Source organism: Sciurus vulgaris, assembly GCF_902686455.1.
Source record: "Sciurus vulgaris genome assembly, chromosome: 9".
Taxonomy (NCBI): domain Eukaryota; kingdom Metazoa; phylum Chordata; class Mammalia; order Rodentia; family Sciuridae; genus Sciurus; species Sciurus vulgaris.
In genome coordinates this window covers 89401943-89474031 of record NC_136469.1, presented here as the reverse complement: position 1 = coordinate 89474031, position 72089 = coordinate 89401943, and positions in this window count along the sequence as shown.

Sequence of the window (72089 nt, the reverse complement as noted above, 5' to 3'; positions counted from 1 at the left end):
AGAGAAGCAAGGTCTTAGCTGAAGTACCACAGTACAGAGTGACAGGGGCCTTGCTTTATGAACATTTACAAAAACAGGCTCCAAGTTTCTTTGCCTATTTAGTGATGGACGTTCATAAAAGTTTCTAGTTGCCTGTGTGTGATGCTACTCATTTTTAAAACACTCTCTTCTACCCACTGCCTGTGACAAATAAATGTTCTTTTAAAGTAAGAAAGCATAGTATAGGCCTAATTAGTGATTCTTATTCATAACATATCTTGCATTCAGGCATGATAGATCTATAGGGAAGGGGGACACTCCAAGTAGTCATAAACATTTTATATTGCTTAGAAAAATCAAGTAATTGTCTAGTGTACATTATAATTGTTCATCTGACATCCATTCTAAGACTATGTTCACCTTGAGCCCAGGAGGAAGCTAGGAAAAGAAATGATGGAATGAGTCCAATGTCCTAAGTCAGTTGGGAAAGGCCCTGGCTGCCTGGAGTGCCTTTGTGCATTAGCTCTGGGTTGCCAAGGCCACAGGCAACAAAGTGGGGTTTCTAAGAAAACAAACAAAAAGCAAGCCTCCCTTACCCACCCAACATTTCCTTTTTATTTCTCAGAAGAATGCTTTACATATTGTGCAATCAATACAGCATTTCCTTGGGACTCTTACCAATTTTGAATTACATTCATCAGTATTCTTACAGATTTGATCAGGACAGAAAAGTAGGCAAAAGGATAATTGAGGAAAGTGCTAACAATATACTAGAGTAAGGAACATGCCCAGTGAAGAATTGAAGAAACAGAGATTCATGATATGACCAAGTGCCAGGATCTTGGCAAGCCTCCGAACACAAGGTCAGGTAGGGACTAAGTGCCATGTGGAGCAAGCCCAGCTTTTAAAACTTTAGAGTTGCAAGTCCAGCTTTTAAAACACAAGAGTAGTCCTTTTCAGAGTGTAAAATGAGAATTGTACTGACTGAAATTTTATGACAGCCCAGATGAGGAGCAAGATATAATCAATGCAAAAGATCCTAGAACTACTTGTCATTAATAGAATTTGTTCAGCAAAAACTCTTTCCAATATTGAGTGAGAGATCTGAGGCACACATGAGATTTGAGTGAAGCATAAAGGTAATAGCTGAAACTGTGTAAATAATACAAAGAAGAGAGCAGATAGGAGTTCAATCCCCAGTGACCTCTCCAACAACAACAACAAAAACAGATAAGGAGTAACATAAAGGCAACAAAAATATTCAGAAAACAAAACCCAGAAGAGACCCTGGATATCATCCATATGTTGCTCAACAGATATTATAGAGAAGTGGGTAGACTTTAGATCTGAAAATTTACATTATTTGCCAAGATAGAATAGTTATTTATAGATAGAGCTGGTATACTGACGATGTAGCTTAGTGGTAGAGCACTTGCCTAGTACGTGCAAAGCCTTCAGATCAGTCCCCAATAGAGCCAGAGATACAGTGGTATTAGAAACCTTTGTTTCTTGCATAATAGCCAAGGAACTATTTATTAGCCTCACCAAACTATGGGGGTAATGAAGGAAAATAAAATAAACAAATTGTATTGATATATATGATGCTTCAAATTTATAAATATAATCAAGTGACAAATTATTATATAGAGAGGGATATATAGCTTAATAATCCTCACATAAATGAAATATTTAATTCCTATCATGATATTATGTAAATACAATAAAATGACATCTAATTAGAAATGTATCTATTAAAATTTATTTATAAAGGTAATCAAGAACCACAGAAAAGCAAAAATGTTTTCTAAGTGGGCATCCTGGAAGCACAGAGCCCAAGATGCTGACTCACAGGACATTTTCATCAGATCTTAATCACTTTTGCTTTTCATATAATTATAAATAATTCTTACTCCAATTCAAGATACATTTCTGGAGCACATACTATATGCCAAACCAAGATTTATCAACCTTGTCTCTACTGGCATTTCAGGCAAAATAATTCTTTATTGAAAGGTTTGTCCTATTCATTGTGGAATATATCTGAGCAACTCTGGCCTCTACCACCAAAGCTCCACTAGCAACAATACACATCTAGCCATTAGAACCAAATATGTATGGAGAAAATTCCTATGTTCCCTGGTGGCAGGAGATCCCCAGAATTAGGTCAACTGTACTAGATGATACAAAAGATTACACAATGATAAAAATATAAAGATCATCTGGTCCTTGCTAATAAAAAATTATAAATATGAAATAACAGAATAATATGTTCAGTGATTTCAGTACTCTACAATCTTGATGTCATGCTTCCTACTCTTCTATGCAATAGGCCCCCTTTAACATCCCAAATAGAAAATTATTTGATCCCACCAGAACTCAGCTCCTTCCAACGATTTATCATTTTTTCAATGCCCTTATTGTCTATGTGTTATACCTTTTTGCTCACTTGGAATTTTATGGTAATCATTGTTATTGTGCCTTGTATTATATGTTCCATTTTCCAAGACTCCTATTAAATATTCAAAGCAATAATACCCCTTCTTCCATCTTCATGTTCAACAACAGAGGACTTTACTTCTTATTTTACTGAGAAATTGGAAGCAATCAGAAATTTTGAAAGTTTGTGTCCTCATCTCTCCACCACCTATGTCTTTTCCATATTGTCTCTGCCACACATGAGGACTTATTTCTGCTCTCAGCAGAGCCAAACACTATACTTGCACACTAGAAACCACCCCCTTAACAACTCATGGACACTACTTTGCATTACACTGTCCTCGTTTCCTCTGTACAGTTTATCATGGACCTACCCATCATAAAACAATACTCCCGCTTCCCATCACTTTTCGTTGGTAGTATTTCCCAGTTCTCTCTAACTCTTTGCAGGAGTGGTAAAAGCGATTCCCTCAAAGTTGCCCATACCTGATAGCTCTAATTTCTCTCCTGCAACTTTTTTCTTCTGATTTTCACAGCTACCAGCCCACAAAATTCTTGTCAAGGCCAAAACTGACGTATAGTTTTCTAAATCTAATAATCATTTTTTTATATTTCTCTTATTTGCCCTATCACCAATGATTGACATATATGACACTACTCAGTTTTCCTTTTCTTCCTACAGCTCTGGCTGCTCTTTCTTAGACTCACTGTTAATTTCTCCTCATCTACAAAATATGTGATGGAAAATTAGTGTACGAGAATCAGTTCCTGGATTTATCTTTTTTGTCTATATTAACTTCCCTATTGAAGTATCCAAGATCATGGTTCTAAATTATCATGGTCATGACTTCTGAATTTATATCTAAATCTATCCTCTACCCTGAATCTTCACTTCTGTCTTCAGTAGGTTAATCACATGTCTTCTTAGAGGACTTGCTAAGTAATCATGATGTTCACATATCCAACATGAGTCTCTTAACAATCCCACAAAACCTGGCCTTTTAGTTCTACTTCTCTCCTATTCCTTTCTCTCACACCACATACCTTATCTATTAGCAGACACCTTTGGCTCCATTTTTGAATGATATCCAAATCTGACACTTTCACAACCTTCGTTACCACTACGTGATTCAAGTCACCATTAACAATTGTTTGGATTATAGGAAGAGTCTCCTAAATGGTTTCACTGATTCTTCCTTTCAGTTTATCCTTACATGTAAGGAGAGTGATGTTCTTGAATGCAGTTTACAATTTTAATGTTTCTCTTCTCTACATCCAAAGATTTCCCATCACTCCCAGATTAAAATTCAAGGCCCTTGAAAAGACCTAAAATACCTCACGTGGTTAAGCCTCCTTTTGCTCCTCTGACCTCACATTCTATACTTTCTTTCTGTTTCTCTGAGAACTCTGGCCTTTTTGCTCTCCTTCCGTGAGTACAGTAGACAAGCTGCTACTTGGGAACTTTCCATTTGCTGTTTCCTCACTGCGAAATTCTTTTCCTGGATTAAAAACATGAACCACCCCCCTCAGGTCTTTTCTGTGAGGCTCCCTGGGCATGTTACCCAACACTTCTGACATTTCCTCCCTCACTTCTTTTACTACTTTTTCATCCTACTGGATGATTTAGCCTATAATACAATCTAATACTATACTTTTGTCACATTTTATTATGATTTTTTTGTTTCTGTGTACATTGTCTGTAATGTATATAAGATTATAAGTGTTTTGAGAGCTATAACCTAAGAACACAACATATTTGGTTAAAGTTTACATAAGTTCACATTGTTTATTTACTTTATTAGATAATTTAAATAACTGGGTTTTTATAGTATCAGGGATTAAACCCAGGGTCTCATGCATGCTAGACAAAGGGTTCTATCACTGAGCTACACTGAGCCCCAGATAAAGGTGTTTTGAATGAGTGAATGAATGTATGCATTAAATTAGCTAAAATAGTATCAGTACAAATACTCTACTCCTGGACACACTGGGGGAACAAAGACTATACCTTTGTGATGGTCAGAGGACAGTTTCCCAGGAATGTCCAAATTTCAACTTATTTTTGAAGAATATGTAGAATTCAGGAGTCAGAGATTATAAAGGAACACAGGCCTTGTCAGGAGGTATATGGGGAAAGACATGAAGTCATGACTATACAGGATGTTTTTAAAAAAAAAGTTGTGGACGAGGCATAATGAGAGGCAATAATTCAGGCCAAAGGTATTTCCCAGGAAAAGTATGAATGGTCTTGAATGTCCTACTGATACCTTGGATTATACCCCATGAATGATAGAAAGCCATCAAAATGTATTTGTGTTCTAAAATGACTTGTCATGTCTGTTTTTGAAAAAAAATACTAAGAGTAGCCTGGATAATGAATTAGAAAAATCCAAGCAAGGAGTAGAAAAACTAATCAGGAAATAAGTAAAATTAGACAGGAAAGTAATAATGATATGAACTAGTACCAATTAAGTTGAATGCAAAATTCAAGCAGTAGCAGAATTCACAAATGCATATCTTATCTTTTCTTATCTTTTTTTGTTTTGTTTTGTTTTGTTTTTGTTTTTACTATGCTTCTGATAATAAAGATTAAGAGATAACTGGACCCAGTTTTAGAGAGAGAATTATGGACTGGTATTTATAGTAGAGAAAGGAGAAAATGGATAATTTGTCTATGCTAAAGAAGATCAGGGGAAATTAAGTAAAGATACCAGAGAGAAGAAGGGTATAGACTTAGAAGAAGTATTAACAGTAGGTCTACAAAAGACCAATGACTGATCAGAGGAGAACTTCCTGATGGTTAGAGGAGTGAGCAAGTATGATTGCCAAACCCCAAACTAATTCATGGGAATGCAAAGAAGAAGACAGATTTCATGTTTTCAGGGGACAGAGATTTTTAAAAAGGTCCCTTAAAACAGATTTATGGACAGTATCAAAGGATATATAAATATCAAAATGGTAAAAATGCAGTTTTAGCAAAAATAATTCCACATCACTTTAAGCTAATCAGTGACTATAAATAGCATATATAATAGTTAACCTTTAATGCTCCAGGGACTGCTAACACATGGCATACGTTTTATAAATCTTTCTGAACAAAAGTATATTCTTTTCAAACATATTAATGGTCAAAGGTTAACTTTCATGGTGCGCACCTATAATCCCAGAAACTCTAGAGGTGGAGGCAGGAGGATCATGAGTTCAAAGCCAGCCTCAGCAACTTAGCAAGGCCCTAAGCAACTCAGTAAGACCCTGTCTTTAAATAAAATAAAAAAAGGGCTGGAGATGTGGCTCAGTGGTTAAGTGTCCTTGATTCAGTCCCCAGTACAAAAAAAAAAAAAAAAAATTGACTAGAGCTGAATATATACTGCTTCTTTTACCTCAAGTTTATACTATCCAGGAAGCCACAATCCATACTTTATCTTACCACATCCATCGCCAGCTCTATTTTACTCATGTAAGTTATTTGCCTGGCACTACAGTTATTTAAATTTCTGCTTTCTAATTTATTATGCAACAATATTATTATATAGATTGTTGTTAAATTTTGCAAAGGCACACATAAATAGAAATGGTAGGGAGAGAAAAAGAGAGAGAGAGAGAGAGAAAGTTAGAGTCCTTATATTACAGATTCGAAAACTGAATGCAAATATTGTTTTCTCAATTTACAGTGCTAATAGGTAGTGGAACTGGTTCTGTTATGTCATTACTATTCAGGAAGACAAAGTTTTGTATTCAATACATGTTGCCAAACTCTTAGGCTCTTCATCCATTCTTTATTTCTCTTTTTAAATGAAAATGATTTGACATATTTATGTGGTACAAAGTGATATTTCAATATAAAATGATTGAAGTAGAATACTTAGCATATCCATCATTACCATCATTTATTATTTCTCTGTGGTGAGAACATTCAAAAACCTCTTTTCTAGTTATTTTGAAATTGTATTATGATTAACTACAATCACCCTATTATGCAACAGAACACCAGAATTTATTCCTCCTGTCTCTGCAATTTTGTTCTCATTGATCAACCTTAGTCAATAGTCAGTGTGCCAATAATGGTTTTCATATTATCTTCTAAAAAAAACTAAACAAAATAAAATAGCCCAAGATGATTTAACATTTTAATGGAGTAGGGGAAAAATGGGCCTGTATGGGGAGCTGGGATTGTTTTATCAAGTTCAGGTTCACATCTAACACTATTTAGTAGTAATTTTAAATCTAAGGATTATTGTTAATCTCTATTTCTTGTTGAATTTATTTGGAAACAAGGTACAATAATTTTTTTTTGTCTTTCACTTTAAAACAATACCTAAGCTAATGTGTTATTTCAATTAAAATTATTTGCAAAAAATATATATCTTCTTGGAAAAATTCAAATCTTTTGCAAGCAAACACCTTTTTAGCCATGATTTTTAACAGAAATTTTTTAAAATTAAAAAAAAAGGTTTGTTTTCACTGCATTACAGGTTTCAAAAAGACAGTGATCATGTCCCTAGCACCAGCCCTGCATATTTCCCAGTATATAGCAGCAACCCAATTCTACACTTTTTAACTGAAATATGCAAATTGTACATTTTTATGGAGTACCATGTGATGTTTCCATGAATACATATATTGTGTAATGTTCAAATAAAGGTACACTTATCTATGTCCTCTAACAATGATCATCTATTTAAGGTGCAAAGATTCAAATTTCTTTCTTCTAGCTTTAATAAAGAAATGATAATATGATAAAATGATAATATTTATGTGATAATATAAATATATTATCATTAAACACAGTTACTCTACTGTAAAATAGAACACCAGAACTAAATTTCCCTATCTAACTTAGCTTAATATATAAAAATTATTTAGCAAAGCAAATCCTAAACCAGACATTTAACTATTTATATTTGCACATCCTCTAGTTTGCCTTAAGTATGGGGCACAGACACATTTTAATTCTATTTGGGGGAAACAAACAAACAAAAAACATTGTCTTTCTGAAATAAATAATGATTTTCAACAAAATAGATTCTGAATGATGATACACTATTATTTACTTTAATGGTTGAGAATAATTTGATTTTCCTTGATTCCTTTTATCCAAGCTGAATATGGAAAAGAATGTAGCTTAAAGTATGTGTTGATTTCCATGAAAACTCACACTTTTCCATCTCATTGTTCTCACATTTAAGATGAAATGACTCCAGGAGTTTAGTTCTACACATCTCTCACAGGAAATTGGTAATCGTGATGGGAATTTGATTTAATTCCTTGAGTTTTTAGGGGCTCATGTTACTCATTGGAAGTCATGTGTCAAGTGATATTAGATTAAAAGAAAAAGATTTTACTATTCCTAGGAAAAATTGTATAAAACTCCTCTTTCTTTCTATGGGTTGAATAATCCATTATTAAAAACTGAAATCAGATGAGTGTCTCGTATTATCTGAGGGCCTCTACAAACCTAGCTAAGGGTGAACCACCCATGTTTTTCCCAAGTCCATGGAGAACACCTGGAAGGGAGGATGGTCTCTTGGGTAAGTGGGAGAGTGGGAAGGAGGGTAGACAGGGTACCTTGGCTGTTTAGCAAGGCTACATCAGCACAACTGCTAGTGGCAGCTGTCTGGACACTTCAAAAGTCCCTGGAAGACCAAGGTACATAGCGCCCTTCAGCGGGGGGTGGAGGGGGATCCATGCTGACTGAGCTCTTTCTTCAAGGAAATGCAGCAGGGTGGCAACCTGCTCACTCCCCAAATGGGTTTAGGAACTATAAGGACTAACGTCCTCTCTAGCAGTGAATGTCTTGCCTCAAGTGCCTCCGACTTGAAAGGGGATTGCCAGGGAACTTCTGATTACTCTTTCTCTGATGAGTAGGGTCTTTTTGGTTCAAGGGAGACCTTGAGACAAAAGGGTCAAAGCTGTGTATATCTACCCCTTTATGTGGCCACTTATACCTCTATGATCTGAAACAATTCTACCAGATTCCCATCGCACTTGGTACTCTGCTTCATTGCTTCATTCACATAGGTGTTATTTTCTCTTTTCCGTCTTTGTTTTGTTATGTTTTGTTGAGTGAAGGACACCAGGCACATTGAGTCAGTTATCTTGATTTCCCATATTATTCGATGGATCATATTAATGTGATATCCTCAAAATTCTCCTTCCTACCATAGGAAATGGAGGATAAAAATGATACCAAATTAATCATTACAAAAGGAGAAATGCAGGATTTGGGATAAACAGATTACTAAAGATCATTACAGTTTTAAGAGACAGTCAAGAGTGAGATGGAATGACTCTATGAAAGTTGAAAGTAAAAAAATTCTTTTCTCTATAGTATTCAAAAATTGGCAAAGGAGCACAGTGGAGATTTAAACACGTTTGGAGTGGTTGACTGCAAACAGTAGTGCCACATGTATTAATGAACCAGAAGAGTGTCAATAAATAGTAAACACCTAAATACTTTATCAGTTTATCTTCTTTTAAATTTCTTCTTCTTCGTTTTTTTGTTTTGTTTTGTTTTGTTTTGTTTTAACTAGAGATTGAACCTAGGGGTTCTTAACCACTGAGTCACATCTCCAGCGCTTCTTATTTTTTATTTTGAGACAGGGTTTCACTAAGTTGCTTAGACCCTTGCTTAGTTTCTGAGGCTGGCCTCCACCTTGCATTCCTCCTGCCTCAACCTCCCAATAAACTGAGATTACAGGCCTGCACCACCACACAAGGCTCAACATATAAAAAATGAAAACCTAACTAAAAGTTTGAAACACAATCATATAACTGACATATAAGGTCTTACCTACTATCTTTATTCATCTACACTTTTTTGTTTGTTTGTTATTGGTACCGGGGATTGAACTCAGGGGCACTCAGCCACTGAGCCACACCCCGAGCCCTATTTTGTATTTTATTTAGAGATAGGGTCTCACTGAGTTGCTCAGCACCTTGCCATTGCTGAGGCTGCCTTTGAATTCTTGATCCTCCTGTCTCAGCCTCCTGAGTCGCTGGGATTACATTTGGTTTAGTGATCTAAGCTTTTAATGACACTTACTGTGAAACACTTGCTGGGTGTGATTGTGCACACCTGTAATCCCAGTGATTCAGGAGGCTGAAGCAGGAGGATCACAAATTTCAGGCCAGTCTCAGCAATTTAGCAAGACCCAGTCTCAAATTAAAAAATAAAAAGGGCTGGGGCTGTAGGTCAGTGGTAAAGAAACTCTAGGTTCTAGGTTCATTTCCAGTACCAAAAATATCTTAAATCTTTCATTTTCACTTTCTTTTGTGTACATGCAGGAAAAGTATAGCCATGTGCTTCATGCACCATATTAACCATTCTCATATCACTAAAACATCTGCATCCATGTTCATATATCAACCCATAGTCTTACACTGATACTGAGGAACCACAAAGATAAACTGTCATTATACATCCAGTTCATGAAACATTTATCTCTAGTCATGTAATAGTCAACTGCAGAAAACAATCTACTTATTTTGGGACATAAAATTCAGTTCACTTGGTACTACTATTTTAAAGTATTCATTCTCACCCTTCTATGAAGGAATCTATAGCTCGTCTAATCTCTCTCTCGAGTTTATGAATTGAGGTGACTCTCATGTTTGTTCAAAGACATTTTTGCTCTGTTCCTTGTTTTTCATTTCCGCCATCATTTTTAAAGAATTGTTTTCATGAGGTCTTTCTGGAACAGTAGATATAGTTCAGTGATATAGTTCTTGTTTAGCATACTCAAGGCCCCTGAAAAAGAAAATTTTCCTCCTAATAAAGATTATGGTGATAAAAATAATAATTATAATGCCTAATGTTTATATGTAGTATCACTTATACACATTCTCATTTAATACAGCTCCAACTATTATGATAACACCTTCCAGATGAGAAAACTGTAGTTTCATGACATTGAGCTACTTCAAAGTCTACCACAGTCTTTGTTCATGGGCAATTAACCTTTCCTTCTTGTAATTTGGTCTCCCTTTACTTCCATGATATACAAATTGCCTGAAAATGCTCCCTTCATTCACTATTATTTTCCTTCTCTGAGATTTTCATGAGCTTCTCTATTTTCTCTCACATATTACATTGAATAATATAGGGCATCTGCTTGGCCTACTGTGCTTCTGACTTGACACATCTTTCTTGTATTATATCTTCTATTGTCAAAGTTTTGAATAAATCAATAAGCTAAATTCCAAATCTAGACTTCCAGTGTGCACCCTACTCTCCTCAGCTGAAACTCATACGATAAGTTTCTGTCTCTGTACTTGCTTTAACTTTGTTTCAGGGGCTTATACAATAAGGCCATGAAAATCAGGAACATAGCCTATCACTATATATGCTCTGTGTCAAAGAAATTATCTGGATATCTAGTAAGCAGTCACATGTTTTTCCAAACTGTCAGCTACAAGACTATTCAGTCATTCAAACAGATACATGGCATCCTGTTAAAAAATTAACAGGATGGATATTTGTCACAAATACAAGAGAAAAAGTAGGGAAGGAAAGTTCAGCATAATTATCATTCTAAATATTAATTAGTTGGTCGCTTCTTTAAAGCACTAATGTAATATTGCACTTACTATATACCCATAGACTTTTAGTGTTATTTCCCTTGTAAGTGAATACCATAGCATTTTCAAAGACTGTGGTGTTGGTTATAGATAATAAGATATCTGTTTTACTTAATTATAAAATGTCAAACATATTCTAGACCATCAATCTTCTTACATAATCTCTTACTGTTCCCAAGAATGAAACTATAATTAACACAAGAGGTTACTTCTGTTTTTATAGTGTATTATTCTCATTTCTCACTGTCATGAGCAATGCCAGCCCTTCCCAAATTTGAAGGAGAAATTAGGTAATTATTGCCTACATTTTGATATTCTAACTTAAATATACATGATGTAAATTTTCAGGGTTTTTTTTTTTTTTTTTTTTTGAAGTCTATCTGTTCCCTGGTAGGATGTTGTTGCTTGGCAGTGCCCTGGGAGCATTAGTGTGCTTGTTCATTACCATAGACCTATAACATCAGTGGTTAAAATGCTGGTTAAATGAATTAATGAAGAAATGAACGAGTCAATAAAGTTAAGGATGGAGAGAAGGACAAAAGGTATCAATGGGCACCTTTAAAATGACTACAACAAGGTTTATTCTTTAAAATCAGACATATTTTTATAGTTACTGAACTGTTTATCTTTTGTTCCAGTGAAACTTACTAGACATCTGACTGGCTTTCATATGTAGGATGATTAGGTCACATAACAAAATAAAACAAGAATAACTTTAGTATGTTTCAAATTAATTTATTTAAGGAAATATTTATATTTTATTATACATTATCCAGAGAATATAATAATTCTCAATGATGCTTTTCCAATTAGCATTAAAGATTAATCTAAAACACATTTCTTTAAAAATCTTGATATGATTTTAAACAATAAGTTCTGTTTATAAAATCAAGTCTAAAGACACATAATGACCAATAAGGTTGGTCATTTCTCTAACCTTATAGTTCACAGAGATTCACTGGGAGATGTAGGTCAATGCATGTCCCTAGTGCACCCCAGGAATTTGATTTATCAGGGTTGAAAGGAAGGACCAAGAATTTCCATTTAAAATGGTTTCCATCCTTTTGCTGATTCTGATGATCTGCTGTGGGACATTCTGAATAAAAGTGAACTAGGCTATACAATTTATCAAAACATTACAAACGATTTTCTGACATTCAGTTCTGAGAGAAGGAATTATCCAACCAGTAGCAAGAAAGAAATTTTATATAAATTTTCCAACAAATATAGTGAATAGTGATTTTTTTTCTTTTATCTATTGTATTCATGTAAGCACATGGCTTCTGGCTTCTGCTGAGGAATATGAGTCCCAACTCCAAGGAAATTGCATTCCCAGTCATATGTTCTAATGCTGTACGAGATACGTTATACTAAGTTCCTAAGGTCACAGTACATATGAGAACAGTTTTATCATAGACAATCCAAAACTTATTGAATTTCAGCATATGTTTGCATCTAGTGTATGATTTCAAATAATCTAAAGTGAATGCAGTAAGGTAAAAGTACATTTTAAATAAAGATCTCTAGGAAACATATTTGAGATCAATAATGACTCAAATTCTCTCATACTGGTTATTATTTATTACAACAGGTAAAATATAGGTGAATGGTAATTAACACTTTTTGGCATAGCATTGCTCCATCTTGAAAGTGATCTTGTTGAAACACAGTAGATGGTGCTTACTCCAGAATGTGTTTTCCACTGTTGTCTCCTCAGAAGACTCAACTGACACAGGGCAAACAGTGGATGGGTCCCACTGTTTCCCAGTCATTTGATCTTCACAATTTCTATTGTGAAATCACATTGTTAAATGGATTCTTAACAATGAGTAGAGACAGGTTCTGGGCATTATTTTTAGTTTCCTTAATATGGTCTCATACTGATATTATTTAGAAAAACAAAGGTGGTATTTCAGTGTATTTACACCAGCTTTCTAGCAAAGCAAGTCATCTCTTCATCTCAGTCTCTGCTCAGCTTCTCCGACTCTTGAGTCTCATCTTGTGTACAGGTAATATATTCATGCACAGTTTAATATGATGTTTCAGTTGAATCTTTTGTTAACTAAAATCAATTGAAAAACATTTATGAAGATTCTTTGCTATTTGTTGATAATTTTTCACAAAGAAACAGTTTAATGAAATGATGACCCTATATCAGGATCTGAAGGTGCGTTCAGAATCTCATTCCTCTGATCTCAGCTATCATGGTGCAAAGTGAATATTGTGACTTATAGACAAATATGTTCCTTTACCTTTGGTGGGATTCCCAGAGTCTTTTCATTTTCTGTACTATGTATCTGATATTTAATTTCTGACACAAGACTTTTATATTATATTTAATGGTTGAATTCAAACTTGGTAAGAAAAACAGCCTTAGTTGTCTTTTGTCAAATGTATGGAACAATATTGTCAATGCTTCAGGTAAAATTTTCAAGGTTAGTTTGTTCTTCTGAGTAAACAATTTCCATAAGCTTTTCACAAACTATTTTTTACCATGGAAAACAGATTTGTTATTCTTTAAAATTAATGCTTCATAACAGATACTTTGTATTACCTATTCATTTTTTGCTATTTTTTCCATTTTATCTGGAAGTTGCCATAAAAGAAAACTTTGACCTTTTTTTGTCATAATTTTCCTTAGGAAATAATTTTCAGACTGCTTAAATATAAGTAAATATATTCCCATCCATCTATCTTCACTATATCTATCCATCCCTCCTCTATATATTTATCTGTCTGCCTGCCTATCTTTCTACTTAAATATATGTAACATATATGTTTCAAATATTTATATATATTTATGTATAAATATATATATACCCACTTACTTTAAATCCTTGCTAATCCTCTATTTTAATAAATACATGAATAAAATTCAACTTCTCAAAATAATTACATGTATTTTTTCCTGTCACTTCTTTTAAATCTGATTTTTCTCTTAATATTTTTAATGTTCTATTTCTGAAGATAGAAACCTTTGTTATTTTCTGTGACTTTACTATAAAGCGAGTCCCTATGACTTATTGTCCTACTTTCTAAGTATATTTTTATACCGTGCCTTTTAAAACCATCCCTCATGACATTATCTAAGTCCCTATATATCGCACCAGTCTAACTGGTGATCCTGTCTCCAGTTCTGCCCTACTTGCTGAAATATTTGCTCTTGATATGGTATCCATTGGTATGTCATTTTTCTTATTCTGAACAAACTGATTACACTATACCTTCTACTTTACCTTAAGTTCCCATTCTCTTCATCTACTTAAGAAGTTCACTTGTGTGTTTTTATAGCACTTTAGTTTTTTTCCCATCAGAACACTCATCTCTATATACAAAAATAGCCTGAGTCAATTACTATGTTCTGTGACATCAGGCCATGTATTTTGTGATTGATAAATGCTTTTTGTGTGAGTGCAGAAATGAAGACTATTATTGATTCTCACATGGGCTTTCATAGGATTCAGGCCAATATAAAGTTCCTCATCTTGACCTTTCTCCTGGCTCTTATGATTTCCATGAGCATCAGTAATTGTGAAGAATGTGTTCTCATTAATTATCAAAATATTATGTCTTATTTCATGTGTTATGGACTATATTTGTATTTATTATAATGTGACTATAAATTTTAACATTATATATGTTTATTTACATTGAATTAAGCTATAAAACATCCTAAGAACATAGAGCAAATTTTCTATATATCATCTTAAGTACTCAAATATAATTAGCTCTATATAAAAGTAAGAACACTTAAAAGTGTTCCAGAAACAGTGACACTGAGAGCTTTATGAACTACATTGAAAGTAGGAGACAAACTCTAGGTCATGAGACATTAGAAGAGTTTGATAAAAGAACAAAGTTCATTAAAATGTGACCCACTCTTGCAATTTGTCTAAAGAGGAATTTTCAAGTTGTTTCTCAAAAGCCTATCTGTTCAAGTTCACAAATACTCATTCCCCAGCACTGGAAATAAAATTAAGCTGCTGTTTATCATACTTAAATAAGCTGTGGATCTACCAACATTCCACCGCCCAGTGTGTGTTTTCATTCATTGGTCTGTGTCACTGAGAAAGACCTTATTCACCTGGTTGGAACCCTTACGCTTTGTCCTCCTTTTCTTCCTTCTCTTTTCCTTTATACCTAGTTAATGGGAAACCTGTCAACAAAAAATAATAATACTTCAACCCACTAACTCTATGATTATTTTAGACAACACATTGCTTCTGAGAGTACCGTTTATTACATTATGTTACAAAAGAATAGATAAGAAAAAAAATCTAAGAATGATACAAAAAGATAATGACAGGCTCTATCAGCCTAGCATATATTTGAATATAAGTAGTTTTTGAGCTACTTTAAAAAATCCATATAAAAATATCAAATTTTACTTTTAATTTTCATCTCCCATCTATGGTAATGAAATTTTTCTGTTTCACACATTCAAGAAGTATGGGCTGAAATGCATAGGTATTTGAATATAGTATGTTAGTTACAGAGAAAACATTCATTCCACTCCCTTTTAAAATGCTATAAACAAAAATAACAAGCTTAGTGTTTCCACTACCAAGATTTTTGCCTTCATTTTGTTACAATTTTAATTGTAGTAAATGGTGCATTTTTATACTTAGTTTTGAATATAAAATTAAGATGTTAACTCATTTCTTATTTCCTTTTATTCCCCCAGAGAGCTGATTCATATGGAGAGATAAGATATATTCATTCATTGGAAAACTGTAAAATCAAACATTTACTGAGTTTTAAATTTTTTGTTATTTTTAAATAAGCATTTTAAGAATAAAGACAGACATTATGTAAGTATTCCCTTGATAATTTTGTACAGTCCAAAATATATTTTCTCCTGATAATTCTATAAGAGAAAAGCAATACTTCTCTCTGAAATGTGTGTACATCATGAATGATTAGTATGTGCATGGATTTCATTAATTTATCATGCATTGAAGAAAGATCTGAGTATCTTGTGCAATAGTTGGATACATATCTAAATTAGCTCCAGAACTACACTATCTTCATCTGATAAATAATTGCCTTGGAGTAAATAATATTTCAAGTTCTAATTCTATTAAATGTAAGATGTGCCTAATAAAGAGTAGAGGCAGAGAATGACATAGATGATACATTAAGTTTCTACCTTCTAATATTTTTAGGGTTATAAAGTTAACAGGTTTAACTAACCATGGTAATTATGAAAGTAAATTTAAAATTTTGGCATTTATCTAAATATATAGTCTCAACAACTCATTATTTTAAATGTATTTTGATGTTAAATGACACAGTAATTAAACATATAAATGAGATACAAAATGACCTTTTTAAATCTTCTTACTAACATAGTAAACAGAGAAGTTGAAGTGACACCAAATAAAAAAGATGCAGAGGAGGGATGATGGATAATAGATTACCTGAATATTAAAGACTGTACAAGTTTTAGTAGTCAGTACTATCACTGTACATCAAGAGCACAAATGGGAAATTTTATTTAAATTGGAAATATTGAATTTTCCTGCCCTTGTGATATTCAAATATTGGCTAAATAATATCTTGGAGGTAATATTATAAAGTAAATTTAAAGTCCATCTGAAATGTTTGTTGGTTAGCAGTGATTCTGCTTGTTATGAAACTACAAAATTAACAATAAACAGTAAAAATGTGTTTTATCATATGTACATTTTAAAACATTTTCCTCATAAAAATGAAAACTTATTGTAAAGTCTGAGAACAAAATAATGTTGCTGATTCATAAGTTCTTACCAACATTAACATTCTAAGTTTTTAATGGAAATTATTAAGAAATGCTCAAATAGACATTTTTTCAATTCTCTGTAATTTGCTCATTTTTGTATGTATGAACAGAAAGTTTCTCCAGATATATACTTTACAAGATACTTAAGATTGCCACAATTTCCATCAAAAATTTTATTTTCTCTATTCATATCCTAACACCACTCAGTAACCACAGGAAGTGACTAAAGGAGAAGTTGGGGCTTTCTTTCCAGAAGTATCAGTTCTGACAGTTGGAAGAAGGAAAAAAAATCAATATATCAAATTAAAAATAACCATACTTTAAAACTGCTTAATGTAGATCTTCTGTAGTATAATTATTTTCCTAAATCCTTCTGAGAAATTGTTTCTGCTCTGCTTTGGCTAAGAGGCTGTGTTCTGAGGAGGGAAAACCTGTGTTTGTACCTGACCTGACAGCTACTACTCTCATGACCTTGAACTATTCTGAATCTTCTATAAATCTCAATTTTATCATCAACAATATGTATTGTGATACTTAATGACCTTATAGAATTGGTGAGACTATTATAAGACATGGTACATAAAACCATGATCAGAAGAGTTTATGAGACTATAACCCATCCTGGCATTAGAGCTGTGCCTGGATATCACTTAAAACTTTTCCTTCTGAAATATCTCTGCAGAAGTTGCAGAAGCATAATCTGGGGGCTTGTGAGAAATTGAGAGAGTAAAGCCACATCAAGACCTGTGGAGTCAGAATCTGCATTTTTAATATCCCACATATGATTCCTTATACAGGAACATTGAGAGGCCATGCCAAACAAAATTCTAGTAATCAACTAGAAGAAGGAAAACTAATATTACATCAATGTGTTAGTGAACTTCTCATCACTGGGATAAAATACCTGAGAAACAATGAAGGAGAAAAGATTTATTTGGCTCACATTTCAGGGATTTCAGCATTGTAATTGAATGACTGCTAGGCAGAAACATTGTGGTGATAGAGCACCACAGGAAAGCTGCCCACATCCTGGCAGCCAAGGACCAAGTGAGCATGCAAGAGAGAATGCAAGGAAGGGGCCAAGAACGAGACACAATCTTTCTAAGGTCACATCCCCAGAAACCTTTTCCCAACCAGTTGCCACATCTACCATTTCTATCACTTCCAATAAGGCCATCAAATATGAATCCCTCAGTGGATGAATATGTTAATGGGACCAGAGACTTCATGGTGCAATCTCTTTCCAGAAGTACCACCTCCAAACATTTATTTCTAATGAAAACTATAATAATAAACATCACAAGGGTAATACATAAGGTTTATATTTGAGCACTACCTATTTGCAGTATAATTTATATACATCCCCATTTAACCCAGATCCAAATATTATGGTAACTGTTTTCCAGAGAAAACTACAGTTTCATGGTTTAAGTAACTTCCAAATAGACTGCAGCATTTGCTCATGGCACTAAGCTTTCCTTCATGAAATTTCATCCCCTTTGTTTCCACAATATACACCTTGACTGGAAATTTTCTTTTCTTCAGTTTTTCTTTTCCTGCTCAGAGATTTTCATCAGCTTCTCTATTTTCTCTCACACATTACATTGGAATGAGAGAGAGGATAAATCCTCAGCCTACTTCTCTTGTGATTTGACACATCTGTCCTATAAAATCTCTACTTACAGAGTTTTCAATACAATCAATATATCTGACAAGTTCCAAAGTTGTAGCTCTAGCATGCACACTCTTCTCCTTAATTTAAACTTATGTAATTAATCTGTTTCTGGATTTCTGTTCCTGAAGTTACTTCAACCCTGTCTGCTTCATCAGTTATACAGTTAGCCCCTAAAGATTAGGTACCCAGGGGCTGGGGCTGGGGCTCAGTAGTAGAGTGCTTGCCTGACATATGTGAGACACTGGGTTTGGTCCTCAGTACTGCATAAAAATAAATAATATAAATGTATTGTGTCCATATACAACTAAAAAAGAAAATTAAAACAAAAGGATTAGGCATCCCACCACTATAATGTAGTGTTAAAGGGGTTCTATGATGTACAATAGTCCCACATCCTTTAATATGGTCAGCTGCAGTATTTTTAGATAATTCAAACATATATATATATATATATATATATACATATATATATATAAAGCTTTTTAAAAAAGTAAATAGGGTAAATTTTGGTAATGAACTATACTACTCTTTAGAGGTTTAAATACTGGGGGAGGATAAGGAAGACTTGGAAGAGGAAGGTTCAGGACAAATCAATCTAAATATCCATTCTTGAGTGGCATCCTTAAAGCACCTATGAAATACCACCTCTGATATACCCATGGACCTTCAATGATATTTCCTTTGTAAATGAACACCCATGGCATTTTCATAGATCATGGTATGTGGAATTTCAAAGACCAATGGTGTTGGTTGTAGATAATAAAGCATTTGATTTGCTCAGTTACATAATATCAGACATGTTAGGGTCCATCAGTCTTCCACAATGATCCGTACTGTTCTTGAGAATAGGACTAGAGCACCCGAGACTCCTTCTGTGTTTACAGTGCACTGTTCCTGTTTCCCACTGCCATACACAGTCCCTCCTCTTCTTAAATTGTTGAAGCAGGATATGAGGGGAATAATGACCACATCTTGGTGTTCCAACCTCAACATCAATGATTTAAGTTTAATTATAGATTCAAACATCTTTTAACCTGGATTTGTTGACTTGTAAGGTGTTGTTTGGTGGTGACTTGAAGCATTAATATCTTGTGCACTAGGCTAATCATGCTGGTGGAATAAATTAACAAGGAATAAATCGGAGAAGAAAGTTAAGGACAGAGGGAAAGAAAGAAGAAAAACAATCAACACTTTCAAAATAAATAAAGATGGGTTCACTGTTAAAAATTAGACAACTTTAATAGTTATTGAACCCTATATATCTTCAGTTCATTAACAACATACTCAAGCTTTGTTTCACTTTTCATGTAACAATGAACATGTATATAAAATGATTAGATCACATAACAAAATATTATAATTTTAAGGAATTTGTTCTGAAATTATTGAAGAAAACTTTTCCATTTTTTTCTACTCAAGAATAATACTAAATCTCAATGTGTCTTTTCCACTATGACAGAGAAGATTCATTTAATAAACATTGTTTTAAAAACCTTAATATGAAGTTAACCTAACTTATTCTTATGAAATCAAATCTAAAGACACATAATGCATTGATAATGTAATTTCTCCAACCTTATAGTTCAGAGAATCACCTGGAGATGTTAAAATGCATGTTCACATCTGACTCATCAAATTGGGAAAGAGGAACCAAGAATTTTCATTTCAAATAGGCTTCCAGATTGTGCTTATTCTGCTGATCCACTGTGCCACATTCTGAGTAAAAATGCACGAGGCTATATAATTTATCTAGATTTCACAAATGATTTTCTGATATTCAATTCTGAAAACAAGGAATTATTTAGCTAGTCATAAGTGGATATGTATACAAAGTACCCAATGATACAGTGAATTTTTTTTCTTTGTGTCTACTGTAATAATATAAAGACATGGCTTCCATTGAGGAACATGAGTTCTTATAGACCATAAGGAAGGAAATTAAACTCCCAGTCATAAGTACCCAGTTGCTGTGAGAAAAATAAGGCACTAAGCTCTAAGGGTCATAACAAATATGAGAAGAGTTTTAACATGGAATATTTAGAATTTACTGAATTTCATCAAATGTTTGCATCTAGTTTATGACTTCAAGTATTCAAGTGAATGGAACAAGGCAAAAGTACATTTTAAATAATGATCTGTAGGAAACACATTTGAGCAAAATAATGACTCCAATTTTGTCATGTTAGTTACCATTAATTTATTCCAGAGCAGATAAAATATTGGTAAAATGGTGAATAACATTTTTGGCATGGTACAACCTTAAGGTACATTTGTTCAAACAAAGTACCAAATCAGTTTTCATCATTTCAATCATTTCTGTGCTCAGGTTACTCCAAAATGTGCTTCCCACTGTCGTCTTCTCACAAGACTCCACAAACAGAGAGATCAACTTTTGATGGGTCTATTTATTTCCCAGTCAATTGGTCTTCACAAAGTACTCTTGTAAAAAAATCACATTGTTAAATTGATGTTAGAGTTGTGGAGACAGATTGTGGGCATTATTTTTAGTTTCCTTAGTATGATCTCATACTGATATTATTTAGAAAAACAAAGGTAGTATTTCAGTGTGTTTAAATACATCAGCCCTCTAGGGGAGTATGTCATCTATCTCTTCAACTCAGCCTCTGCAGCTTCTTTGACTCTTCAGTCTCATTTTTAGTACAGGTAATGTATTCATGAGCAATGTAACATGATGTCTCGGTCTATCCTTTTCTTACTGAAATCAATTAAAATCATTTATTATGATATATTATGTATTGGTAATTTTTCATAGAGAATTAATTAAGGATTTGACTATCTCAGGTCAGGATGTGAAGGTGAGTTCAGGATCTCAATTTCTCAGAGCTGACCTCAGCAATCACTGTACAAATTGAATGTGTAGGAAAAGGATGGAACATGTTCCTTTTCCCTCTTTGGTGGGAATTATCAGAACCTTTACTTTTCTTAACAAGATATCTGATATTTATGTTCCAGATAATGACTTTTATATAATATTTAAGGGTTATATTCAAAGTTGGTTGGAAAATAGTGTAAATTCCTTTTGCAAATGTCCATACTTTAAACTTTTCAAAATTAGTCTATCCCATTAGTAAATATTTTCCATCATCTTTTATAGTCTTTTTCTGCATTGAATCAAATCTGTTATTCTTTAAAATTAACACTATATAAATTTATCCTCTTTTTTATTTCAGTGATCTCATTCTCTTCACCTTTTAAAATACTTGTTTTTTTTTAATCGTGTTCAATGTTTTCAGAGCACACCTTTTTACTAATCAGTATCTCCAACCAATCTCTCTGTTTTGTAATATCTGAAAATATATTTCAATCATCTTTGTTTCTCTAGTGTTTTCCAAAGCTTTGTAGTAACATGTGAAGAATAAATGCTTTTTGTGTGAGTGCAGGATAAAGCATTAACTGATTCTCACCTGTGCTTTCATAGGACTCAGCCCAGTATGAAATTCCTGGTCTTGACCTTTCTCCTGGCACTCATGGTTTCCATGATTGTAAGTGTATCAGAAAATTTTGAAGAATGTGTTCTCAGTGACTATTCAAAGATTCTGTCTTACTTCATGTGTTCTGGACTATACTAACACTTATCAGAATGTGACTTTATAAATTTTAATATTTTCATAGGTTTAGACTCCTTGAAAAAAGCTATAAAAGTTTACTAAGGACACAGAGTAAATTTTCAGTACATCATCTTATGTGCTTAAATGTAATCAGCTTTATATAAAAATAAAAACATTTAAATATGTTTCAGAATTAGCAATACTGTGAGCTTATAAAATACATAGAAATCTTCACCTGATAGAGGTCTTTCTTCATATTATTCTTCCTTCTCTTCCCTTCCTCTCCTCTTTTTACAGAGTGACTGGGAATGAAGTCGCAAAAATAATCCTTCAAATAACAGTAATTCTATGAGTATTTTAGACAACAAATGGAAATGAGATCACCATGTGTCACATTTTGTTAAAAAATGACATAAGGGAAAGTAAAATAGTAAGAAGAATACAGAAAGGGATAATGGTAGACTCTATTATTTCATCCCTGAGTAGCTTGTGAGCTACTTGCAAATTATCCACATGAAAAAATTGAAAATTTCACAATTCAGCTTTTGTCACCTGTGGTCAAGAAATTTTTTCTCTGTTTCTCACATTTAAGAAATATGGATGAAAGTGCATAGGCATTTGAAAATAACAAATTCATTTAAAAAAAACTTTTAAAATAATGTACAGTAGCAGTGTATCATCTACCCAATGTTTTACCTTCCTTCTGTTTCATTATAATTGTGGCAAAGTCATTTTATAATCAATCTTGAATTATAAAATTAAGACATTAACTAATTCTTTTTTTTTTTCTCCACAGAGTGCTGATTCTTCTGAGGAGGTGAGAAATATCATCACTGAAAAACTTTATAATCAAACTGTATTGAATTTTTAAATATTTGGTTTTATTTTTATAGGAATTTTACAAGAAAAGATACAAAAATCTTGTAAATATTTCAATGGTAGTTTTGTACAGTCTGATATATTTTCTTCTAATTATCTAGTCTATGGAAACATCTGAAATGTATATAAATGATGAATGATTAATGTACACATTGATTTACTTATGACTCATTGAAAAAAGATCCAAGTATCCTGTATAATAACTCCAAGGGGAACTCAGAATGTTACTCTAAAGAATCCTATTATTCCCTTGGGACTAAACTATCTTTGTCTAATTAAAGCACAGAATAGTTGTAGTTCTAATTATATTAAATATAAGACATATCTAATGAAGAATAAAGACCAGTAATGACATATATGATGTGCTCATTTTACACCATCTCCTGTTTTTAGGATTATAAATTTAATAGGTTAAACTAAATATTTTCAATAAGAAAATTTTATTTATTTGATATTTATCTATTTATCTTAATATGTAGTATCAATGACTATTTTAATAATATCTATACTATATATATATATATATATATATATATATATATATATATATATACATACATTTTGGGTTTTTTTGTTGGTGAAGGGTAACCAGGAATTGAACTCAAGGGTACTCAACTACTGAACCACATCCCCAACCCTATTTTGTATTTTATTTAGAGACAGGGTTTCACTGAATTGCTTAATGCCTCACTTTTGCTGAGGCTGGCTTTGAACTCTCAGTCCTCCTGTCTCAGCCTCCCCAGCTGATGGGATTACAGGCATGAGTCACTGCACCAGGCCTTAAATATATTTTGATTGCTATTTTACACATAGTAAACATACACATAAATGGATGCAATATAATCAAATTTCCTTTTGATACTGAGTCTTTCTGTGTTCACACTGATCTCAAGCTCCTGGGCTGGTCCATATTCCCACCTCAACCTCCTGACTAGATGGGATATAGGCACAGTTACCAGGACCAGCTAAATGTGACTTTTCAGGTAATTGGTATGTACGTCACTTCAGATGTTTATCATCTCTTGTGTAGGGAATATTCAGAATTTTCTACAGTAGCAATTTTGAAATATTTAATGATTTGTTGTTAGCCATAGTTATCCTAGCATGCAATGGGGCATAAGAAGTTCTTCCATCCATTCAATTGCAACCCGATACCCATTAACCATTCTTTCTCCATCTCCTCCCCCACATCATTCCCAGGCTCTGGTAACCAGTATTCTCATCCCTATTTCTTTAAGGTCAACTTTTGAGCTCATCATAAAAGTAGCAGATGCCCTATTATTCTCTCTGTTCCTGGATTTTTCATTGTCCTTCAGTTCCCTCTATGTTGTTACAAGTAGCAGAATTTCATTATTTCTTTATAACTGGAAAATATTCCACTGTGTTTGCGTACTATATTTTATTTATGCACTTATCCATCAATGATCACCTAGGTTGATTCTGGGTCTTGAATATTGTGAGAAGTGCTTCCCTAAACACAGCAGTATAAATGTCTTTTTGGCGTATTGAATTTAACTTCTTAAGATGTATATCCAGTACTGGGATAACTGGAACAAATGGGTGTTCTATTTCCAGATTTCTGAGGAATTTCTATGGTGTTTTCCTTCATGGTTTTACTGAGTTACATCCCCATCATCACTGTAAAGATTGCCTCTCTTCACACCAGCATTTGTTATTCTTTATATTTTTGAGCTAGTTATTCTTTTTTTTTATTGTAAACAAATGGGATACATGTTGTTTCTCTGTTTGTACATGAAGTAAAGGTGTACCATTTGTGTAATCATGAATTTACATAGGGTAATGTTGTTTGATTCATTCTGTTATTTTTTCCCATTCCCCCACCCCTCCCACCCCTCTTTTCCCTCTATACAGTCCTTCCTTCCTCCATTCTTGCACTGATACCTAGCCCTAACTCTAACCCTAACACTAACCCCTCCCACCCCCCATTGTGTGTCATCATCCACTTATCAGCGAGATCATTCGTCCTTTGGTTTTTTTGAGATTGGCTTATCTCACATAGCATGATATTCTCCAATTTCATCCATTTGCCTGCAAATGCCATAATTTTATCATTCTTTATGGCTGAGTAATATTCCATTGTATATATATATATATATATATATATACCACAGTTTCTGTATCCATTCATCAATTGAAGGACATCTAGGTTGGTTCCACAATCTGGCTATTGTGAATTGAGCAGCTATGAACATTGATGTGGCTGTATCTCTGTAGTATGCTGACTTTAAGTCCTTTGGGTATAGGCCAAGGAGTGGGAAAGGTGGGGCAAATGGTGGTTCCATTCCAACTTTTCTAACGAATCTCCACACTGCTTTCCAGAGTGGCTCCACTAATTTGCAGCCCCACCAGCAATGTATGAGTGCACCTTTCTCCCCACAACCTCACCAACACCTGTTGTTGCTTATATTCTTGATAATTGCCATTCTAATTGGGGTGAGATGGAACCTTAGGGTGGTTTTGATTTGCATTTCTCTTATTACTAGAGATGTTGAACATTTTTTCATATGTTTGTTGATTGCTTGTAGATCTTCTTCTGTGAAGTGTCTGTTCATTTCCTTACCCATTTGTTGATTCAATTATTTGTATTCTTGGTGTAGAGTTTTTTGAGTTCTTTATAGATTCTGGAAATTAGTGGTCTATCTGAAGTATGATTGGCAAAGATTTTTCTCCCACTCTGTAGGCTCTTTCTTCGCATTGCTGGTAGTTTCCTTTGCTGAGAGAAAGCTTTTTAGTTTGAATCTATCCCAGTTATTGATTCTTGCTTTTACTTCTTGTGCTATGGGTGTCCTGTTGAGGAAGTCTGGTCCTAAGCCAACATGTTGAAGATCTGGACCTACTTTTTCTTCTATAATCTGCAGGGTCTGTGGTCCTTAATCCATTTTGAGATTAGTTTCATGCACGGTGAGAGATAAGGGTTTAATTTCATTCTGTTGCATAGGGATTTCCAGTTTTCCCAGCACCATTTGTTGAAGAGGCTATCTTTTCTCCATTGCATATTTTTGGCACCTTTGTCTAGTATGAGAAAATTGTATTTATTTGGGTTTGTGTCCACGTCCTCTATTCTGTACCATTGATCTACCTGTCTATTTTGGTACCAATACCATGCCGTTTTTATTACTATTTGAGCTAGTTATTCTAATCAGATTGAGATGACATCTAAGTATAGTTTTGGTTTAATTTCCCTGAGATTAATAATGATCACTTTTTAATATATGGGTCAGCAATTTGTAATCCTCTTCTGAGAAATATCTATAAAAGCCATTCATCATTTTTACTAGTGCATTATAATTATAGAATTAATTATGCCATACCCATACCTGCAAATATTGTAATTTGATCAATCATGTTGTTCAGTACCTCCCCTTTCACTCCCCTCCTTCCTCCCCTGACCCACTTGCTCTATTCTTCTAATCTCCCTTCTACTATTTTCACTATCATTTTAATTAGTGTGTAATAAATACATGTAAGTTGAATTCATTGTGGTATATTTATATATGAACACAGCATAATTTGCCATTTGACAAATTTTCATTGGATTTTGTTGTTGGCACTGTTGCTGTTGAATTCTTTATATATTCTGCAAGTTTCCTATGTACATTTTCCAAATATTTTCTTGCATTCTGTAGGTGGACTCTTCCGTGTCTTGAACACTTGACTATGCAAAAGATGTTTTATTTATTTTTAATTTTTATTTTTACATACTACATTGTGATTCATTGTACACAAATGGGGTACATCATTTCATTTCTATGGTTGTACATGATGTAGATTCATACCATTCATGTAATCATACATGCACATAGGGTAATGATGTCTGTCTCATTCTGCCATTTTTCATACCCCCTCTCCCTCTCATTTCCTTCTACATAATCTAAAGTTCCTCCATTCTTCTCCCCCTAACCCCCATTATATATCATCATCCACTTATCATGGAAAACATATGGCCTTTGTTTTTTGGGAATGGCTTATTTCACTTAGCATGATATTCTCCAATTCCATCCATTTCCCTGCAAATGACATAATATTATTTTTTCTTTATGGCTGAATAATATCCCATTGTGTATATGTACTACAGTTTCTTTATCCATTCATCTGTTGAAGGGCATCTAGGTTGGTTCTACAATCTAGCTATTGTGAATTGAACTGCTATAAACATTATTTTGGCTGCCTTACCTTTTTAAAACATTTTCTTATTTAAAAAAGTGAAATCCAAACTAAAGAATTGAAAACACAATTATGTAATTGATATATAAGTTCTTAGGACTTTAGTCATCTAATCTTTTAGTGATATTGTGAAACATTTGCAGTTACTTCCCTTAAATCTATGTTTTTTCTTTCTTTTGTGAATACACAGCAGAAGTTTCCACAATATCCATATGGACCATACCCAGAATACCCACAATATCCAAGTTATCTAGGTCAATATCCAGATCCATATCCATACCCTGAGCCATATCCTGTTGCTCAGTAACCACAGAACTTGATTAAAGAGGTAAGCTGGGTCTAGTGACATTTTTTTAACTTTCTGAAAGTATAAATTCTAAGTGTTAAAAAATAAAATAAAGTCATCAAATCAAAAAGCAGCTCAGTTTAGGAAATGTAGCCTGGTGTAGCTCTTCTGAAATGTACTTATTTATCTAAATAGTTCTGAGAAAAAGGATTGGTTCCTCCCTATTTAAGAAGCTGGACTCTAAGGAAGGGGATATCTGTATTTGTATTCTGGTCATTCCTAATCCCCTCTAAACCTCGATCCTTTTTTTTTTCCTGGTACTGGGAACTGAATTCATGACTGCAAGCCTGCCAGGCAAGCACTCTACTACTGAGCCACACCTCCCAGCCCCCTAAATCTCAATTCTATCATCTAAATAAATGAATATTATAATAATACTAATCACTATATAGAATTGGTGAGACTATTAAAGTCTATACCACACAAAGCCTTTGATCAGATTGTCTTGTGCATAATTACAGGATGCCCTGCCACAACCACAGGCTGCCCTGACAGTAGACCTATCCTGAATGCTGTTTCAAACCTTACCTCCTGAAATGTAATTTTTGGAGCAGCTGCACAAGCACCAGTGAGGACTTGTAAGAAATTGAGAGTAAGAAGTCACATCCAAACCTATATGGTCAGAATCTGAATTTTAATATCTCCTACATGACTCACTACGTAACAAGTGTGAGGAGTCTTGCATTAAGGAATTCTAATGAGCAATTATGACGATACAAACCAACAAAAGAATATCAATGGGAAGATGTACAAATGTTATCAATTTGCTTTTTTAGAATGCCGTTTTTACCAATTTAAACACCACAATAAATTCTCCTAATTCTATGAAAAATATTTGATTATGAAATGCAGCAATTTTTTTAGATAAAAGTGGAATGTCAGAGAATTCAAACATGAAATAGTTCATAATACCTCAATCATTTTAAATGCATTTGGAGATTTTATTCCAGTTGAGTTTCCAATAGCTATTAATGGAGTGAAAGAGTCTGAACATGATCCTCTAGGCATTAGTTAAGGCCTGACAATATTAAATCAAGGAAAGGTACAATAAGATATTATTTGGGGTAGATAGATATGAATAAAATGTTTGGGGTATATTTGAGAGTGAAATGAAGTAAGTTAGTGATAGACTTAAAAGAAATTTAAATTGCAAAAGGTGTATGATAATTTACATTGATTCTAATATAATTATTTAACTGTATAGTCTGTGTGAGATATTCTTTTGATCACTGGATTATATCAATTGAAATTATTTATAAATACTACTCTGCAAGACCAAAGTATAACTTATAATATAACCTTAAAATTATAATCTATTACTTTATTTTTCTGAACAGGTTTGATACAAAAATCCAGTTGCTGTATGTTTTCTCATCCTTTCCCTCACTTCATACTCCCATCTTGTTTTCGTAGAATGATAAAAAACACAATGTGGAATCAACAAAGACCATGACCGTGTATTTTCTGCACTTCTGATACCTGCCTTTCTAATTAATGTTTGATTAGATAGTATCAATGTCAAACTGTCAAGCTGATTTCACTAATGATTCTGAGTTACACAAATCCATTTTTTTCTCAAAGCAATAAATTTAAAGTATATCCTTACAGGTGTGTTCCTTATTTCATTATAAATATTTAGAGGCTAAATTGTCATAACCATTACTTTCATCACTTCATTTTCCCACTCTGAGTAACACTGACACACCTCATATAATACATCCTTCAAGTCAATGAAACTCCAATTTAGCCTGTCATATTTCATACCTTCCAGAAGCATGATCTCCAACTTGAACTGGATTATTTGACCTATTTATACCAACATTTGATTTGCTCCTTCTTTTCAAGTTTTCCACCGCACGCTGTTCCTAAACATCACACTTTCTAGGTCAGTCCCTACAGTCCATCAGTAATGTTAGCAAAGTGTTTCAGAACTCCAGCTGTCTAGAAGTCACAGGCAATGCAAAGAAAACACAAAAGCCTGGTTTCCTAGAGTTTACATTGTACTTGAGGGAAGACAAGAAGTAATACGTAGGGTCTCCGATGTGTTATGTGTGCTTAACAAGTAAAAGGAAGTGCAAGGGCAGAGTCAGTTTTACTGAAGATGGTAAACTAGAGCCTCTCTGGCATACTGACATTTTAGAAAGGATATGAGTTGAGGGCATGAGTGAGGATAGAGAAACAAAATTCCAAGTGAAAGCAAGCGCAAGTGCAAATTGGTATAAATATGTTTGCTGAATTTGGGGAAACTTCAAAGAGACCTAAATAGATAAAAAAGGAAAGTGAATAAAAATAAATTGGAGCACAGAAAAAGAAAAAGAGATTTTCAGATTATTAAAGCTTTGTGAATGAAGTTTACATTGGGATTGAGATGGATATCCTTGAAGAGAGACAGCATTTGATTTATATTTAAAAGGAAGGAAAGGGTTTAAGAAAACATCCTTTGGTTTTACATAAACCTCTATTTATGTAAGCCCTTAATATTTCCATACTATTTTACGCTACCTATTCTTATTTTATTTCATTTTTCTTCTAACTTAGGGCTTTATTTCTTCATTCAATACATACTAAACAGTAATTGCATCAAATTCAGTGAACGTAAGGATTCAAGTTAAGTCTATAGGCCCAGTTGTCATGCTAGAATGCTTTACATATTCTTACACTAATCCTCTCACAAGAAAAAAGCAAATCCACAGGCAAATGTTTATTTCATTTTCCTAAAAAAAGATTGGTTATACAATCTTTCCTTGTATTTGGTCCTGTACTTTGTACCCTTTTCCTCCAAAGGCCTGTGGTAATACATCGTTAATTTTCTTTAGCATCCAATTCATTTTGCTCATTAATCAAAACCAGGAAGAAATCTACCTATTTTGGCTAAAAAATTGAGTGCATTTGTTTTGACAGTTTCAAGTTTCCCTCTGTCTCTCTTCTATAAAGGAATATCTCTCTCATAATTTCTAACTCTCTACATAAGAGATATATTTTCTCAATGCTCTTTGTTTTTCATTTCTCCATCATTTTTAGAGAATGTTTTTTTTCATAAAAATGTTTCTTCCAATGAAGACTACAATGGTAAAAAGTAAGTTCATGATAGAAAAACTGATAATGACAATACACATTATTTCACTATTTCATACACATTATTTGAGCAATATCTACTTGCAATATAATCCATACACATTTTCATTTAATCTAACCCAAACTTTATGATAACGCCTTCCATATTAGAAAACTATAGTTTGGGGCATTAAAGAAGTTCCAAGTTCCATGAAACATTTGTTTGTGAACATAAGACTTCACTTCTTGAAATTTTATCTCCTTGGTATTCAGAATATATTATTTCCAGGAAATTACCTTTTCTTTTGCTATTATTTTTCTCCTCACAAATTTTCATAGACTTCTGTATTCTTTCTTACATATTTCATTGGAGTTATCAGCCTGCTGCTTTTCTGATTCTATACCTCATTTCTCATTAATTTCTCTATTATGTAGATATCTTTGTGATAGGTTTGAACATTGTTTCACTGATAGGAATGGTGAACACAATCAAGTGTATATAAGCATTTATGAAAGTGTCACAGAAAAACCCATTTTGTATAGTTAATATATGCTAGTAATTGTAATAAAAATATTTTTTTTAAAAAAAGAGAAGAATTCTCATGATGAAGCTCCAATGCCAAAGAGGTTCTACTGATCCTATAACCAGTCACACTTTCCATGTTTGTAAACTGCCTGTGTTGCATCATTAAACCACCAATTGAATGACACACCTGATATAGCAGTAGCTCTTTGTTGATATTTATCTTGCCAAAGATATTGTGTGATGTTTTCAAAGAACATGGTGTTTAGTAATTGAGAATAAGATATCTTTTATTTAATTATGAAATGTCAGATAATGTTCTCAGCCATCAATCTTCTAAAATGTGTTTTTGTTCCTGTATGAGACCATAACTGTCATGAAAAGATTCCTTACCTGTGTTTATAGTACACTACTCCTGTTTCCTGCTGTCATGAATAAACTTGCAGTTCCTAATAGGTGTTGTAGGAAATATGAGTGAAATAGTGTTCATATATTGGTGTTTCAACCTAAATACAGATGAGTTAAGTTTCACTGTAGTGGATATAAACATCCTCAACAATTTTTCATACATGGTAGAATGTTGTGTGGCAGTGTCTTTGGAACATTGATTTGCTCACTGTGCCATGGATATTACTGATCTATCACAACAATGCCCTACAATGTTCTTTAAATAAATTAGTGAAGAAATAAATGAGAAATGAGAAGTGAAGAAAGAAATGGGGGCAGGAAAGAAGACAAAATAATTTGACATTTTCAAATAACTAATACACATTTCATTTTTAAGTCAGACATATTTCAATAGTGACTGAATGCTATGTATCATTTCTCACATTGTGAATGCACTAGAGATTGATTTTGTGTATGAGAAGAGATTATGCAAAGGTTATGTATGATTAACACAAGGCCAATATCATACTGAACAACGGAAAACTAGAAGTATGTTCTCTAAAACAAGGAACAAAGACAAGAATACCCACTTTCACCACTCCTATTTAACATAGTCCTTAAAATGAGTCCTTTTCAACATAGTCCTTAAGATGATAGAACAATCAAGAAAGAGAAGGATTAAAAGGATATGATCATCAAAAGAAAGAGTCAAATTATCTCTGATTGCTAATAGCATGATATTATAATTAGAAGACTCAAAAAACTCCTCCAGACTTCAATAGCTGATAAACAGATTTATTAAAGTGGCAAGATATAAGATCAACATACATAAATCAATTGCTTTCCTATATTACAATAATGAATGTGATAAAGAAGAAATTAGAAAAAATATCCCATTCACAATCTCAGAAAAATACTTGAGAATAAAACTTATCAAGGAGGTGAAGAACCTTTTCAACGAAAACTATAGAACGTTGAAGAAAGAAATTAAAGATCTTATGAGATGAAAAGACCTCCCATGTACATGGATAGGCAGAATTAATTTTGTCAAAATGGTCATTCTACCAAAAGGGTTATACAGATTCAATGCGATACTCATCAAAATGTGAATGATAGTCTTCACAGAATGAGAAAAGAAGTTCTAAAATTCATTTGGAAAAATAAGAGATCAAGAATAGTCAAAGAAATTCCAAGTAACAAGAGCAAAGCTAGAGGTATCACAATAGTGGACCTCAAATTATACTACAGAGCTATAGAAACAAAAAGAGTATGGTAATGGCATCAAAGCAGACATGAAGACCAATGGAATGAAACAGAAGACAAAAACTAGCCCTCATAGATACAGTCATCAGAAACTAGACAAAGGTGCCAAAAAGATATCTTGGAAAAAGTACAGACCTTTTCACAACTGGTGCTAGGAAAATTGGATATTCATGTAGAAAAGAATGAAAATAGGCCCCTCGCATTCAACTCAAAGTGGACCAAACATTTAGGAATTAGACCAGAAACTCTGAAACTGCTAGAAGAAAATGTTGCCTTGACATTCCAACATATTCTCAAAGGTGTCGACTTTCTTAACATGACTCCAAAACTCAAAAAATAAAACCAAATTTCAGTAAGTGGGACAGTATCAAATTAAAAAGCTTCTTGGTAACAAAGGAAACAATTGAAAGCACGAAGAGAGAGTCTACAGAATGGGAGAAGATCTTTGCCACCCGCTTCTCTGATATAAAGATAATATAAAGAATTCAAAAAACTTAACAAAAACAAAAAAACCCAATCAATAAATAGGCAAAAGAACAGAACACACACTTCTTGAAACTAAAAACAGAAATGGCCAACAATTGTAAAAAAATATTTAACATCCCTATCAATCAGAAAAAATGCAAATGAGTACTGCACTAAGATTTCATCTCATTTTAGTCAGAATGACAGTTATCAAGAATAAAAATAAAAATAAATGCTGGTGAGAATGGGGGGGTACACTCATACATTGCTGATGGGACTGCAAATTAGTGCACTCTAGAAAGCAGTATGGAGATTCCTCAAAATCTAAGAATGGAACCACCAAATGACTCAGCTATGGAACTCCTCAGTACTTATCCAAAAGATCTAAAATCATAGCATTCTACAGGGATGCAGCCACATCAATGTTTACAGCAGCACAATTCACAATGGCCAAGCTATGAAACCAGACTATACGCTTGTCAAGAGATGAATAGATAAAAACAATGTGACATATATACATAATGAAGTCTTAGTCGTGGAAAGGAATGAATCTATGGCATTTGCTGGAAAATGGGTGGAACTTGAGACCATCATGCTACAGGAAATAAGCCAGATCTGGAATGTCAAAGTTTGAATGTTTTGTCTGATATGTGAAAGCTAGACTAAAATGAGGAAAAGAAAGAGAGGGAGAGGGGGTAGCAGAAGGAGAAGGGAAAGGGAAAGAGGAGGAAGAAGAGGAGAAGAAGGAAGAGAGGAGAAGGAGGCAGAGAAAAGGGGATGGAATTATATGAAAATAGAATAGAGATCAGTGGAATAGAGGAAGGGGGCTGAGAGGGAGGAAGGAGTGACAGGCAAAGGGAATAAGGGTGGGAATATGGAATGACTCAGACCTTTGATATGTACATATGTTAAAATGCCACAGTGAATCTCACCTTCATGCGTTTCCACAAGACACTAATATAAATGAATAAATAAATAAATAGCAGAAAAGTCGGGAAAATAGAGGGAAGGGAATGAGGAGAGAGGAGGGAGGGAAAGGGGAAAATATATTGTTATGTGTCGGTTCTCAGTACATTCACATGCACCAAGAATTTGAGATACCCATTGAGGTACCCATTCTCAAGGTCCCTCGTGTCACACTCTGACTAAATAAGAACTAGATTATACAATTTATCAAAGGTTACAAATGGCTTTCTGATACTTCATTGCAAGAGCATTGACTCTACAAAGTAGGTTGATTTTGACACAAATTTTCCTAAGAATATTGTGAAAATCATTTGGTTTTTTGATCCTAATGGAAGAATATTAACACATGGCTTCCAGTGAAGAATATGAGTTCCTAAAAACTCAGTGAAAGGAAATTAAATTCTCAATCATATGTACCCAGTTACTCTGGGAAACTTAAAATAACTCTTAAGTCATTTCATCTTAAACATGAAAAAAATTCTATCATATAATAACCAAAATATCGCTGAATTTCTGTAAATTTTATTTCTTCGATATTCTGAAATCAATATAATAAGAGAATCTTCAACTTTTATAGTAATCTCTTGGAAAAACATTGGAAAATGACTGCAATTTTGCCATACTAGCTATGATTATTTATTAGAGAACTGAGAAACTATTGGTAAGAAGGTAAATAATATTCTTGGCACAGAGTCCAACCATCTTCACTGTGCATTTGTTGAAACAGTAGGTGACTTTCTACAGGTAGTGTTTATGCATTTCTGTCATATCTGTGGTGGCTTACTCCATCAGGGATTTCCTGTCTTCTCCACGCAGACCTAGATTAACAAAGGAATTAACATTTGATGGTTGTATTTGTTTCTCGCTTACTTGGTATTCACAAATCTATTATGAAATAACTTTATTACATATGTTTAAAGACAGTTTGGGGCATTATTTTCAGCGTCCATAATGTGATCTCATAATCAGCATTATTTAAAAGAACAAATGTGACATTTCCATAGGTCTGAATACACCAGTCCTCTAGGGAAGCATGTCATCTCTCAAGGCTTCAGACTTCAGTTTGAAATGACTTTGATTTTTACTTTTCCTCCTTTTTTCTTCAATAATCTACTATAAGGAAGCTGAGTATTAGTGACAAAATATTTTTTTGCCTCAGGAATCACTGTATCTTCCTTAAAGCTCCCATCAATTACTGACAGTTACTATTTAACGCGGAGAAAATGTTAGAAATATACCAAGTTTCCCACTAGTCTGAAATGGGGGCAGTGGTCTTCAGAGGCTTGCTGATGTTTCAACAGCTGGTCTGGGTTGAGAAGGAGCAAGAAAGACTCTCAAACCCTAGCAATGTCTTGACTCCTCACTACTCCTCATAAGGAAGGCAGGCTGCAGTTTGTGACTCTCTTGAAATCCGATTTAAAAGGAACGCTTGTTATCCTTTTCATTCTGAATATATTATTAATAGAGATTTGCAATACTGTTTTCTTCATCATTTAATGCTTAGAGTTATGTTGTGTATTGAATACTACTCAGAATATACTGGTTAAAGCATCACATAAATAAACAAATAAAATGTTTATAGTTTGAACAGTTATTTAATTAAATGATATCAAGCAAAGGAACCTTCATCATATTAGAAAACAGGATTTTAACTGCATTTGGTTGTTATTAGCTGGGGAGCATGTACTACGGATCAATCCCAGGGCCTGTTGCATATTTGTCAAATTCTCTACAACAAAACTGCACCCCCAGGCCCAGAAAATAGTTTCATTACTTGTCTTTTAAATAAATTTTTATTTGTTCTAATTAGTTGTACATGACAGTAGAATGTATTTACACATTTTGATAGATCATACATAGATGGAGTGTAATCTCTCATTTTCCTGATTATACATGTTGTAGGATCACATCAGTTATGCAGTCATATATGTACATGACGTAATGTGTTTTACTCTACTATCAGTCCTACACCTATACCCCTTCCCCTCCCTTCACTCCCCTCTACCTAATATAAAGTAATTCTATTCTTTCCTAGCTGCCCCCCTCCTCATGGCGAATTAGCATCTATATATCAGAGAAAACATACAACCTTTTGTTTTTTGGGGTTTGACATTTCCTTAGCATGATATTCTCTAACTCCATCCATTTAACAGCAAATGCCATAATTTCGATCCATAGTTTACCTATTGTGAGTTGAACTGCTACAAACATAGATGTGACTGGGTTATTACTTGTTCTTAAATAGGTTTTATTATATTGATAGGCATGAGTTTATGTTTCTACATATTGTCATTGCTGTTTCCCCATTGTATATGACAAAATACATAAATGCAGAAACATAGAAGTTAGGAAATGTGTTCCTGATCCTCCCTACTTCTCACAGAATTAAATAAATTCTTGCCTGCCTTCTGCTTTATCATATTTTTTTATTGTAAACAAATGGGATACATGTTGTTTCTCTGTACATGGAGTAAAAGCATACCATATGTGTAATCATAAATTTACATAGGGTAATGTTGTTTGATTCATTCTGTTATTTTTTCCCTTTCCCCTCACCCCTCCCACCACACTTTTCCCACTATACAGTCCTTTCTTCCTCCATTCTTGCCGCACTCCTTAACCTTAACCCTAAACCTAACCCTAACCCTAACCCAACACTAACACCTCCCACCTCCCATTATGTGTCATCATCCACTTATCAGCGAGATCATTTGTCCTTTGAATTTTGAGATTGGCTTATCTCACGTAGCATGATATTCTCCAATTTCATCCATTTGCCTGCAAATGCCATAATTTTATCATTCTTTATGGCTGAGTAATATTCCATTATATATATATACCACAATTTCTTTATCCATTCATCAATTGAAGGACATCTAGGTTGGTCCCACAATCTGGCTATTGTGAACTGAGCAGCTGTGAACATTGATGTGGCTGTATCTCTGTAGTATGCTGATTTTAAGTCCTTTGGGTATAGACCAAGGAGTGGGATGGCTGGGTCAAATGGCGGCTCCATTCCAAGCTTTCTGAGGAATCTCCATACTGCTTTCTAGAGTGGCTGCACTAATTTGCAACCCCACCAGCAATGTATGAGTGTACCTTTTCCCCCACATCCTCGCCACACCTATTGTTGCTTGAGTTCTTCATAATCGCCATTCAAATTGGGGTGAGAAGGAATCTTAGGGTACTTTTGATTTGCATTTCTCTTATTACTAGAGATGTTGAACAATTTTTCATATGTTTGTTGATTGCTTGTAGATCTTCTTCTGTGAAGTGTCTGTTCATTTCCTTACCCATTTGTTGATTCAATTATTTGTATTCTTGGTGTAGAGTTCTTTGAGTTCTTTATATATTCTGGAAATTAGTGCTCTATCTGTAGTATGATTGGCAGAGATTTTCTCCCACTCTGTAGGCTCTCTCTTCACATTGTTGATAGTTCCCTTTGCTGAGAGAAAACTTTTTAGTTTGAATCTATCCCAGTTGTTGATTCTTGCTTTTATTTCTTGTGCTATGGGAGTCCTGTTAAGGAAGTCTCATTCTAAGCCGACATGTTGAAGATTTGGATCTACTTTTTCTTCTATAAGATGAAGGGTCTCTGGTCTGACTCTGAGGTCCTTATTCCATTTTGAGTTGAGTTTTGTGCAGGGTGAGAGATAGAAGTTTAATTTCATTCTGTTGCATATGGATTTCCAGTTTTCCCAGCACCATTTGTTGAGGAGGCTATCTTTTCTCCATTGCATATTTTTGGCACCTTTCTCTAGAATGAGAAAATCATATTTATTTGGGTTTGTGTCCATGTCCTCTATTCTGTACCATTGATCTACCTGTCTATTTTGGTGCCAATACCATGCCATTTTTGTTACTATTGCTTTGTAGTAGAGTTGAAGATCTGGTATTGTGATACCCCCTGCTTCGCTCCTTCAGCTAAGGATTGCTTTAGCTATTCTGGGTTTCTTATTCTTCCAGATGAATTTCATAATTGCTTGCTCTATTTCTCTAAGGTACATCATTGGGATTTTAATTGGAATTGCATTGAATCTGTATAGCACTTTTGGAAGTATGGCCATTTTGACAATATTAATTCTTCCTATCCAAGAACATGGGAGATCTTTCCATCTTCTAAGATTTTCTTTAATTTCTTCCTTTAGTGTTCTGTAGTTCTCATTGTTAAGGACTTTCACCTCTTTTATGAGATTGATTCCCAAGTATTTTTTTTTTTTGAGGCTATTGTGAATGGGGTAGTTTTCCTAACTTCTCTTTCTGAAGATTCATCACTTATGTATAAAAATGCATTGTATTTATGAGCATTGATCTTGTAACCTGCTACTTTACTGAATTCACTTATGAGTTCCAAAAGTTTTCTGGTGAAATTTCTGGGTTCCTCTAAATATATAATCATGTCATCAGCAAACAGGGATAGTTTGAGTTCTTCTTTTCCTATTTGTATCCCTTTAATTTCTTTTGTTTGTCTAATTGCTCTGGCTAGAGTTTCAAGGACAATGTTGAATAGAAGTGGTGAAAGAGGGCATCCCTGCCTTGTTCCAGTTTTTAGGGGGAATGCTTTCAGTTTTTCACCATTTAGAATGATATTGGCCATGGGCTTATTGTAGATGGACTTCACAATGTTAAGGAATGATTCCACTACCCCAATTTTTTTTAGTGTTTTGAGCATGAAGGGATGCTGTATTTTATCGAATGCTTTTTCTGCATCTATTGAAATAATCATGTGATTCTTAATTTTAAGTCTGTTGATATAGTGAATGACATTGATTGATTTCCGGATGTTGAACCAACCTTGCATCCCTGGGATAAAACCCACTTGATCGTGGTGCACTATCTTTTTAATATATTTTTGTATGCAATTTGCTAAAATTTTGTTGAGAATTTTTGTGTTGATGTTCATTAAGGATATTGGTCTGAAATTTTCTTTCCTTGATGTGTCTCTGTCTGGTTTAGGTATCAGGGTGATATTTGCATCATAGAATGAGTTTGGGAGGGTTCCCTCTTCTTCTATTTCATGGAATACTTTGAGGAGTATTGGAATGAGCTCTTCTTTAAAGGTTTTGTAAAACTAGGCTGAGAACCCATCTTGTCCCAGACTTTTCTTTGTTGGTAGGCTTTTGATGACCTCTTCAATTTCATTGCTTGAAATTGATTTATTTAAATTGTATATGTCCTCCTCATTCAGTTTAGGTAATTCATATGTCTCTAGAAACTTGTCGATGTCTTCGAAGTTTTCTGTTTTGTTGGAGTATAGATTTTCAAAATAGCTTCCAATTATGTTTTGTATTTCACTCATGTCTGTTGTGACATATCCTTGTTCATTCTAAATTTTAGTAATTTGAGTTTTCTCTCTCTTTCTCTTTGTTAGTTGGCTAAGGGTTTATCAATTTTGCTTATTTTTTTCAAAGAACCAACTATTTATTTAGTTAATTTTTCTGATTGTTTCTTTTGCTTCAGTTTTGTCCATTTCGGCTCTAATTTGAACTATTTCCTGTCTTCTACTACTTTTGGTGTTGGTCTGCTCTTCTTTTTCTAGGGCTTTGTGCTGTAGTATTAAGTCCATTATTTGTTGATTTTTACTTCTTTTGTTGAATGCGCACTGTGAAATAAATCTTCCTCTAAGTACTGCTTTCATAGTGTCCCAGAGATTTTGATATGATGTGTCTCTGTTCTCATTTACTTCTAAGAAATTTTTCATTTCCCTCCTGATGTCTTCTCTTATCCATTGATCATATCATAGTGTATTATTTAATCTCCAGGTATTGGAGAAGTTTCTGTTTTTTATTCTGTCATTTATTTCTAATTTCAATCCATTATGATCTGATAGAATACAAGGTAGTATCTCTATCTTCTTGTATTTGCTAATAGTAGCTTTGTGGCATAAAATATGGTGTATTTTAGAGAAGGATCCATGTGCTGCTGAGAAGAAAGTGTATTTGCTCTTTGTTGGATGGTATATTCTATAAATGTCCGTTAAGTCTAAATTGTTGATTGTGTTTTTGAGATCTAAGTTTTCTTTGTTCATTTTTGTTTGGAGGATCTATCAGTAGTGAGAGAGGTGTGTTAAGTTGCCTAGTATTATTGTGTTGTGGTCTATTTGATTTCTGGAATTGAGAAGGATTTGTTTCACGTACATGGATGAGCCAATGTTCGGGGCATAGATACTTATGATTGTTATGTCTTGCTGATTTATGCTTCCCTTAAGCATTATGTAATGTTCTTCTTTATCCCTTCTGACTACTTTTGGCTTGAAGTCCACATTATCTGAAACAAGGATGGATACTCCAGCTTTTTTGCTGTGTCCGTGTGCATGGTATGTTTTTTCCCATCATTTCACCTTTAGTCTATGGGTATCTCTTTTTATGAGATGAGTCTCTTGCAGGCAGCATATTGTTGGATTTTTCTTTTTAATCCAATCTGCAAGTCTATGTCTTTTGCCTGATGAGTTGAGGCCATTAACATTCAGGGTTATTATTGAGATATGATTTGTATTTCCAGTCATTTGACTCATTTTTGTTTTTTGACATGATTTGGTTTCTCCTTTATTTGGCTATTCCTTTAGACTAGTTCCTCCCGTTGATGATTTGCATCATTGTTTTTCATCTCTTCCTCATAGAATATTTTGCTGAGGATATTCTGTAATTACTTTCTTTTTGTAAATTCTTTTAGCTTTTGTTTATCATGGAAGGATTTTATTTCGTCGTCAAATCTGAAAGTAAGTTTTGCTGGGTATAAGATTCTTGGTTGGCATCCGTTTTCTTTCAGGGCTTGATATATGTTGTTCCAGGCCCTTCTAGCTTTTAGGTCTGGATTGAAAAATCTGCTGATATTCTTACTGCTTTCCCCGTGAATGTAATTTGATTCTTTTCTCTCACAGCCTTTTAAATTCTGTCTTTATTTTGTATGTTAGGTATTTTCATAATAATGTGCCTTGGTATGGGTCTGTTGTAATTTTGTATATTTGGAGTCCTATATGCCTCTTGTACCTGATTTTCCATTTCATTCTTCAGATTTGGGATATTTTCTGATATTATTTCATTGAATAGATTGTTCATTCCTTTGGTTTGTTTCTCTGTGCCTTCCTCAATCCCAATAATTCTTAAACTTGGCCTTTTCATGATATCCCATAATTCTTGTAGATTCTGTTCATGATTTCTTACCATCTTCTCTGTTTGGTCAACTTTGTTTTCTGGATAAAATTGAGGTGCTACAGGGATGTACTATTTCTGAAAGCTATAGAGAGGAATTTATTTTCCCTTTCTTTCTTGCTTCTGGATGCTTCTTGTTTTTCTTAGCTCAGAGTCCACTTTCTTCATTTTCCAACCATTGACAACTGCTTGAATTTTTCTCATTTAACATGCCTCTGATCCTTCTCCCTCCCTCTTCCATTTTTAAGGTCTGTTGTGATTACATTGTGTTCACCCACATAATCTCAATTTCAGATGGTTAACAAAGTAAATTCTATCTACGACCTTTATTCCCTTTTGCCTCATAACTTAACATATTCACAGATTTCAGGAATTAGAATGTAAATGTCTTTGAGGATTGAGAAATTCTTACTCTGCCTGAAATATTTCCGTATAATATAATGTATTTGTAACTACTAGAGAGTAGATCTGGTTTGTGCTAAAAGGGAATGACTTCCAGTCTTAATAGTTGAGATGACCTCCGTCCAAAGATATTTTCTCACTGTTTCTTGTAATTATTTCCTTCAGTATTCTTAGAGAATTTTTTTATTAAGGTATTATTTCTAATGAAGACTATGATGATAAAAACATAGTGATAATACCTAAAGTTTATGTTTGAGCAATTATCTTTTGCAATGTAACTTATACACATTCTCATTTAATTCAGATCTAACTATTATGATAACACAGAATGAGAAAACTGCAGTTTCATGATGATAAGCAAACTCCAAGTTCACTTCAGCATTTGCTTCTGGGCATTAAGTTTTCCTTCTTGAAGTTTCATCCTCTTTGCTTCCATGAAAAAAAAAAAAAATTGTCTGAAAATTCTTTCCCTTTTGCTCTTCTTTTCCTCCTCAGAGATTTCCATGGGTATCTCTATTTTCTCTCACATATTATATTAGAGTTATGTGAAGGACCTATCCTCAGCCTACTTTCCTTCTGAATGAAAACATCTTTCATGTACAAAGTCTTCTGGGTTCAGGGTGTTGAATGCAATCAATAAGCTGGTAAGTCCCAAAGCTGCATCTCTAAGAGGAACGTTCTGCTTCCCAGTGTAAGCTCACGTAATTAACTCACTCAAGCATTTCTGTACTATAATTGCCTTAAGCTTGTCTATTTAATCTATTATGCAGTTACCACCTGAAAATCTGGAATATAGCTCATCACTGTGTCTTCAGTGCCTAGGAGGTTTTATGATGTCCATTAGACAGTCATATGTCGTTCAATATTGTCAACTGTGGTATTTTCCTTTTGATGATTCAAACAGATAAATACTATTGTTTTTAATTTTAGTTAAGACTAAAATGATGGATTGTGGTGAGAGACTGTCCAAACCATGCTTTGATCATAGGCAAATATAGGAGGAGAAGGAAGATGTGGAGGAGGAGCACTCAGCACAAACAACACTCCAAATGTTATTCTTGATTAGCATTGCGAAAGCACCTATGTCATACCACACCTGTGATTTACCCCTGGACCTTTGATGATATTTCCATGAGGATGAACACCATGGCACTTTCAAAGACCATGCTGAGGTTTATAGATGATCAGACATCTGTTTCATTTATTTATAAATCATCACACATGTTCTGATCCATCAATCTATAATAGCCTACTACTGTGACTGAGATTAAAATTCTAAATAGCCCAGGGTTTTCCTTCTGTTTTTATCTCTGTACCTGTTTCCCACTGTCATACACAATTCTTGTTCTTAAATTGTTGAATCAGAAAAGAGGAAAATAATACCTACACTTTGACATTCCAAACTCAGCTTCCATCATTTTAGTTTTATTGTATCTTCAATCATTTTAACTTCCACTTATAACCTGGTAGGATGTGGTTGTTTGGTGGTACATTATGTTGCTAGTTGCAAGGACTTGAACATTTGCAATAGCCTATTGTCTCAGTGGCTAATAATTCTGGTTACAGAAATTAATGAGAAATAAGTGAAAGGATAGTTAAGAATGGACATAAAGAATAAAATGAAGGACAGCGATCATTTAACACTTTCAAAATTACTCAAGCAGGGTTCATTTTTTAAAATCAGACATACTGCAATACTTACTGAACCCTGTATATATCTTTTGTTCCATTGAGCATGTACTAGAGATTCATTTGGTGTTGCACAATGATTAAAAGAGCATGTGTCTAGGATGATTAGACCACATGAAAAGTCACTTTCATTGAATTTGACTGAATTAATTTATTTATGAAAACATTTAAATTTTATTGTATATCAACCATAGAATATCCCTAATTCTAAATGACTTTGTTCCAAAAGGGCATGGAAGATTCATCTTAAAAACATTTCTTTAAAACCTTATTGTAAAGTTAAAACCTAAATTCTCCTTATGGAATCAAGTCTAAAGACACATAAAGCATTGATTGTGTAGTTTCTCCAACTTGGTATTCACAAAGAATCACCTGGATGTGTGTTCAAATGCATGTTCCTAGTGCACTTCCATTTCTTTGGAAAGAAGGATCAAGAATTTGCATTTCAAACAAGCTCACAATTGGCACTGATGCTGATGATCACATATGCAAAAACCTGAGTAAAAAATGTCATATGCTATATAGTTTATCAAAATATTACCAATGTTTTTCTGATATCATGTCTGAGAACAAGAAATTCTCAGTAGCCAGCAAGTTAACTTTGATATAAAATTTGCTATGAAAACAGAGAATATTTTCTCCATGGTCAACTGTAAACATGTAAATGCATAGAATTTGTTGTAAAATAAGAGCACAAAGGAAGTAGATTGAATTCTCAATCATAAGCACCCAGTTATTGTGTGAGATATATGGCGCTAAACTCCCAGAATCACTGTATATTTTAGAACAGTTTCATCATAGAACATCCCCAATTTACTGAATTTCATCCGATGTTTGCCTTTAGTGTATGACTTCAACTATTCTAAAGAGATGGAATAAGTTAAAATGTTTTAAACAATGATCTGTAAGAAACACTTGTGAGATCAGTAATGACTCAAATTTTGTCTTGTTGATTATTATAAAATACTGGGAAATGGTAGCTAATATTATTGGCATAAACCTTGGAAGCACATTTATTGAAACAGAGTACATGATGTTCCATTACAATTTTCATCATTTCAATCATTTCTGTGTTCAGTTCCCTCCGGAGTGCATTTCCCACTGTCTTCTCCCAAGTCTCCACTAAAGGTCCATTTGTTTCCTGGTCACTTGGTTTTCATGAACTTCTATTGTAAAATCACATTGTTAAATTGATGATAGAATCCCTAGAGACAGATTTTGGGCATTATTTGGAGTTTCCTTACCATAGCGACCTCATGCTGACATTATTTAGAAAACAAAGGTGGTATTTCAGTGCATTTAAATACACCAGCCCTCTAGAGGAGCACATCATCTCTTCAGCTCAGCTTCTGCTCAGCTCCTCTGACTCTTGAGTCTCATCTTGCATACAGGTAATATATTTATGCACAATCTTAAATGAGGTCTCAGTTGAATCTTATCATACTAAAATCAAATTTAAAAATTTATTAACATGTATATCATCTACTGATAATATTTCATAAAAAAGCAATTAAGGATCTGATGATTCCATGTCAGGTTCTGTAGGTAAGTTCAGGGTCTCACTCCCTCTGATCTGACTTCAGCAATCATTGTACAAAGTGAATGACGTGGAATGAGAACCTGTATGTCCCTTTCACTCTTTGGTAATTCACCCAGAGCCTCCCTATTTTCTTGATTAGATATAGAATATTCACTTTTTCAATATAACTTTGATATGTACATGGGATGGTAGCTTCAAAGTTGATAGGAAAATAATGTAAGTTCTCCTTTTATAAATTTATGTGTTCTTGTCCATGTTTTAAGTAATTATTCTAAGCAGTTTGTTAATATCAGTAAACAATTTCCATCAGCTTCACATAGCCCTTTTCTACTTTGAAACAGATGTGTCACTCTTTAAATGAACACTACATAACAAATTTCTTTATGGTATGAATTTGTTTTCTTTATATTTTCTATTTCTTTTGTATTTTTCCATTAAAGAATCTTTGTACCATTTCACATTTTTATCATTGTGTTCTTTGGGAAATACATTCTCAACTCCTTAAATATAAATGTATACATCAACTTATATCTACCCTCTCTGTATATATCTATATATCTTTTGATTTATATATCTGTCCATTTTTTCTATCTATATGTAGGAAAACCATGTAGTTTTAAACTTTCCTTGAACCTCCATTTTAATAAACGTGAATAAATTCAATCTCTACAAATAGATGAAAATACATTTTCTGATACTTCTTTTCAATTCGAGTTTTCTCTTAACAATATCGTGAATGGTCTAATTATCAAGAAGAAAACTGATTCATTTTCAGTGACTCTATAATAAAACCTGCCCCTACGGTTTACCATGCTACTTTCTAATTTTTTTATACTGTGCCTTTATAACCTTCCCTCCTGGCATTATGTAAGTTCGGGTGACCTCACAACCAAGTAAATAAATGGTCATCCTGAATCCAGTTGCAGCCTCTTCACAGGCTGCAGTATTTGCATGTTAGAGTGGTTTACTCTTTTTCTTAGTTTTGTTTCTTTTCAGTCTCCCCAAAAGTTTCTACTCATCCATAATCAACTCAAACTTTATTCATTTTCACTGTGATTTTATGTGATTCATAATACTGTGATCAATTCTCTTCATCAATTTGAAATATTAACTCATGTGCTTTTGTTTTTTTAGTAGTTTAATGTTTTCATATCATAGCACAACTTTTTAGTCATCAGTGTTCACTCCAATGCCCATGTTCTGTCATGTCAGGCATGTGTTTCAACTGTCAGATATCTCTACTCTTTCTAAGTGCTTGAAGCACAGTGTGAATGATAAATGCTTTTTGCGTGAGGCAGGAATGAACAGTTCCTCTCTGACTCTCACGTGTGCTTTCACAGAACTCAGACCAATATGAGGTTCTTGGTCTTTGCCTTTCTCCTGGCTCTCATGGTTTCCATGATTGTAAGTATTTCAGGAAATTTTGGCGAATGTGTTCTCAGAGACCATCCAAAGATTCTGACTCATTCCTTGTGTTGTGAACTATTACACTGCATTGATCAGAATCGGACTTCAAAAAAAATGAATGCTCTTATATGTCCAGATTCTTTGAATTAAGCCATATAATTTTACTAAGGACAGAACAAATCTTCAATGTATGTATCATCCCAGTTACTCAAATCTGATTGACTTATATAAAGGCAAAGATATTTAAAAGTGTTGCAGAAATAGTGAAACTGAGACCTACATTGAAATGTGGGATACAATCCTCCAGGTCACATGGAGTCAGAAGAGTTTGATCAAAGAACAAAGATTATTAATATGTAACTCAATTTTGGAGTGTGTCAAAAGAGGAATTTTCAAGTCCTTTCTCATACAACCTATCTGCTCCAGTTTACAAACACTCATTCCCCAACTTGGAAATAAAGTTGCTGTTTTTCATCCTTAAATGAGCTGTAGACCTACCAAAGTTCCATGGCCTATATTGCGTTTTCATTCACTGCCCTGTGTCCCTGGGGAGGACCTTCATCTCACTGGGGCTGTTTCTTACTACTCTTCCTCTCCCCCCTCCTTCTCTTCCTTCCTCCCCCTTTTTATATCTCATGACTGGGAATATGTCCCCCCAAAAAGAAATATTCACTAATTCTATGGATGATTTAAACAGCAAATATTTTTTAGTCTATAAATTGCATTTATCTCATTTAAAAAGGAATAGAAGAGAAAAAATAAAGCTAAGAAATATAGAGAAAGAGATAATGGCAGGCTCTAACAACCATTCAAATATTTGAATATAAGTAGGTCTTGAATTATATACAAAATATGTGCATTAGAAAATCCCAAATTTCACTTTCAAATTTTGCCTTGTATCAATGGTATGGTGCTGAAACGTTTCTCCATTTCATACCCTTTGGGATATTAACTAAATTAAAAAAAATAGGTATTCGGATATAATAAATTAATTATAGAGAAAGACTTATTTATGTGCCTTGTAAAATTACATTGAACACAAATAGCAGGGTTAGCGTATCATCTACCAAATCTTTGCCTTCATTCTGCTTAATCATTATTGTTGCAAATATTGCATTTCTGTATTAAATTTGGATTTATAAAATTAGGATGTTAACTAATCCTCATTTTCTTTTCTTCTTAGGGAGCTGATTCATCTGAGGAGGTAAGACAGTACCTATTAGCAGAAAATGTTACGCTACAGAATGTATTTTACTGATTTATTTGTTTATTTATTGTACTGGGGATTGAACCCAGGTTTGCTATATTAGTGAGCCACACCCCTAATCTTTTGGAATTTTTGAGTCTCATTAAGTTGCTTAGGGTCTCTAAATTTTGAGTCTGGTTTCAAATTTGTGATCTTGCAACCTCAGCCTCCCAAGTTGCTGGGGTTACAGGTGTGTGCCTCCAGGTCTAGCTCATCTGGATCATGAATTCAATTTTAACCTGTTTATTTCTTTTTTTCATATTTTACAGAAGCATAGTCATAAGGACAGTCACCATGTGAGTATTCCCTTTATAATTTTTCAGAGTCCAAATATATTTTCTCCTGAATGTCTATTCCATAAAAAGAAACACCTCTTTCTGACATTTGTATATATAATGTAAATGCAGGCTTCATTAATTTACTACACATTGGAAATGTTCTGGTTATCTTGTGCATTAATTTAGATGAACACATAATGCTACTCTAAAGAATTAAATCATTCCCCTGGAATTTAACTATTTCTATCTGATCATTTTCTTGAAATAAGACTAGTTGTAGTTCTCATTCTATGACATTTATGTTTTGCTTCATGAAGACTATAACAACATATATAGCATGTGAATTTCTACCTTCTGAAGTGAGGGTTATAAATTGAAAAGTTTATACTGACCATATTAAATGAGAAAAAATTTTATATTTCGTTGAGATTTATCTTTCTATATAGTTCCAACGACTCATAATTTTTCATATATTTTGATTTTTAATTGACACCTAGTAATTATACATATAAAAGTAATAAAACACTATTTTTCTTTCTTTCTTTCTTTCTTTTTTTCTTGTGTGTGCTTTGCTACTGAGTCTTTCTATGTTACCCAGGCATATCTAAAGTTCCTGTGTTGAGTGATCCCCCTGCCTCAACCTTCTGACTAGGTGACACTGTAGGCAGTGCCATAAATTCTGGCACAATGTGAACTTCCAACACAAGTATATAATGTGTAATGATCAACAGGGCAATTGATGTATCTATCAGTTCAGATATTTAGCACTTCTTGTTTAGAGGACATTAACATCTTTCTACTCTAGCCATTTTAAAATATGTAATTATTTTTTCAACCATAGGTATTCTACCCATTCAATTGCAAACCATAACCATTAACAATTTTCTTTCCATCTTTCCATCTCCTCCCATGCTATTCCCAAGCTGTGGTTACCACTATTCTGATCTTTATTCCATAAGATAAAATAAGGTTTTTAGCTTCTACATATAAGTGACAGATGCAGTTCATTTCTCTCTCTTCCTGGCTTTTTCATCATGTCTTTCAGTTACGTCTGTTTTTACACAGGACATAATTTTATTATTTCTTTATGGCTGGAAAATATTCCATTCTGTATGTATGCATATTTTCTTTATGCATTTGTCCACTGGTGAACACATAGGCTGATTCTAGATTTGGAATATGGTGAATCACATTCAACTAAAGTTGTCAGTGTGCGTGTCTCTTCGGCATATTGATTTCAATTCCACTGCATATACACATTACTGTGATGCTGGAACACATGGGCTTTATTTTTCCAGATTTTGAGGAACCTCTGTACTGTTTCTCATAATGGTTATCCTAAAATACATTCCCTTCAGCTGTGAACAAGAGTCCCCCTTTCCTCACCAGCATATTTGTGTGTGTGTGTGTGTGTGTGTGTGTGTGTGTGTTCTTGAGAGTAGCCATCCTAACCAGAGATAAATGACATTAACTTCTGGTTTTCATAGAATTTCTTTGATCTTAGTGATGTTGAGCATTTTTCATATATTACAATTTGCATATCCAGTTTTGAGAATTGTCTCCTCAGGTCATTCACCAAATTTTCACCAGATTACATAGTTTTTGCAGTTATTTAGTTCTTAAGGTAGTCTGGAAATACTCTATCAGATGAATATTTTGCAAAGGCTCTTCTTTCTGTTGATTATTTCTTGGTTGTTAAAAAGATATATTATTTAGATGTAATTCTTTTCATCACCATTGCTTTTGCTTACTGTGATTTTAGGTGGCCAGATCACTATCCTGTAGCATTTCCACTATGCTTTCTTTGAGTAATTTTATAGATTTGAGGCTTAAGTTTAAGTCTTTGATCTTTTTGGAGTTATAGAATGAGAGGTATGGGTCTAGTGTCTTCTGCACATGCATAAAGAATTTTCCAACCCACATTTATTGAAGAGATTGTCCTACCTCCAATAAATTTTCTTCCTGCCTTTATCAAACATTTGCTTGCCATGAACATGTGAATTTGTTTCTGGATTCTTTGTTCTGTCTATTGCTCTATACAGTTTTCTTATGCCAATAGCAACATGTTTATTTTAGTATCAGTATGTTTTGAGCTCATGTATTGTAAAGTCTCTGGTTTTATTTTTTATATTATTTATTTATTTGCTTACTTACATATTTTGTTCCAGTCTTCTTTGGATATTTAGGGCCTATTGTGTTCCATTATGAATTTTCTAATTGTATTTTCTAGCTCTGTGAAGAATGGCATTGGTATTTTAATAAGGAATTGCATGGAATCTCTTTGGTTTTATTTTGTTCTTCAACCATTCAACCCACCTAAAGCCATGGAGAATTTAATCTCTGTATTTTCAAGAACATGACTGACAGATATATGTTCTCATTCTGTTAGTTTGTTTCTCATAGTTTGTATCCTTTCTTCCTTATCCCACCTTATTTACTTTCATTTGGATCCTCTTGCCAGAGAGTTATTGTGTTTCTTTGAAAGCTTCATGTCATCTTGATGGGCAGGGCTACCTAATTTTTATGTGAGTGCCTCTTCAGAACAAACTTCTCAGTGTTGGTCATCCAGATATTTCCCTGGTCCACAGGAACAGGCAGGATCTCTTGGCTGCTTAGTAAGGGACAAGGACTAGGGGAATGCTGGAGGGAGAGCCTGATTGCTTTTATAAATTTTTGGAAGCGTAGGGGTTTCAACATGGTACCTTTCATTGAAGGCTTGGTGGAAGGATATAAAGGCTGGTTGTGCTCCTTCTCCAGTGAAAGCAAAGATGTTGTAGCCTATTATCTCCCAAATTGGACTGAGGATATTTGAGGACCATAACCTTCTGCAGCAGTGAAGGCCCTAGCTCAGGTGACTCTGGCATGAACAGGGACTGTCAGGGGCCTAAGGCTCACTCTGCCCCTAATGAGTGAAGGTCTTGGTTCTGGGCTGATCTCAAGAGATGTGAATGTAGAAGCTATGTGTGTTTTTCCCTTTATAAGACAACATGTACTTCTGTGATCTCAAAAACTTCTACCATATGTCATGGCATTTGGCACTCTGCCTCAAACATTTCATTGTGGTAGGTGTTATCTTTTTTTAATGTGTTTCATTTTGTAGAGTGGAGTGCTTCAGGTACATACAGTTATACATCTTTCTCATGTCAATGACTGATATTATTTGAATAGCATATCAATTTAATCTGTCTAAATATCCCTTTACTAAACTACAAAATAGAGGAATTAAAATGCTACCACAAAAATATTTAGAGGGAATCATGAGTATATTTGATTATCAGATTATGAAAAGTATAGCAGAATTAAAAAACAGTAAATATATGATAAGTAAAGAGGTGATGGATGGATTCTTCAGAAGTTGGGGATAGGAAATTTCTCCTTTCTGAAGTATTCCTGGATTGGCAAGGCACTAGCTTGGAGGTAATATCATAAAGAAGATGTAATGCACAGATTACAATCAGTACTTCCACAACATTGTCAATAAACAGGACATATTAATGCTTTATCATTTTAACTTCTTTTAACATTTTTTAAAAAAGAGAAAACCTAAAGAATGTTTGAAAATACAATCCTGCAATGGATATATAGTTTCTTATTGACATTAATCTTCTAATCTTTTAATGACAATTATTGTGAAATAATCACACTAACATTGTCTCAAATATGTTATATTTTCTTCCATGTATATGTAGAAAAGGCATCGTAGATATCTGAGCTTAGAAGATTCACCAATTTCATCACATCCAGACAATACAAATCTGGATTCACAGTCCCAAGAATATCTTTATCCTCCTCTTCAGTAACAACCAGCTTGATTAAAGGGGTAAGCTGGATCTTATGACTTTTTTTAAGCTTTCTTGAAGTATCAATGCTGACAGTTAAAGGAAGAAAAAACAAATCAGACTTCAAATAAAAAATAAATAACCAAATTAAGAATTGTATCTTGGTAAAGGTCTTCTGAAGAGCATTCAGTGATCTAAATACTTCTGAGAGAAAGTATCCTTTCTGCTCTGGTTAAGAGATTGGGTTGTAGGGAGGGGGATACCTGGGTTTGTCCTGGCCCATCAATCACTATTTTCCTGACTTCAAAGATTCTGAATGCTTCCTAAACATCAGATCTGTCATCAACCAAATAGGTATTATAATAATATGTAATCACTTTATAGAATCAGTGAGACTGTTAAAAGATACAGTACTTGAAAGCCCTTGAGCCATTTTGGTAGCCATGAAGCAACTCTATATAAGAAATCCTTGAAGTCAATTAATTTCATGGTCTGCCTTTTTCACAACCTCCAAATACATGGCCCTCAACATCAACTACATTATTTGACCTAGTTATTCCAAGGTTTTATTTACCTCTTTATAATCTAAAGCATGCATAATAAACTCCAAGGTCCTCTCATTTACTATCTCAGTCCCTACAGGCAAGGAGGGGATCCCAATGTCTCCTTCCAATAGCAGGAAGCACTGAGAATAGACCCTCTCCAACCTCCATCAGTGGTGTCAAAATGGACTATCAGTATACACATGTTTGTTGAGTGGCCATTAAAACTACAGACTGATCTGCCAGTGGAAATCTCCTGGATGCTGTTGCAAAGTGTTCCTCCTAAAACTGCAATCTTTGAAGCTGCTGCACAAGCAGCATTTTAACAGTATCCCATATGATCCTTTACACAATCAATATAAGAAGGAATTCTAATGATCAATTATGATAAACCAAAAGAGAGTACCCGCTAGATGGTATAGTAAGTTAATCCATTTTATTTCTAGGAAATTTTCTATTTTATCTCTTTAGAAGCCCCATTGAAGTTTCCAAATTCAAAGAAATATTAAATAGTTCAAGACAAATTCTGCCACATTTTGGAGATAAAAGAGGAATGTCACAAAATATAAATATGTAATGGTCTATAATATTACAATAGTTTTAATTGCATTTGTTCAGTTTATTCCAATTAAATTGTTTGTTGCACTGATGAAGTGGAGGAGAGTCAATGTGAACTTGTGACTGAAGATAATGACTCGAGCAAGGATATGTTAAAAAGATTTTGTGGTAAATAACAGAATGAAATATCTAAGTTAAGTTTAAAGATGAAATGAGCAACAATAGTTATATACCTAAAAAAATTTAACTGTGGAAACTGGATGATAGCTGAAATGTATTCAGAATTTTATTTAACAATATTCAATTGCATCTTTGTGAGACACTCTTTGGACACTGGGTTTCACTCACTTAAAGTGACCTAAAAATTGCTACACAGTATTATATAAGTACATAAATGATAAAATAGCCTTGTGAATTTTAGAGATTATATGTATTTTTCTTTTCATGTCCAGGTTTGACAAGAGAATCCAGTTACTACATGAGTTTTCTCATTCTGGCATCAATAAATATTCCCACCAGTTCTTGACAGAATGATCCAAAGCAATGTGAAACTCTGAAAAAAACATGATTTAGTGTATCTTCTGCCCTTTGTGACACTTGCCTTTCTAATTAATGTTTGATTAGACAGTTTCCATTCCAAATTGTTAAGCTGATTTCCCTAGTGATTCTGAATAAAACAAATTCATTTCTTTTTTCAAACCAATAAACTTGGGAGCATTAAATCTGATGTGTATGGTCTTTATTTACATTTTCATATTTGTAGGCTAAATTGATATAATCCTCATATTAATCACTTCCTTTTCCCAATTTGGTAGCAACAAAGCAACTCTATATAAGAAGTCTGTGAAGTCAATTAATTCCATGTTCTGTCCTTTTTCACAACTTCCATATATATGGCCCCCAACATCAACTACATTATTTGGCCTAGTTATACATTTTATTTTCTTCTTTATAATCCACAGCATGCACAGTAAACTCCAAGTTTCTCTCATTTACTATCAGTTCCTACAGGCAAGGAGGCAACACCAAATGTCTCCTTCCAATAGCAGGAAGCACTGAGAACAGACCCTTTCCAACCTCCATTAGTGGTGCTAGGGTGAACTTTGACTATAGGAGTGTCTGTTGAGTGATAATAATTAGCAGCTGCATTCTACATGACACAGGCAGAGCACATAATAAAATACAAAAGTCTGCTTTTGGGGAACTTGCTTTGTATTTGAGAGAAGTAGACAGGTAATATTATACATATTGTATCAGGTATTGATATGTGAACTTAAGTATAAAAAAGGGCAAGGACACAGACATAGTTTTACATGGGATGGTGTATTTTGTGGTATAATGGTTGTTATGTTTTGGATATGAGCTGTTCCCAAAAAGCTCATGTTTGAGGCAATGCAAGAAAGTTTAGAGGTAAAATTACTGGATTATGAGAACATTAAACTAACTAGTGCATTGATCACCTTATAGGAAATATCTGTTATTAACCCTAAGTAGGTAGAATATGGCTGGAGGAGGTGGGTCACTTGGGCATGCCTTGAGAGTATAAGTATTATCCCTGATGAGTGAGGCACTCTCTCTATTTCCAGGTGGGCTTGTTCTGAGCTGCTTTCCTTTGCCACTCTTTTACACCATGATATTCTGTCTAATCTAGGGCTCAAACCAATGGTGTTTGTTGTCAATGGACTGAGGCCTCTGAAATTATGAGCATGAAGAATTTCCTCCTATAAAATTCTTCTTGCCAGGACTTTTGGTCATGGCAACAAAAAAGCAGGTGAAACAGTGACTATTTTTCAAAGGATATACATTTAACCTGTGAGTGAGCATGGAGAAAGAAAATTCCACAAAGAGCTGGGCATGGTGGCACATGCCCGTAATCCCAGGATCTCAGGAGGCTAAGGCAGGATTGCAAGTTCGAAGTCAGCCTCAGCAACTTCACAAGGCCCTGAGCAACTCAGCAAGACCCTGTCTCAAAATAAAATACATAAAAATTCTGTTGACTTAACTTAGTGGTTAAGTGACCTGTATTCAATCTTCAATATCAAAAAAAAAATTAAAAAATAAAAAAAACCCTGCAGAAGCAAGATCAAGTGCAAATTCATTGTGGTAGAAATTAGGAAATTTTCAAGGAGACCAGAACAAGTAGAAAAGAAATTGCTTACAAAATCTTTCCTCCTATTTGGTCCCACACCTCCACCTCTCACCCTTTCCCTCCAAAGAGTTATTATAATATGTCATTAATTCTGTGAAGCAGCTAACACATTTCACTTAGTAATCAATTCCAGAAAACAACCCATTTTGACAATGTTACGTGATCACTTGGTATGACTATGTAAAGTTTTTCAATTCCTCCTGTTAAAAATGATCTGTCTTTTCTAAGTTCTAAATCGTGACTTCCACTGTGAAGATATGAGATGACCCTCATGTGGTCCAAATATTTTCACATTGTTTTTTCTTTCTTTCTCCCCATAACTCTTGAAGAATTGCTCCTGAAGATGTTCATCCCAAGCTGGGTGTGATGGGGCACACCTGTAATACCAGTAATGTAAGCGGTGAGGAGGGAAAATGGTAAGGTTAAGGTCAGCCTGGGCAAATTAGCAAAACCTTGTCTCAAAAAAAAAAAAAAATACTCTGGGTAAGTAGTTCAGGTATATAATGCCCATAGGCACAATTTCCAGTAGTGGTAAAACATATCTTTCCAATGAAGACTTTTATATGTAAATTAAATTATTATTTTGATGATAAAAATAATGATCATGCTTAGTGTTTATAGTTGAGTAATTCCTATTGGAAACTTGATTTATGCACATTCCTCTTTAACAGTGCTACACCTATAATAACACTTTCCAAATGACAAATCTGCAGGTTAATGACATTAAGCAACCTCCAATGTAACACTGCTCATGGGTATTAAGTTTTCCTTGTTGAAATTTCATCCCTTTGGCCTCCAGGATATACAAATTACTTGGAAATTCTCTTCTTCTACTCTTTTCCTTCTCAGAGATTTTCATGGGTTCCTTGATACTCTCACGATCGCATCAATGTTGTCTGTGAGACGTGCCCTACAACATTCCTGGCTGACCAACAATCTGGGAAATCCCTAACCAGCAGGTCTAAGGTGAACCATCTCCAATTTAAACTCATGTAATTCACTTTTGCTTTAGTTTCTCTCTGCAGCTGCCCTTGCCCTTGCCTGTTTCTCCAGTTATGTAGGAGGTTCCTTTAGAGCAGGAATAGAGCTAGTCACCAGGTATCACCAATGCCAATCAGGTTCTCTGTCATCTAAGAGACATGTCATGTATTCATCCATATATGTCATTTGCAGAATTTCTTATTTTAGAACTTGTTACATCAAATAAGATTGTGTTTAGTTAAATAAACATTGCAGAATGTCAATACCCTGCACCTTGCTTTAGTCATAGAGTAAATGAAGAAGCAGTAGGAGGAGGAGAAGTAAAGTTCAGTGGAAATCAGCACTAAAAGTATCCCTTTCTGGGTTGCATCCTTAAGCCACCAATTTAATGACACACCTGTGGTACAGCAGTATCACTTGGGTGATATTCTCTTATAGTAAGGTTGATGGCATTTTTCAAGAGCATGACATTTTGTGACAGAGATTAAGATGTCAGTCTTACTTAATTATAAAATGTGAAGTAATGGTCTCAACCATCAAGTTTGTTCCTGGAGTAAAATGGTAACTCACACAGGGGAGGATACTTCTGTTTATAGTTCACTTATCCTGTTTTCCACATTCATACTTCATTTCTGTATTTCCTAACTTCTTGTAGTAGGAAGCATGAGCAAAATAATCCCCATTTTTTTGTGTTCCACCCTAAATATGCACAAGTTACATTTAATTCAAAACTGAGACAGGAGATTTTTACACTGGAAGCAAGCCTCAGAAACTTAGGCCCTAAGCCACTTACTAAGACCCTGTCTCAAATAAAAAATAGAAAGGCCTAGGGATGTGGCTCAGTGGTTATGTGTTCCTGGGTTCAATCCCTGAAACCAAAAAGAAAAATAAAATATTTAATTCAGTGTATTAATGTATTTGTTAACATTATCCTTTTTTTTATAATGGTAGGATGCTCTTCTTTTGCAGTGTTTTTGGCACATTGTTGTTTACTAGACCATGAATATCAGAGATTTATTACAACAGTTCCTCATAAAGTTCAATATATTAATTAGTGAAGAATTAGTGAAGAATAAAGGAAGAAAGTGAAACTTACAACTTAAAAAAGGACTTGAATTCCCAATTCTACTTCCACAGAATTAATTATCATGAAGCTTCTCATCCTTGCCTGCCTTCTGCTTCTGTAAAGCTAAGTATAAGGGACTTTTAGCACTTCTGGCCTAATTTAAAGACAGAAAATCTAGGGAATTTTTTTTCTATCAACACATGACATCAGGGACTATGTGAGCAACATTGACTACATTCTAAATCTGTTACCCAGAACTAGTAAGCAGCAATTAAAGACAACACAACTACTTCCTTTTCAGAATATTGAAGTGTACTAATTTCACTGTTTTCTTAAAATATTGTTGCTGTTATGTTGGAGTTGGATTTAGTTAATGAGAGAAAATATGCATTATAAACTGTTGATTTTCTTGAGAACTCATGTTCATTTGGCAACATAATTCATGGGTTTGTTAAAATAATGTCATAGTTTCATCATTCTTTTAAAAATAGTTCAGAGTCCTTGACAGTTAGATGCAAGATAACAATCTGTAAAAAGCATACGGCCTCATACTTGGAAGATGTTGGCATGAATTTTAACTTTGCAATTTAATAGCTCTGTTACTTAGTGAAAAATACCTCAAACTGAGTTTCATTTTTGCATCAGATGTAGGTGAGAAACTAATCATATCTTTTATAGAAAATACTGAGTATTTAAGTAGGTGAAGATTAGTAAGTGTTGTGTGCATTTAAAAAACTATATTAGTATCATTGTTGTTATTCCTCTCAAAGAATATCACAGGCATATCTAACAAATTCTTCCTTAATCTACAGAGAAAACGAACTCAAATGACCTCAAACGTGTCACCCAGTCTCCTCACAAGTTCTTAATGGTGCTCCAAGCTTTTGACAAGTTGTCATTCTATGCTTAAGCATACATTTTGGAATATTTCAGCACATCCTTAAGTTTGTAACAAATTGAAGATTAAAACCTATAATTTGATTTCCTACATTATTTTTGACATCAATTGATTTATCTATTTCTCATCCCAGTCTGTTCTAGTTGCTATTCAAAGAATGCCATACATTGGGTAGGTTCTAACAACAGAAATACATTTCTCACAGTTCTGAAGGTACCGAGGGCCACCTCCCTTTTTCATAAATGCCCAATATTTCCCTTGTGTTAATATAGCAGAAGATTCGGAGACTTCTCTGTGGTGTTTTACAAGCCATGAATCTCAGGCCTCCACCTTCATGAACAAATCACCACCCAAAGGTCACACTTGCAATGCCAATATTTTGGGGATTAAATTTGAACATATGAATTTTTGAGGCAAATAATATTTAGTCCCAATTATCTCCTTTTTACTGTATTATACTTTGACCCTTCTTTTCAATCTATTAATTCCAATAATTGGTCTCCATCATTTTTGTTCATGGAATACTTTTCTATGCTAAATAAAAGGAAATGACTGACAGTTTGAATATGAGAGAAACTGAATACTATTTTTGCCATCAGTTTTTAAGGATTTAATGATAATGTTGGATTATCTTATGTCAAGTACTCATACCAGAAATATCACTTTAACTTTAAAATTTGACTTGTAAGAGATAATAATTGACAAATGTTATTGATAACAACATAATTTATGAAACTAAATAACATGCTTTCCTCTTAAAAACTTGACATTATATATAAAACACTTCAGTTTATGGCATGCTTACATATATACCATTCTATACTCAAATATGTGACAGATATATTGACTTTATTTAAAAATCTAAGTGCCCAAATAATTTCAAAAAGTAGAAAAATCAGTAAAGACAGTAACTTTCTCTAAATATAAAATTATTGAATATTTATACTATATAGCACACATAAGATTTTGCAAATGAACCTGCATCAACTAACTTTCAGATAAGTTTGTGAAGAAATTTTCTCACCAAACAAAAATATAAAACAAATTCACCTGGCCTTATAAATGAACTAAAATTTAAAACTTGCTGTTTTTTATGTCTATCTAGAAGAAAGTGTAACGCTCCCCCTCTCCAGTGAGGTAAGTGACACTGTTTGCAATACAACATTCTGGAAACAAGTAACATCTATTTCATTTTGCAAAGTCAAATCATCAATATCAAAGTGTACAGCAAATTGGGGGACAATACACCAAAAATGCATACATTTAAATGTACCAGATTAGACTGCTATACTTTCAGAATTTTCAAAAATTCCCCACCTGATTTTTTGTACAAAACTAAATTATAGTATCAAAACCCAAAATTGTAGTTTTAATGATCAAACTATCTGTTATTTGCAGTTCTAGAACTGAGCAACATTTCATTCATTCTTAAACAGAGTAAGTCTGCTGAGCATGAAAGAAAGTTTTGTTTGTTTGTTTTGTACAGTGAGGTTAAGGAAATAATAGAAAAAATAAAAAATAAATAAATTACCAATTTAAAAAAGCATATTGGTTCACATCAGGTTTCTTGAAATTCCTTTTCTTGTAAGTGTTACAACAGAAGAACTTCCTTATTGTACTGACTGATGTTGAAGGGCTCCTTTCCAATAGTTGTTGTTAATCTCCTGATTTCAGGAAAAACTGGTATGCTTGGGCATCTATTTGCTTCCTTAAAGTTTCATTTTGAGTATGTGGCATTTCACTTGAGAGGTTCCATTTTGGTTTGGTCTGTTCTCCTGGGGCCTATGGACAAGCTCAGCCCAAAACAATAGCCTCCAGTAAAATTTATTTAATAGCAGTAATGTCCTCACTCCAGCTGCCATGAAGAAAGACCTTGTGAACACTGACAGAGGACATCCTGAAAAAAGAACCTCTATCTATCTTATTCCATTAAAGAGCTAATCTCAACATCACTGAAGGGTTTGCCTCACTTTCTTGCCAGATATTTCATCGCTGAAAATAGAAAAGCACCTTGAGGGAAAATAAAATATATCTTTATAACTTATGCTGATTTTTTATGGAAGTCATAATCTTTTGCATAATAACTGAACCTGAGAAGATAATGAGTCAGTTATCCAAAATATCATGTATTTCTTAGAGAAAAATTGACCATGACCAAGTTTACATTGTCATTCTGGTACAGAATTTTATCTGATATTTCCTCATAATGACTATGGTCCTGTATTTGTCACAATTAGCTTTCTTTTGGTGTGACAAAAACCTGAAAAAATCAATTTATAATGTTGAAAGGCTTATTTTAACTCATGGTTTCAGAGATGTCAGTCCTTGGTCCCTTGGCTTGCTGCTTTGGGTCTGTGGTGGCACAGTAAATTATAGCAAATTCACATGACAGAGAACCTTTTCACATCATGGCATCTGGAAGCAAAGAGAGAGGCACACTGGAAGGGTCCTGGGTTCCTATATTCTCTTCAAGAACACAGCCTCAAAACCTCACTTCCTTCCACCAGAACTCACACGCTAAATATTTCCCACCTCTCAAAAGTGTCATTATGCTAGAACAAACCTTTAGCAGATGGGACTTTGGGGGGCTCTGTCTTGGAAAATATACAAAACAATGCAGAAAAGCAAAGTATTTGAAATATATTACCAATTTTTCCCCTAAGAAATCTGCCTCTATCTCCCAGTAAGTAAATCATAACATTTTCATATTAAATAAGAATTTAAAACTCATTTTTCATCTTACCCAAAATAGTATACTAAACATAAGTTATTTTGCAGAAATATTATTGGGTGAAAATGTAGCCATCCTTTCCAGCCAGGCAAAATCAGTTTTTATCTCTCCATTAATCTCTCATATGATGAGATATATGTTATTCCTATAAACACAGGTTATTTTTCTCTTACTGAAATCAGTGTTTTTTTTTTTTTAATTTGAGGGTAAAAGTATGTTTTTGTGTTGTTTTTACCAACCATAGAGATATGTAAAGGTATGTTGTGCATGAAAATATATTAATGGATAATTTGTGAACCACAATAGCAAAGCACAATCTTTCACAAGTAGATTCTTATTTTAAAAAAAGAGTCAAATGTTCATCATCTTCACTGTATTTTCTTAATTGTGTGTTCCCTCAACTTCAGTTTGGCATTGTCTTAACCACTACTTGATTTTATACCTAAATAAACCATCCTGACTTTGTTATAAGTAATATCTTCCTTTTCAATTGACAAATAACCATTGCTCATTTATTAATCTTCCTTCCTTTTAGGATACTTGCTCCACATGCCATAAGATATAACTCCTTAACACATGCCATCATAACATAAATTTATTTTCATTTCTATTTGTACTGAAATCAAGGAGCCTGGAAAAATGTGCAAAATAATGCAAATCCCAAAACTAGAAACATCTATTTATGTTTAGCTTATTCTTTTTACATAACTTTAGATATTACTGTCATGGATTTTAAATTTATTATCAGAAATGTCAAACAACAACCTTATTAAGTCAAAAATGTTATGTATGTATGTTAGACAGAATATCTTGAACTGGGATAAAAGCAGTGATTCTTGCAAGGAGCAAGTTCTTATTTATTGTTTGGTTAATAAGTTCAAAGAATTTGTGCCTACAGTGCAAATGGCCTCCATTCTTCTTGTCCCCTTCTTTCCTTCCCACTTGTCCTGGAATTTAGGTTTTTGTTTTCATTTCTTCTACATTTGCCTATCACCTACAACTCTCTTTTTCTTAAGAAAAATGTTTATGACTTGACTTTAAGTTTTCTATTGATCATTTGGTATGTTCATTAAATCTGGAGTTTAAGAAATACTACGCAAATATGTGGATGGATGTCATACTGCCTGCTAGCTATGTGCTGTGCAAGTAGGGAATGTTACAAAAACTTGTGTGAGCTAAACACCCTGCTCTCAGAATGTCAGCTGCAGAAAAGGGATATGAGCAGGATTTGATGGTGACACAAACTTAAAGGCAAATGACTACAAACTGGCCTCAAGTCTTGAAGGATGATTGCACGTGGAGGATGATGTTTAAGGGAAATCCTGAACAAATGTGCAGGGTGCTTATGAGGAAATCAGGAGGTGAAAGAACAGCATCAACATGACACTGAAAGAGTTGGTTTTAATTTGATCTTAAAGCAATGGGCTCTTTAGTTATTAGAGGGTGTTTTTATAACAAAAGAAGAAAATTATTAAATACAGATTTTAATTAAATCAAACTATTCTAATTGTAGGAAGTAGTAGGACTTCAAAATAAACTATTTTGCATGCTTCAATAAGTATTTTCTATTTTAGTTAGTTTTGTGTCATTTTGACCAAAAGACGCAACAAGAAATAATTAGTAAATGAACAGGTTATTTGGGCTCATGGTGTCAAAGGTTCATTCAGTGGTCAGCCGACTCCATAGCTCTGAGCCACATGAGAAGGAAGCTTCATAGCAGAAGGATGTGGTGGAAGAAAGGAACTCATTTGACAATTGCCAGGAAGCAGAGAGAGAGTTCTGCTCACCAGGGACAAAATGTAATGCCCAAAGACATACTCAGAGTGACTTTTACCTCCAATCATACCACAACTGCCTAAAGTCACCACCCTGGTAATTCATTTAAGTGGATTAATCTACCTGAAGGTTACAATTCTCATAACCTAATAATTTCACCTCTGAACATTTTTGCATTGTCTCACATGATCTTTTGGGGTATAATACATATCTAAAATGCAACATTTGCTGAAATGCACAGACAATTCCCATTGGTTGTATAAATATAAGGCTTCTTTTGGTACAATAAATAATAAAGAATGTAGATGATTTTTTTTAATTATTCTGATATTTATATAACATATATTTGTCTACTTAAGGTACTGTATTAGGCACTCAAAAGTATTCAAAAATCTTATTTATAAACAGCTTCTTTTCACTAGCCCAGAATTTAAACATGTTTACAGAATTATAAATTTAATAAATAATCTATTATTTTCTTTTTCAGTAGTGGTCAAACTGCGCTTTCTCTTGCTTCATGTCATATCACACTACTACCCCATTTGGGTTAAATGACCAAAAAAGACAATATGGAATAAAAGAAAAACAATGATTTAGTGTACTTTGTGTGTTTCTTAGTATTTGCCTTCCTAACTGAGGTTTGGTTGAAGAGTTCATACTGCCAAGCTTTTCTCTCTACTGTTTCTGAGTAATACAAGCACAAGAGGAAATTTGCTGTGGTAGGAATATGTTTTCTGCATTGGAGAAAACTCAAGGAGACAGCATAGAAAGGTAATAAAAGAAGCTGATTAAATAAATTATGGCACAGAGAAAGTGTGTACATAGCATTAAAGTCATGGGGTGAGATTTCTGTTTTGGATTGAGATGGAAACTGTTGGAGTAAGGCATAATTTCATTTATAATTTGTAAGGTCTACAAAGATGAAAGAACAGATCCATCACACTGGCTTCACAGAAACCTCTGGGTCCTTCATGTTGCCATGAAAATTTCATTCTACCTATTCATTTCTTATTTTATGTCATTTTTTTCCTACTCAAGACTTCATATTGTTCTTTCAACACATACCTGCAATACCTTCAGGAAATTCAAGGAAACTCAGAATATATGTAACCCTATTTGCTAAACTTTTAATCCTAGAAATTCTTACATAGTCTTATATTTCTTCTCTTGCAGTCAAATCTACAAGATAAAAAGTCACTAAAAACTGTGCTAATACATCATTAAGTATACAAAGCATCCAACTTTCTTCATGCAGTAATCAACTCCAGAACCAATCTACCTATTTTGAACTAAAAATTGAGCGTACATGGTATGACTACTTAAACCTCCCAGTCTCACTCTTCTGTAAAAGGAATCTAAGTCTTATCTAATTTGTAACTTTGTTGAGTCGTAAGCATGTTTTACAAAACTATTTTCTCACTGCTCTGCTTATTTCATTTCCTACATCATTCTTAGAGAAATCATTTCTTTAAGATGTGATTTCTAATGAGGATTATGATGATAAAAATATTAACAATAATATCAACAGATTACATTTGAGCAATTTCTATTTGAAACATGATAGGTACACATTCTTATTTAATCCAACTCCAACTAAACACGTTCCAGAAAGAAAAGTGCAACTTCATAGTGTCAAGTAACCTCCAAGTTTGCTACATTTATTTGCGGACATTAAATGTTTCTTCTTGAAATTTCATCTACTTAGTTTCTATAATAAAAAAATTGCATGGAAATTCTATCTTTTCCTACTCACATTCCTCTATTTTCTGTCACATATTACATCAGAGTAATTTAGGGGATCTGTCCTCAGCCTACTTCTTTTCTAAATCTATTTTTTCTTTCATTATGAACTGTTTTACTTGCATATTTTAATAGCAATCAATAAAATGGCAAGTCTGAAAACTCTTGCCTAAATGTACTTCTCCCAAGTTTAAACTATAATGAACTCTCTCTTGAATTTCTCTCTGTGTGGTTACCACTAACATTATGTGTTTCACAAACAGTAAGCCCCTAAAATCAAGAACAGATCTTGTCACTTTGTGACAATCTCCAGTGCCAAAAAGGCTCTATGATACCCAGTAGACAGTCGCTCTTGTTACAAGTTTGTTAGTTCCACATTTCTCATGTTAGCTAGTTTATAATCTGAATTTTTAGTTAAATAGTAAACATAATATATATTATAGCATGGTTTGTCATTACAAAAAAAAAAAATGGAGTAACAGGGTAAGAAAAAGGAAGAGGAAGAAAGCCCTCTTTAAATATCACTGTTACTATCTTAAGCCATCAATATAAGGCTACATTAGTGATATGTGACTCTTTCTTGATGTTGCTTTGTAAATGAAGGCCACAGTATTGACAAAGAGTATGGTGTTAGTCATAGATAGGAAGATATCTGTCTTGCTTAATTTTAAAATGTCAGGGCATGATCTCAGCCATCAATCCTCTAAAATGACCTTTTGTTCCTGGAAAGTGGGACTATAACTCACACATAAAGGTTACATCTATGTTTATATTTCATTATTTTTGTTTCCCAATGTCATAGATAATCCCTGCACTTCCGAGATTGTTGAAGCAGAAAATGAGTAAAACAGTGCCTAGGTTAGAGGGTAGCTGCACAAATATAATGAATCAAGATTAACTATAGTGTTTAAATGTGTCTTTTGTTTTTTTGTTTTTGGTACCAGGGATTGAACCCAGGCGTGCTTTACCACTGAGCCACATTCCCAGTCTTTTTTTTTTTTTTTTTTTTTTTTTTTTCCGAGACAAGGTCTCACTTAGTTGCTTAGGACCTTGCTAAATTGCTGAGTCTGGCTTTGAACTTGTGATCCTCCTGCCTCAGTCTCCCAATCCCACTGGGATTACAGCCTTAAATGTATATATTTACACCAACAATTTTTCCTTCCTGGTAGGATGCTGTTGTTTGATGGTGTCTGTGGAGCATTAGTTTGCTTGTTGTTTATTTTGCCCTGTCACAGACCTATCACAACACTAATGATGCTGGCTAAATACATTAGTGAAGAAATAAATGAGGGTAAAATGTAAGGAGAAGAGAAAGAGAATGGAACAAATGAAAACTGCATCATATGATATTTCAAAATTACTAAAGTAGGGCTTCATTTGTAAATTATATTTAATAGCTGCTGAATCCTATATCTTTCTTCTATTGAGAATGTACTAGAGATTGAATTGGTTTTGTATATAGTAAGAGATTATGTACCTACAGTGCTTGGAAGTCACATGACAAATTAACAAGAATAATTAAATCAAGCTTCACTGGAATTATTTCATCTTCTTAAAGCATTCATATTATATTACCCAGAGAATAATCATAATTTTCAAAGGGATTTCTAAATATAGCATGGAAGTTTCACCCAATAATTTGTTCTTCCCTAAAACATTAGAAATAAAATTAAACCACAGGTTTATTATAAGATATCTTGTGGTAGTATCAGTTTAAAACACATAATGCTTTTAAGTGTGGATAATATGGTTGTTATAAATTTACAGGTCACAAAGAATCTTGGAGATTTGTTAAAATGTAGGTTCCTGGTATGTCCCCAGGTTCCAATTCCTCTAGTTTTGAAAGAGGGACTGTGTTTCACAAAGGCACCCAGGTAGGGCTGACTCTGCCGGTCCCATGAGTGAAAAGGCACTAGAATATAAAATTTACTCAAAGTTTTTACAAGTGATTATCCAAAATTCTGTTCTAAGAACAATCGCTTTCATCAGAAGCAAGCCAGTAGATAAACATATTTGCCTCAGAATACAGTGAAAACTATTTTTTTCTTTTTGTATAATATAATATTGTTAACACATGGGCCTCTGACAAATATAAGCCCATGAATACTAAAAGAAGCAAGTTCCTCATGGTTAAGTAGCAGTTACTGACTGAGATATATTGTACTAAGCTCCTCAGTTCATTTCACTTGAAATATTAGCACCATTTTTATCATACAATACTTAAAACATTGCCAAAGTTTTGCAAAGTATGCTGTGATTTAAAATATTCTAAAGTCATTGGAATGACAACTTAGATGTTATTATGTAGGAAATAAATTTGAGATAAATAATGACTTCAATGTTGTCATACCCCTTTGCATTATCTATTAGAGAAGAGGTAAAATTTTGGTAAGGCTATAAATAACCTTTTTGGCATATAGTGCACCACCTGGGAGATGCCTCTGCTGCAACAGAAGATAGTGCTTCCTGTGCTCTGGCTTACTCCAGCATACTTTTCCAGTTATTGCCACACATGCCTCAAATAACAGAACAATTAACATTTGATGGGTACGTTCTTTTTTCATCTTGTTATTATAAAATCATCTTGTTCAGTTTGAGTATTTGTAAAGAAAAATTTTTCATAATTTTCAGTTTTATAGTATGAGCTCATAAATACAATTATCCAGAAAAACAAATGTGGGACTTAAGTGTATTTAGATACACCACCCCTCTAGAGAAGCACATCACCTCTTAAGGCTTTAGCTCAGATACTGACTCCTCAGTCTTCTCTTGGGTACCAGGTAGTATATCATGTGCTATCTAATATGATGCCAATGGCAAAAGCAACGTGATAATCAGTAACACTGTTCATTCCTGCACTTAGGCACAAAGCATTTATCCATCACACCATGCCCCAAAGCATGGGAAAAAACATACTAGAGATTCAAGCATAATTGAAACACGTGACCTGCCATCACAGAAGTCAGAGATTTGTTGGACATAACGATGAGTCCAGAGGAGTGCTTTGCTATGTAAACACTTAAGTGTCACAAAATACACAAGTAAACTTTAAAGAGATGGTCAGGATGGCAGCATTGAATAAAAATAAGTAAATTTGGAGTTAATTTATCCTGGGTGAATAAAGAGACCTTTTGGGAGACTGCAAAGACACAAAACTAAGAGATGACAGCATGCCGAGGGCAAATAGTTCAGTATGTAAGGACAAAATAAGAAATAATAGCAAGACCACTTAGATGTTTTTGTGAGATTATAGGGACTTAAATGATGCCATTAGACATATTTGAAATGCTTTAAAAGGTACAGTATAAAGGAATATTTACAAAGTATAATCACAAGCCATAGGGAGTAACTTTATGATTGTTATAAAAATGAACCAGGTTTCTTTCTTCAGAATCCAAGCATTAATGATATCACATAATGAAAACTCAAGCTAAACAAAGTGACAGAAAAGTATTTGTAGTTACGTGGAGAGATCGTAATTAATTAATTTATTATTTTGAAAATAGGTGACCAAGGTGAAGATTAAAATTTGTTGTCTTCTACCAATAGGTAGGTAGATAGAAAACTAATGAACTAAATAGGGACTTAGATAAATGGTTAGATATATAGATAGATGTAGATTTACACATGTATATTTAAGGGGTTTGAAAAAATATTTCTGAAAGAACAAAATTTGAAATGATAAAAAATTTATTTTATGCCAAATGACAAATGAAATGAAAATGAAATTGAGTAAGTGATAGAGAGAAGTCCATTAGGCAGTGTTAATTCTGCAGAAAAATATAATGTTGATTAAAATGGCAAAGAAAAGGTAAGGAAATTGCTTACTGATGGAAACACATAACTTTGATGGACTTAGTTAAACTATTGACATTTTTTTCTTTGCCATTTACTTCCTTTTATTTTCTGGAAATCAATCCCATCTCAGATGAATTCCTTGCAAATATTTTCTACCATTCTACATGTTTTCTCTTCACTCTGTGGATTATTTCCTTGGTTCTTCAGAAGTGCTTTTTTAGATTGATGCTATGCTATTGTTTAACTTTGCTTTTATTTCCTGTGTCTTTGGAGTAAAATCTAAAATTTTCTGCTCACACCACTGTCCTGAAACATTTCCCTGGCATTTTCCTCTAGTAGTTTCATCAATTTTAGGCTTATATTTAAGTCTTGGATACATTTTGAGTTGATATTTTTATACAGTGAGAGATCAGGGATATAGTTTCTCCTGCATGTGCATTTCCAGTTTTCTTGGCACTGTTTATTGAAAAGACTTTTATACTACATGTTCTCCCTGCCTTTGTCAAAAATTAGCTGGCATAAACACCTGGACTTATTTGTGGGTTATCTAAATTTTTCCATTGGACATGTATGTGTTCCTATGCCAATACATTGCTGCTGTTTCTTATAGTCAGAATATCATTGGGATCAGTTTTACTCATTGCAGTTGTTTTCTTTCTATTGTATTCAGCCCTACTAAAATTTTTAATTTGGGAATTTAAGCTCTTTATATTCAAGGTTATTACAGATATGTAAAGGCATATTCTGTCATGTTCTTAATTTGATTCTGACTGTTTTGCATATGCTTTGCTCCTTTTTTACTCTCTTGTTAATCTGTGGTACAGTTCATCTATTTCCTTCCCTTTGGGATCTGTTGCAAAAGAGTTATTATATTCCTCTGGTATCATGGTACTTTGCTTTTTCTTGCTTCTTGTGTCTCTAAGTTAGTATTTCTACACTTGCTGAGTCATTTTTCTCTACCAATTTTATAGGAACTCCTTTGTAATATTACTTTGCTTTTTTGTGTTTATTATTTCCCCATGATGTTATCTTCTGCATCTAGTGGGTTGTTTGCCTCTACTAATTTTATAGGGTGTCTTTTGAAAAAAAAAAAAAAGATTTTATCCTGCTGATCATCCCAGGGTGTTGGTCTGATGCACTGTGTTGGCTTTGGTTCCAGGTGAGTGATTTAGTATAGTATCAGTGTAGCATTTCATCTGCATCATGTTGGCAACATCTGTAGGTCTCAGTGCCTTAGGCTCAAGGGTTTGTGGAGTTGCAGTGCTAACTGGAATCAGTGCCTTTAGGTAGATCAAGTTTCACTGGTAGCTCTGGGCAGAGAGTTCCTAGTGGTGGTGTGAGGGACTCATCTGCTCTCATTGGTTGGTGAATGCAGGCTAGAATGAACCCCCAGTAAGGTGGGATGTCTCTCTGTTTCTATGGATTTCATGGAGAACAGGTTCCACCAGTGGACTCAATACAGGAAACTATCAAAGTCCAAGGTCATCACAGGCCCCAGGAGTAAAACTTTCAGGAAGTTCTATCCAGCTGCTTCCTAGGATACAAGGTAGATAGGCATGGCTGAGGGTCTTTTTTCTAGGACCTGTGGAACTACCTTCTGAGAACAGGCTGTCCAAATGCTTGGGGGCCACAGAAGGGCAAGCTGATTGCTGCCTGGGGCTTCCACAGGGGGAAATCCACTCAGGGAAACTTCCTGACTGCTTGTCAGGATTGTGAGTGGGTGTGCCAAGCCAACCAGGATAGGCTGCCTGGCTCTTTCAGGGCTGAAAGTGAGCTGGCAAGTCTGCATTGTTGCTTCTTGGGAAAGTAAGAGGGTAAGTGGGGCCACCTGTTTACATACAGGACTGTGGGAAAGCAATCTGCCCCATTATTTCCTGAAGGCCTCTACAGACCAATCTGCCCTTAGTGGCCACTCAGGTATTTCTCAGATTCATAGAATGGGTAGCAAGAAATCTCACCTGTGTGGCAAGCTAGGTCACAGAGCTGCTTGGGTGTTAATTGACTGCTTCATAAGTCCCTAAGTGGGCAGGGGTTTCAAACTGGTACCCTTCAGCAAGAGTGTAGATAGTAGAGTTCAGCATAGGTCAAGCTCTTTCTCTGGGGCAATGCAAGGGTGTAATAACTTATTAGTATATCATCACATTGGGTTTAGGACCTGTAAGAGCCTGAAACTTCTCTAACAGTAGATGTCAGGTGTCTCTGCTCTGCATGGCAATGGCTAGGGGCCTCCTGCTTACTCTTTCCCTACTGAGTGATGTTCTTTTTGGTTCAGCATTGGCCTCAAGGTACAAGAGGGTTGAAGTTGTGTGTTTAATTCCCTTTATCAGGTCATCATGTATCTTTATGATCTGAAACAATTCTAGTATGTCCCTACTGCACTTGATGCTGTGCCTCAAACATAATTGAAATGGGTGTTGTTTTCTCTTTTTGGGTCCTTTGTTGTGTAGTGAATAGCAATGGGCATGTTAAATCAGTCAGTCATCTTGTTGATGTCAATCAATGTCTCCTATTATTTGATGTGTCTTCTTAATGGGATGTCTCAAAATTCTCCTTGCCACCGTTGAGAAGAGAGAAATGAATGGCACCAAATTAACTTTAGAATATGTAGAAGGAAATGAGAGGTAGGAGGTATGAAAAATGGTGGAATGAGACAGACATCATTACCATATGTACATGTATGATTACACAAATGGTATGAATCTACATTGTGTACAACCACAGAAATGAAATGATGTACCCCATTTGCGTACAATGAATCAAAATGCAACCGGTAAAAAATTAAAAGCTAAATAAAAAAATAAATAAAAGTTAAAGAAGGATAGATGACCAGGCATGGTGGTACATGCCTGCCATTCCATCTACACGGGAGGCTGATTCAAGAGGATTGCAAGTTGAAGGCCAGCCTCAGCAACTTAGCAAAATTTTGTCTCAAAATAAAATTTAAAAAGGGTTGGAATATAGCTCAGTGGTAGAGAGTTTCCTAGCACATGCTAGGCCTTGGGTTTGATGTCCAGTAACACACACACACACACACACACACACACACACACACACACGACCATTACTAGAAAAATGGATAAAGAACAGTAGAGTAAGAGAATATTAAAGAGCATTGGAGTTTGTTTTTTTCCCCCCTTTTTGCTCTCAGTACTGGGGATTGAAGTCAGGGCCTTGGGTATGTTAAGCAAGCACTCTGCCACTGAGCTACATGCATAGCCCATGGAATATAGAATTTATTATGCATCACAAGTAAGATGGATTGAATCCAAGTTCATAGGAAATTTCTACCCTATGTAATTTCAAGGAATGGCCAGATATTAGCTCAGAGTTAATATTATAAAGGCAATTTAAGCCCATTTGGGTAGTTGGCTATAATATGTTTACCCACATGTATTATTGAATCACAAAATTGTCATTAAACATTAAATATATAAATACTTTGTCATTTTACTCTCTTTTAAACTTTTTTCTTATATAAGTGCAAACAGCTGAAAGTATGAAAACATAATCATGTAATTGATATATAACTTCTTACAGACTTTAGTCAACTAATCTTTTAATGTAAATTATTGTGAAACATTTACACTGACATTGTCTAGGTGGTCTCTAATGTTCTCTTTCTTTTGTTTACATGTCGGAAATATATCCCCAATATACTCCATGTGAATCATATTTATCAAATCCATTATACCACCAAATCCATTTACGTATTATTACCCTATGTCTCCACAACCATAAGACATGATAAGACAGGTAAGCTGTCTCTATTCCGATGGCATTTTTTTTTTCTTTCCAAAAGTCTCATTGCTGAAAGTTAAAGGAAGAGAAAAAAATTCAAGTCACCTAACCAAATATCGCCCCACTTTAATAAAAGTGTGATGGCTAGGTGCAGTGTGCATGACTGTCATCCCAGCAGCTCAGGATACTGAGACAGGAGGATCAGATTGAAAATTCAAGGTCATCCTCAGCAAGGCCCAAAGCAACTTAACAAGGTTCTGACTCAAAAAAATTTTTTTTTTCTAAAGGCCTGGGAATGTGACTCAATAGTTAAGCACTTCTGGGTTCAATCCTCGTTATGGGAGAGAGAGAGAGAGAGGGAGAGAGGAAGAGAGAGAGAGAGGGAGAGGGAGAGGGAGAGAGGGAGGGAGGGAGGGAAAGAGAGAGAGAAGAAGAAGAAGAAGAAGAGGAGGAGGAGGAGGCAAAGAAATGTGTGATCTACCTCTTCTGAAGTGTTTTTATTTATCTGAGAAAAATTTTCTGCTCTGCTCTAGTTAAGAGTGTGGGATCTGGGGA